This window comes from Lepeophtheirus salmonis, chromosome 1 (genome assembly GCF_016086655.4).
Source record: "Lepeophtheirus salmonis chromosome 1, UVic_Lsal_1.4, whole genome shotgun sequence".
Classification (NCBI taxonomy): domain Eukaryota; kingdom Metazoa; phylum Arthropoda; class Copepoda; order Siphonostomatoida; family Caligidae; genus Lepeophtheirus; species Lepeophtheirus salmonis.
Genome location: NC_052131.2, coordinates 39,254,228 through 39,326,316, shown reverse-complemented (window position 1 = coordinate 39,326,316; position 72,089 = coordinate 39,254,228). Strand labels below are relative to the sequence as shown.

The 72,089-nt window shown below is 29.8% G+C and overlaps 1 protein-coding gene across 3 annotated transcripts; it reads right to left on the bottom strand.

Annotated features, from left to right (window-relative positions):
* Positions 1-21,425: 21,425 nt before the first annotated feature.
* Positions 21,426-71,046, bottom strand: LOC121128224 (protein singed wings 2). Of its 3 annotated transcripts, XM_040723808.2 has the most exons (8): positions 70,744-71,046; positions 46,956-47,055; positions 44,212-44,846; positions 35,905-36,239; positions 33,165-33,326; positions 24,124-24,225; positions 23,914-23,991; positions 21,426-21,937 (listed from the first exon to the last, which is right to left on the bottom strand). In XM_040723808.2, the coding sequence occupies exons 3-8, from the start codon at positions 44,831-44,833 to the stop codon at positions 21,749-21,751; spliced, it is 1,488 nt and encodes a 495-aa protein (XP_040579742.1). In that variant the 5' UTR covers positions 44,834-44,846; positions 46,956-47,055; positions 70,744-71,046; the 3' UTR covers positions 21,426-21,748. The 3 variants fall into 3 exon arrangements, with proteins under 3 accessions (XP_040579742.1, XP_040579734.1, XP_040579749.1); XM_040723800.2 differs by lacking the exon at positions 46,956-47,055 and having other exon boundaries at positions 70,744-71,045; XM_040723815.2 differs by lacking the exons at positions 44,212-44,846; positions 46,956-47,055; positions 70,744-71,046 and adding an exon at positions 42,322-42,534.
* Between the last annotated feature and the right edge of the window lie 1,043 nt (positions 71,047-72,089).

Below are 72,089 nucleotides of genomic sequence, written 5' to 3'. Positions count from 1 at the left end.
GTGTTCAGAAATTTAGTGTTTCCATTTTAAGGGCCAAGAGGACGATTATTCTTGGCAAATGTATGGGTAAACTCTTCATAAGAAGACTTCACACAGACAGTTTCCTTTCATAGAAAATGTTAGGTGTAGATAGGCACAGGTCTTTGCAATGGCAGTATAAGTTGCCTCAGCAAAATTTCCAAAAGGTCCCACTCCCAGATCTTCCTCTAAGTCATACTATCTCCAATTAATGTAATGCAACCTTAACTTTACTTTCAACTTAACCTTATGAAACCACTTTCTTTGAATTCATATCTCAAGTTTATTTCCTCAAATTTATATTTTCATGATCCATTTCGAAATACTCTCCCTTAAGTTGATCTAAAAAATAAATTGTATTTTGAATGAGATGGCCTAATCCTGATGGATATTACCTAAAATAAATATAAATCACGTATAAATCCTGCTTTTTGTTTTTGTGACCTACTGATTGATTACATTTTTCCCCCAACGTCTACATGATCTAATGTTCTTTTTTGCATTGAAAGATCTAGGTAAAAACAAAAGTATCAAATGTAATTTATTGATCCATTATTCCAAATTGAAACAATATTTCTATTATTTCTGAATTGATGAAAGATTTTTTTTTTTTTTGAAAAATTGATCCTTTAGTTAGACGTTTAATAAATTGAATATTCTTGATCATAATATAAAAAAAAATCTTAAAAAATAAATATTTTAAAAGTTATTTAATATTTGCTCCTAGAAAAAATAATTTGTATAAATATAAAAATATGAAGGTTTATTTAGAGTACATTAAATGTTGCACTCTGGAGACCGCCAAAGCAGAAATTTTGATTTTTTTAGAATTCATTTTTATGTGTCTTGAGGTAAGCAATCTAAAGTATCCAATCTTAATCCAAGGGGAAATCTTTGTTGACTGGTATTATATATAAAAGTTATTTAATTAACCTTTTTCCTATAATCTAGATTGGGAAACAATTGTACGGTATTGAAATTATTCTTACTGGGATCTATTTCTGTAATTAATTATCTAAATAATATGTTTTTTCATTGGTGCTATTGCACATAATAAATTATTTTTTAAATTAGCATCGATATTATACCTTTTTATACCAGAAGAAGACTCGTACAATCCAACTAGATAAATTTTTAAGATCTCTATATGATAAAAAAAAGTTATGCCACTTTTCCTTTGCCGAGGGGTAAAAAAGAAAGGGACGTTCTAGAGGATTAGTAAGTAATTTTCTTATGTATTTTCATTAGGGTAGATATTTCAACGTACAGCGACTATTTTGGGTCTTGAAAATTGTATTAAGTACCTTATTTTCTAATGCAACTATAAAAGTTTCCTTTAAATAAAAGGGGCCCTTAGCTACATCAATTTCACTTTGAAAATTAGAGAAAATGTGTTTTTTTTTCTATATTTTTCTATGTGTAATTTATAGATATTCATATTAAAGGGAATATAAATGTATTGTCCTTGATGTGAAGCGTTCAAATATGAAGAAATTTTAATCATCAAGTTATTCTAAGCTAATTATTTTTGCACTTTAAAAAAGACAAAGAAACAGTAATTTTAATTTGTTTTGTTTGGAGAACAGTTGAAACATATACTTTTATTTATTAACCTTATGATGCATATATACATCATAAGGTTATATTTTATTATTTTTATTCTAAATATATAATAAATATTACAATCCAGAATAATTTATTTACAAAAAATTTGTTTCATTAAATGATAAGAATATTTAAATTACATTTGAATCAACTAAAGAGTTTCAAATATTTATTTCAGTCTATCTTTTTTATAATTTATCTAGTTTTAGAAGGTTATTCAGAGGCCTTGTTTGAAGTCATTCTTTGACATCTGTCTCCTGCTGGCTTCCTGAGTCATTACTACCCCATCTCTATTTATTTGTGAGAAATAATGTGAAGAAATTTTTTGTTTCGTAATACATAAAAATGAGCCTCAAGGGCGTAGCTTACTAAAAGCAGAACAGGTAATCCCAAGTGTCTTAAAATTATAAATTGGTGTCCAATTTCTTCAAATTGGGTTTTGTTTTTTAATATTCTCGAAATAAAGGCAGTACTTTTATTCAAGGAAACCTCCAATTTATTTTCAACAGCCTCACTCCTTTAAAAAAATAGATGAACTATCTTATTTCTGAATTACCTTATTTAATGGAAAGGTTGATCCGTGGGATAGACAATATAGGCAAATGCTAAGTGTGCCGTTTATTAAGGGGTGCCATAATGGGCGCGAAGAAAAAAAAAGTGACCCCAAACCTTCCGGGCCGACCTTAATTTTTCCAACATTATAGTTGGGCCAAGTTGCACGCATAAAACTAGGGCTTGGTCGGTCTTTAATTGTCAGGGCCATTCGGATTTCATTTTTTCATTCTCTGGCTGAATATTTTTGGAGAGGCCTCTGATTGGTTTTTAATTACTTTGCTGATTTTTTTCAAAAGGTTCTAAATTCCTCTTGTGAGTTCATATCTGATATAACTAAAGTGGTCCTAGTTTATTTATAGTGTTAGTATCTCTAGACAGGTGGGTTCTGTTTTTATTACTATTATTTATTGTTGGATACATTAATATAAGACTTTGGGGTGGAAGGGGGGAATTAGTGATAAATCGTTTTTCTATATTTTCGGCTTTAACTCGACCTGAATGCACTACTCCGACCAATTAATAACTGCATTTCTTAGTATAAAAATAATCAGTGCAAATCAAATCAACGGTATACACTATACATATATTTGTGCAGTTGTGATGTTTTTATTTTGTAATACTTGTCTACAGTTTTCTTTTTGTAAAAAGTTTAAGTTTATATTTTGCATTGTCATAAATGTCTAAGGCAATTAATATATTTAACTTTGCTTAACAGTATAATAATGAATCTGCATATTATTGGCCATGTTCGATTGCATGTTTGATCACAATACCATATAAATGAAATGCAAATACAAAAAACAAGAGTAGGGAGAAGCGTTAAACGTCATCCATTCGTCTTTCTTTTTTTTTTAACTGAATTTGCCTGATGCCTACAAATGAGTATCTGAATCTAACTAACTAGAAGATGAAGCTATAAAATCGACAAGAATTATTTAGGTACTCAAAGACTTGTAACTGCGAATTATAGTTTAATACAAATGATTTGAATTTAATATTGCAATAATAAATCATCTACGGCTTACTAGGCCCATTCATTAAGCTGTGTATGCTACCAGGCCTTAAAAACATATGTCTCTCTCTAAGTTTATTAAATAACTATTGGTAAGCAATTTCCCAAATATATGGTGGTTTGATTTCATAGTGTTTTGGAGCTTCAGTAAATGAATTACCTTCGATTGGAGTTCACGATGAAAATCTAAATTTAAATGTGAATTATATTTAATACCTTCCCTAAAAATAAAGCAAATAAAGTAGGTATGTTACAAAATACCGATTTACAGAGAGAAAAATACTTGCAGGAGGCGTGCACGGAAGTATAGAAGTGTTTTGGGGATTCCCATTCATTACTTAAATGGGAAAATCCAATTCATGTCATTTATATTTAATGTAGAATTTTTTTTAATATTTCTCCCAGTTTAATTTCTTTTTTTTAATACATTGCTTCGTTTAATTACACTATTTTCTGGAAAAAATGTCATTTCTAGATAGCACCTAAAATTACAAACAAAGTATAATGGATTAAATATAGGTTATACTGGACTATAAAACATTTATTTATAAAAATATTTGTGAAGTTTTTAATTTAATTAGTTAGTGCGACGTACATCAATTTTAATCCGACATTTGACCTTTAATCTTTATTACTGCACAACATGAAAGTACTTTGTGTTAATTTTTAACTTCTCTTTTTTTTCCAAAATCTGGTGTCTAATAAAATATGATATTTCAATAAAACAACACAACTTTCTTCAACATAAAGAAAATTGAACTAAATTTTCAGAAAATACTGAGTATACTATTGCGTAAAAGTTGATATTTTTAAATACCTGCAATTGAATTGTATAATATTAATTCCGAGTATATGAATATCTTCCCACGCTTTCCAGACAATCAATAATAGATATTGAAAAAAAGGAGATGTTAAAAATTAAGACAAAGCACTTTCATATTGTGCAGTAATAGAGATTGAAGGTGTTAATGGTGGGTTAAAATTTAGGTATTTTTAATAAACAAATTAAATAAAAACTTTACACGATACTAGACAAATAAATGTATTACAATCCATTGTATTTTTTGTTTGATCCATTAGAATATATTTGTGATTTTGATGGATATTTTGAGATTACTTATTTTCCAGTAAAGGTTGCAATTAAACAAAGCAACAGATCGAGAAAAAAAAATTAATACTAAATTAACTATAATTTAGCCCCCATCAAAGATAATAAGTATAATTAAACCCATAATCAAGGAAAAAAGATGTAGTAATCTTAAGAAAAAATAGTCAAAAAACTACTTTTTATGGACAATAAGAAAATGAACCTCAAAATGAACGCCATTCATATTTTTTTTCGGTTCATCGTTCATTTTTTTCCGTTCGTTGTTAATTTGTTCAAAAAATGAACAGAAAGAGTGAACACCCTTCGTTTTTCTGTTCAATGTCTAAGCCTGCGAATAAACTTATCACACAGTTTGAGTAATAGTGAGTCTATAGAGAGGCTGGGAAAGTTTGAATTCATATCCAAGACAGTAATCGAGTCTATCAGCTTTCCTAATGGTCCAGATAATCTATTATCAGAGAAAGTTGGGCCATCAAGCTCAAAAATTAGACGGTGAAAGGAAAGTTCATTAGCATGCAGACTACAGACTTACCAAACCAGTTTTCTCCGAGACTGTATTTCATGTTTTCGCAAAACTCCAGTATATACAACAGTTTTCAAATTCGTTCAGTGCCCTCCAATGGCCATGTTTCTTTTATCAAAGCCCTCTCTTTGAACTATTTAAATATACACTTTACAATTTGTGCAGGGTGTGATTATATCTTGTTTGCTTTCTCTAGTCTACAGTGGAACAAATTTTTACTCCCAGCCTCACTATCAAAACTATAGTACTCTTGCTTGATCCTACCAATAAATGACTTTTTACTCTCCATTGCTTCCATCACAAAATTGTTCAAGTCCATTTATTCATCAAAGAGGATACAGGAGATTGGCTTCTCTTCTCAAACTCGTCTCTCATCTCTTTCATCAACTTCTCCTGCGCTCTTCTAATTATATATTTTTTTAATGATTTACGTTAACGGTGTATAAAATTATTTATTTACTCTATTATTATATATGTTCACTAATATAAAGTCTATAAAAATTATGCTGAAATATGTTTTGCCAGTGGATTTATAAAATATTTAACAGTTAACATAAACTACAAATTTGGTTCAATTATGACTTAAATATCTACACTAAATATGATTAAATCGTAAACTTACTTAACTTCATGTTAAGTAATGATTAAAATTTCTTCATATTTGAATCCTTTGCATCAAGGATAATAAATATACATTCCCTTAATATGAATATCTATAAACTACATCTTTTTGAAAATTACTTTTTTGAAGTCTACGTAAAAAAACACAGTAAAAAAAGACTACCTGTTTTTATGTGCCACAAAATGAAAAGTACGACCCAGTTTACTATGTAACCATAATTGAATGAATCTAATTATTATCAATCAATACATACTACTAAAATCAATATGGAGATCAAGAATAAATGAACTTCACATTGGATTGCCTTATACTTGTCTTTGCCAGGTATAAGACCGCCAATCGCATCCCCTAGCTGGCGTAGCTTGGCTAGTCATTAATAATAATAAATTATTGTTAATAATCTGCAAGTTAGATATAGGGCGACGTAGCTCAATAGACAAAACACGTTCGAAGAAATTATTACCTTGCACTTACTAATTTCATTCACTGTCTTTTCTAAAGAAGAAAATATATAGTGATGTATTCAAAGCTGCCTTAACTGAGATCAAGGTACTACTAAAACCTTGGAACCTGAGACTTTGAAAATAAAAAAAATCCGAGCCTATGAGACTAACAAGACTTTTGGAGATTGACCAAAATAATATAAGATGCGGAGATGATACATATAAAGTCAATACCAAAATAAGACTAACATTTTGATATGTATTGATGTTTCTTTATGGAATTTATTGCTTGAACATAATGGAACAAATACTGGAGGCAGTGGTGTAGTCAGTATATACATTTCTCCGGACAGGCATTGAGCTTATTTATGAATAGATTTTCTTTGATTTTTAATAGATTATGATTTCGATAAAAATTACACAATCCTGGTCCTATGTGCCACATCTTAAAAAGTGTCAGCCAGGGCGACTTCGCTTTTATACAGGTTCCTCCTTTGTTTGTCCAAATTAGGAATAGACAATTTTCACATACAAAAATATTATGCATAGTTAATGCTGTTTTAAGAGGAATCTCATTTCTTAATAACATGTTAGGCCAACTTGACGGAAAATATTTCGATTCAGAGGATGAAAGTACATTGTATTTCTCAAGGGTGATGAATGAATCAGAAAAAACAGAAAATAGTATCTTGTTATCCTGAAAGTTTCAAAGACTATAGGAAAGCTGCATGAATTATTGATATCAGAGTGATGAAGGCAAAAACAAAAACGGGAGGAATGGTAGAGGAGCCTTCCCTCATCTGCAAAGAAGTAAGTTCATTCCATTCTAATCTTTATGACTCTTTTAATTGTACATTATCAAACAGAAACAAAGTTCAAAATGCCAAATTTTATTAGAATCTAAGTTGCGAAGAAGATCAAAATTTGTACAATATTTTACAAATGTAAATGGAAAATATAAAATCTTTGTAGATATCATATGAACAATGAACATAGATTAAGTAAAAAATGCAATAAACAATCAGGCAAAGGAAAATAGAGCACCAATACTATCAGGCTTAACATTCAAATTTTATAAAAAATTACTTAGCTCCCATTTTGTTAAGTTTTTATGACAAGGTCATTTAATTACTTCACTAACTTTGTGTCCGATGGGACCATAAATTTTAATTAAAAATTTCTCTAGAATCGGTGTCAATTTACAATTCCGAATTCTTTGTTTAATATGTATTATTTTGTTCTTGCTAACATATTGAATTAAGTTTAAAAAAAATAAAAATGCAAGGTTTTCAAAAAAGAGTTTCGTAAAAAATATAATAATGGGAAGTATCACTTTCCCCATAAAAAACTCTTTTAGAATCAGAAAAAATGGTGTCATTAATTGCAATTGATTTCAATTTTCGCATTTGATACTCTGTTTATTTTTATCCGGAGTCTATATAGAAAAGGTTTTGGTGAATATATTATTTGTATAATGGGAGGTACCTTATTGTGAAACTGCGTCTAGATTCACTGTAAAAAAAAAAAAAGTCCTATTCAATGGGATATTTTATCTTCAATATTCTTCATTTAATGGATAATATATGATATTCATCAAAATGAAGAAAAATTTTGTGTTCAATCTTCTAATTCGCATGCAAAATGTTTTTGTTTTTTTAATGTGCCTTTAATTATTCAGATTAATTATTACTAGTACACTACTATAAACAATAAAGCCGCAGGGGCTCCACAGGGGATGCGCAGGATTATATATATATATATTTTTTATGGGGTAGGGGCTTAGTTTTTGGGTTTCAAAAAAAAAAAAATTAGAATGAAATTACAAATTTAAATTCACAACTAATAAAAAAATAATTACATTTTTTGGGGAAAAAAAATTCAATAATACTATTCACAGAAAATTAAAACTTTTGGAGGAAAAATTTGATTTTTTTCCACATATTTGTATATTTGTGGGGGTGGGAGTGGTGGGGGGGGTCTGCATTCCCTCTAACCCATGCCCTGTGGAGGCCCTTGAGTAGATTAATATTGTATTTTATAAAGTCATTACTACACCCTTTTGGTGAAATAATAGTATATTTTTAAGACAATATCAAAAAAAGTTACTCGGCTCATGCATTGGAGAGAATAAAATTGAAGTTTTTGTTTTTTTCTAAAAGAAAAAAACAATTAATTGAACAATATAATTGAATGTGGTAGAAAAGAAAAGATATAAAAGAAATATATTACCTAAACTAAAGAAAACCACAAACGTTATCGACTCTTTGTATTAAATAATAATATTATTAATAATCACCTTCAAAGACCCGATCAGAGTAAAAAAATTAATAGATGCCACAGCAAAATAAGTTGAATTTTGTGTCAAAATACTGAGTCTATGGATTGGACTCTTATATGATCTTGTTTCTGACATATTGAGGTTTAAATTTTTCAATATTGAAACACACCAAGAGGATGGAAGAACTTGTCTATCTGTCGAGGTCTAACTTTAAACTAAAATGTTTTTATATATTTTTACGGTGTAATTGTTCCATTTAGTTTATTTAATTATTGATTAATAAACTATTAATAGTTGTGTTATGTAATAGTAAATAAACAAAACCACATTTTAAAAAAATGGACATAAATATGAATGTCCTCCAATACCGACTGATAAATTTTTCTTCAAACTCTCCAAATTGGTAAATATAGACATCCAGGAATATTAAACAGCTTTCACAAGTTTTGGGAACAATTTTGACAACATCAAAAATATGTTTTTGCAAGCCTGAAGGTAATCATCCATCTAACTACTTTTTATACGGATACTTTAAGCTGTGTATTAAGGAAGTTGATAACTCCTTTTTTTGAATTAAAAAAGAAGAAAACTTATCACTAAAAAGACTTCATATTTCAAATGAATACCGTCAATCATTAGTATTTTATGTATATGGAGGGCCCTTATCCTTGATTTGATCGAGCAATTTTTATACAAAAGTCATTTATGGAGAGATCATCGACAAATATAGATGGGTGTACTAATTATTGAAAGTATTCTTTTGAAAGGCTGGAAAAAGTTTTGAAGAAATTATGTCAGTATTTTTCAGGAACAAATCTCCCTTTGTTTTGATTGCTATTATAGATGATACCAGAACAAGCCTTGTATTGATTTGATTTTTGATCATTGTTCACCTTTTTGTACATTCAACGACGTTGTGTTCTTCTATGCTTTAGCTTTCGACGTTATGTTCGAGCACCAATCATACGTACAATGATATATACAAAACAAGCACGGTTCGATACTTGGAAAAAAGAAATAAGAACAAGGAATCAAGCCAAAAAACTCACACATTATTTAGCGTTATTTAAGGGATTTGTAAACTGTTCCATACCTGCACACAAGTTTCGTATTTTGATTATATTATACTTTTTTAAAGCAATATTATATATTACAATGTCTAACATTTTCGTAAAAAGAGTTGGATGACTTAAGTAATGCGCGAATGGACTTTCACAATTATACAACCCCCTACCTAAAATTTAATTCGCTCATCACTTATTGTTTAAGTCTTTTTGTTTGGAGTAGAATCAAGTTAAGAAATTAAAAAAATGCATAACCCGTGTATAATTAATGATAATGAAAATATGGGAATTGAAATGAGAAAACCTAAATACAACCTTAAATTTTTCTTCCTAAAAAATCAAAAAACATTCAATTATCCTTATCTTGATCTTAATATGACATATTAAATAAAGTGAAATTTTTTAGATACATGAATTCGCTTATTTGGGATATTTTGTATTTATATTAAATTTAATTAATCTTTTTTCATATTTATTCACAAACATGCATGAATAATTGTTTTGAACATAATATTATGTACATACATAAATTACTTTGCTAACTTTATGTTATATATTTACCTCTGATTCTTAGGTAAATATAAGTTGCGAACTCTTTATTTAAAAATATTGAACCTTATTATATAAGTCCCTTTTTTACGAAATATGCATTTTATTTTAATCTATTATTTTACTTATTAATTTACTAGTAATGTAATTATGGGAATTTGAAAATTATAATGTGGCAGAGAATACTCATTAATCGTTAATTTTCATACAAATAGTCAAAAATACATCCTTAATATATCGAAAATCTAAGAAATATTCAATTATTTCATTATCATTGCCACGCACAAGTACTATAAATTCAAAATTCAAAATCATTATTAATCTTGTTGTTGTTTTTTTGGTTTTAACTTGTTCAATCTACTTACAAAAATCACACGACATATACATACAAATATAAAGTTGGCTTGTTCACAAGTCAGAGTCAAGTCACAAGTTTTTCTACCTTCAGTCCAAATCAAGTCCCAATGGATACTAAATTCGTAGTTTAATTATACTTAAGAGGAACTTCATATTTAAATTCAATCATAAAAACAGTTATTTATGATGTATTCTAAAGGTTAAAAAGATATCACAATGATGAAGAATTTTTTGGCCACTAGGTAATTTTGCCTAAAACTATTTTGCATCAGGATAACTTACTTTAAATTATTTGGCTTCAGGACATTTTGCCTCAAGGATAATTTTTATTGAAATATTAATAAATCAGATTTATAGATCGTTTTTTGTTATTTTGGTTAAAATTGATCTTACTTTGGGATTTTTTTAATTAAAATATGTAATGTGTATTACTATAAAACTAATTAAATGGTTTTTCCTGTAAGAAAAAAATTGAATCATGCTTTAAAATTTCAATGTATACACCAACAAAATCTTACTATGTAATGAATTCGAACCAGAGACAAAGTAAGTAATAAAATTAGTATAATAAGAACAAAAAAAAATAAACAAGCAGGACTACGATTCGAACTGAGGTAGTACTAATCACTATTCTGTTACTAATTACCATTAGAGATGATAGATTATTTATGTTAGAGAAAACTTATGGATTGACGAACCAGTATAATATCAGGAAAAATCATAGTTCCATTACACTGTCCAACAGCAAAAACGATACAAAAAACAACACCAAGAGATAGAAAAAGGAGAAAAATAAAAAAGATGTCATACAATTTGTTATAACATTAAGCCTCGTGTCTCAAACTTATAAATGAATTATTTCAAGCTTCGTGGACACAACATGACTCGTAGCATACCCGTAGTGAGTGAGGGATTCCAAAAAACGTAGATTTAAAGCCACGGGTTGTACAAATGAATTGCTATTCGAAAAGGTGGGTCATTAGCCAACACCACTACTTCATTGAGCATTAAGGACCCCTTCTAATATTCTATAATATGCCTTAGCCCACGAGTTGCGCAAGTGAACTTGTGCATGAAAATCCCCATCACTCACAATCTCAGGAATCATGATGGAGGAAATGGAGACTTTCAAGACATTCTTATGATGTAGCAACGTAACAACAAGACAAGTAAGTTGGTTGTGGTTTGTTCAGTATTCCAAGAATTACCGCTTTCACTCTAGTATGGGGTGACCTTCATACCAATTAATGTAGGGCCATCCAATAAATGTCGTACTTGAGGTCTTACATTTATCCAAAGAGTGTGAAATACCCGCAGAGTAGCATCTATTATAGATGTTTGGAAAAGGCCCATGAAAGGTCCAAAGTAGAGGGCATAGAAAGACAAAAAATGGGTATTCTTTCAACAATCTGTATTCGGAGAACAAAATTATTCCATCTGTGTCCTTAAATGCCACGCTTCAGAACCTTTCAGATTTGCCATGGAGGAAAATGAAGATGATTGGACATATTTAAAGTGCCCATATTGGCAATCTGCTCAGAATGGCCAAGAGCGACAGAGAAGAGCTAATCACAAGCAAGAAGAACAATCAAACAGGATTATGCAACTCTCTTTAATTTTAGTTTAAGGAAACTGAGGTAGGGCAGTGCGTCAAAGTCCAAGTTCCACGTATCGACCGTAGAAAAACTGATCCCCACTACGTCTTGGCTGTTGTGCTCCATGGAAGAGACAATGGATAACATTGATTAGGGACAAAAAAGGATATCTTAAAATGCCTCAATGTAAGAAAGCAGTTTGAGGCTTGTAATGACTCATTCATAAGTGTTGATTAAGCTCAAGGCTGCATAAATAGTTCATTTGGTAAATGTGTTTATTTTTAGGATATAGTAATTATATATTTTGGTAAAAAATTAGATAATATGTTAAATATGTTCAAAAATATGATTTTTTGAAATGATTACATTTGATGTTGAAAAGTACATTTAAATAAGTTTTTGTTTATGTCTATTTTGAAGAAAGTAATAAACTCTATATGAAATATACAACCGTGTAGTTCAAATATTATCAAATAGGATCAACAATTATAATGTAAATTTTTATTAGATCTTTAATTGTTGCTATAGTCTTTCTAATATACCCAGATTTTATCGGATTCATACAAATTGCTTACCTTTTTGGCTTACAGTTTTGTATTAAAAACACATTAACCATCCGGTTGGAGAGGAGCCACATGCCGGACATAAACCACCGCCAAAGTTACACATAAATCTACAGAGCCCACTAAGTATAATACCAAAAAAGTTCAATAACTTGAGTTGTGTGAATAACGAAGGTTCTTGAATGCTCAATGAGCAGTGGCGGGGGCTAATCACCGACTTTTTCCAACAGCGGTTCCCTTGCACAACCCATGGGCTGGCGTGTATTACATGATAATGAAAGGGATGTTTGATACTCAAAATAGAGGTGGCTATAGATTTTGATCCCCCTTGTGGACAAGCGGTTAAATGGTGTAACCTGTGGGTGGGGTTTATTATGGGATATCAAAAGGGGTTCTTGATGCTCAGGGAAGCAGTGGTGGTGGGTAAAGATCCACCTTTTGGACCAGTGGTTCACTTACACAATTCGTGGGCCGGGGTGTATCATAGGATACTAGAAGGGGTCCTTGATACTGAGGATAGCAGTGGCAAAAGGTTTTGATCCTCCTTCTGGACCAATGGTTCACTAGCGTAACCTATTGGGTGAGATATATTTTTGAAAAATAGAATTGAGTCAATAGTGACAACTTCTTATCATACAATAGTTTGATTGTGTGAATACAATATAAATTTAAATGAAAATAACCTAGAGTACCAAATTGGTTGCAATGAAATTGTATCATAATCAAATCCTTCTTGATCAAATTGCTTAGCAATGAACTCGTTAATAAACAAATTACCCACTATCATTTCACCTGACAATGCAAATGAAGTTAAAATAAACTTTGATCACTCCATTGGCTATTTTATAGATCACCCGTGCATTTTGCACATTGCCAGGCATTTTCTACAATGCTTTATTTTCCACAATGCCCGTAATCTATGCATAATTATGGAAGTAAAATTAAACTTGTTAATAGCATTTGAATGACGATTTTTAATTGGGCCATATAACCTCCCTTATATAAGACATTTAGATCAGGATTCAATCAAAAAGTTAACCAGAACAATTTGTTGATAAAAATGTATGATAATTTGTCCCTGAATTTAAAGGGAATCAATCCCTACTCAATTTTGAGACAATTCATTCTGAATTTTTTTTGTCTTGACGGGCTGATATATAAAATTAAAAAAATAATCACTTTTACTTTATATTTGCTTTGTTTACGAACGTGGGTAGCTTAAGCCCAGCAAATCATATTTTAAAAAAAAAAGGAGTACTCGTACATATCTACATTTTTAAAATAAAGTTTATCGACGCTTAATAACGTCGACCAATGCAGAGTACTCCCTGTAGTTCACTAATATTGATAAGCTCTGACTTTTCTGCATTTGTTGCCATATCGTGGGAACATTAATTTTTATTGTTCCCACAAAATTTCATTCTGCAATAGTTTTTTTACACTTCAAATTTGAACGAATTAACGGAAAAAGGGCGAACAAGTCCAAGCCTGAATGAGATGCATCTTAACTTTTTCAAGATATTCAGACGGTTAGCACTTTGGAGGATCATGTAAATAAATGGGAGCTCTCATTATGTGGAGGAGATTATAAGTTTGTCACTTATGAGATATTCCAGGAGCAAAAGTACACCTTATTCGAGCAATAGTGATACATTGATTCGAAATCCCCCTTATCTTACTCCAATAATATATTCTTTACTTCACTATACTATGTGAAGTTATTTCCTTACTTTTAAAAGGTTGTGATAGTTTAATCACAATCACTTTAACTATCTGCTGTTGCTGTCTCCAATTTCGAGATAGAAAGAGAAAGTATGAGTTGGAGGCAAACTTATACAATGTACCACATTAACTCTTTTCAAGTACTAATCCTAAGAAAGGGGTTGTATAGATATATACCACAATTTTATAAAGATTTATTTTCCAAATTTATTATATTAACACCTTCCACGCCAAAGAGAAAGCTCCTATTTCGGTATGTACATTATTTTGTAAAGAATTAATATTACATACCGTATGTCTACTAATGTACAATACCTAAATTAAAACCTTTGTATACACTTTATCTATATTAGAGTTGTCTATTTTCGATTGAATATTTTTTTTTTTTTCACAACACAAAGATCTTTTCTGATGGGGATAATCAAAAAACTGACTTTCGCCTAGTTTGAGGACTCTAAAGCCATTAGAATTATTTATAAGTAGAAAAGTACACTCCATTTATTTGGTTTACCAGTAACTAATATTATACACCCTGTGTTTAATAGTTTAAAAGATAAGATGTACTTAATGATTTTCAATGCCCCTGTTTTATATATCATGACAAACTTTTAACCTAATTGAATTAATAGTCAATAAATATTCAACAAAAGGGGCGATATCTTGCACCTAGTAAAGGTTTGTTTATGAGTGTCCCCAGCAGAAAAGGTCTTTGTGTAAGATTTTAATTAATTAATTATATTAATTCAAAAAGGAGATAGTCTAATTTACATATACAAGTACAAAATAAGGATGTAGTTGAAAAATTGATGTGTCAATATGTAATTGCAGAGAATATCGAGAATGTTAAAAAAATACATTACTTTCATGAATAGTGAAAAATATCTCTAAACGCCTGTAATTATCGAAAATCCTAAGACTATACTTACATGGTATACGCACGTAGAGAAGTAGCCTTATACATGGTGGTTCAGAATTAGAGTTCCATCAAATAAATTAAATAACTCAAATGTTATGCCTTATATTAGATTATATACAAATAATTTTTTAGAAGTTTAATATTGTCCCACAATGGACCAATGTCTCATACGATGAGCTTACCCGTCTCATACAATGAGCCCCCCAACTGCTGTCAGTGAGCCATTAGTGATTCTAAAAGAGTCTGAAAACTGCATTGGGCGCCTTCCCCTCCCCTCCATCAATCACTGAGGCCATAGATTGTCCTCTACAAAAATTAGAAAAAGTTGAAAGCTTCAACAAGTTCAAATATAAGTATAATGCAATTTGAATTAATTCTTTTTCACCAATCTGGCCATGGGTAATCTCAAATTTTTATAGGTAAATAATGTAAAATTAATTATAATTAATTTAGTGGTGGCTCTAAGTGGAGGCCTAGAGTTGCCCATGCAACCATAAATATATTTCTGAACACACTGTGCTGTAAAAAAGCAATCATATATTAATTTCGATTTTAAAACAAATATATCATACATCGAAATCACAATAAGTCAATCAATTGTTTTATTTTCTGAAGTATCTTTCACTTTGCCCTTAATTTATGCATCCACGACTATTTATTATTTAACTTTATTTTAACGTCACAGTTTTATATTAATATATACTCGTATTTATAGGTAATGAATAAATACCCTATGTTTTTCAAAACGGCACAACCCCCGTATGACGTGGCTTTAGTGTCATGTATCCAACAAATTTGGAACTTTATTTTTTTGGATTACAATTTATTTAATGCTTATTACACTATAACTTCTGTATTGTAGTACAAAATATTTATAAATATGATTAGTAAAATAAAAATCAACCTTAGAATATCATTCATTGTCATTTTTACTTTGTCCTCCCCCTAGTTAAAACACTGGTCCTTGCTTTGCCCTTCCCCCTATTTAAATTTGCCCTGGATCGCTACTGCTTCTCTCTACCGAGTAAGTGATCTTGAACACAGCTGTACCACAAAAACCTAATCCCCCCCCCCCTTTGTTATATATAAAAGTTTTAGATTCTTATTGATTTTGTAACTCTTAGGATTGTGAAAAATCTCATTACTAGTATAAAGAATGGAAAGCTTCATATAAAGAATACCAACTTTAAAATAAATAAACAATGGAAAACGATTAAAAATATAATACACCTTTTTGCAAGTTTATAAAAGTAAGTAAGTAATGCATCTTTCAAATAATATGTAATATATATGTAAATATAAAAATAAAAAGATTACTGAAGCATAATGAACTTTCTTGAGGATTATAAATGACAGCCTAGATTCAAACATGAATTTATTTTAATAACATGATTTTGATGGAGAATCATTGGAAAATTAAACCTTTATAAAGAATTGTACAAAGAAATAATTTATTTATGTACGATCCCTTATCTTATCAAATATTTATACCTTTCTCTAGGATTATTTATATAGAACACAATTCTTTTTCTTATTTTATAATTTTTTTTGTCACGATTCCTTATGTCCAAATAAAGGCCTACTTATAAATACAGAAATAACACACATTATCAAACCATGCTGAAATAATGTGTTTTCCTTTCTGAACATTATTGTGTAAAATGATTCATCACAAAAAACGTAAAATGAGTATTGCCATTAGTCAAAATTTTAGGAGCTCAATAGGTATATTTAATCCTATCTAACCCACAAAACTAATTAACGCCGTTGTATACTTTTTAAAAAAAAATTATAGTTCTTGTTAGTTTCTAAGCAGAAGGAGAAGTATTTTTTGTTTTATTTATAAACCTAGATTGAAGATTTTCTTTTTAAATTGACATTTTTGAACTATTGGTTGTTAATTGTGCGACTATTCTTGCAGATATTTTGATACAAAATCATGAATGGCTTTTTTCCTGTTAAATTGTATATATATATAATACAGTTTGTGTGTGTGTTTCTTTTAGGGGGCCCACATTATTGGGCCTAGGAAGCTGAAAATTTGTAGAGTTGCCTCTTTTGAAACTGGTGAAGCTAAAACAGGTGTACTGATTTCCAGGCGTGCAAAAAATGGACTTTCAATTGAATATTGTATTTGTAGGTAAAATTAAGTTTGTAGAAATTTATCTTGAGATTCGTTTTTATATAAAGTTGACAAAATAAAAATCGATTTTAACTTAAATATATGTTATTTTCTGAATATCACAAATTTTTTGGGGCGAATTTTTTTATATCTAGAGAAATATTTTCATTTATTTTTTATTATCTTATTTGAAGTTTATAACACATTTTTTTTAAAATTAATAATAATAAATTCCATATAATATACAGGCGCTTTATTATAATTTCTGTAAGAATACCCTAACACTCGAAGGGGTCTAAACTTTAAGAAAAGATAGCATAGACCATTTTCAATCCGACTATTTTGAGTTTTCCCTAACTTGGGGAGGTGATCGGAGCAGTTTACCACCTGCTCTCTTGTCACCTACGCTTCTGAGGATGCAACACTAGAAGTAAGGAAGCCACTCTGTAATATATTTATTATTTATACTTACATCCATAAAGTTTGGTATAAATAATTGTGAAATAACTCCAATTGAGGATTCGAAAACTTTAAGGTGATATGTGTAGTTATATTTATTTATTGAGATATAAAGTAGGGACCCAAAACTTAATTAAGCGTTGATCCACCTTTTTTATTTTTTTATTACAAGTTTTCATTATGCAACTAAACGTCAGCTAGTACAAAATTAAACAGTTTTTTTTTACCATGTCTCTAAGTGTAAAATTGTTGGAGCCACACCAACAAAATCCAGCGCTTCTGTGATCTCCTTCGTGCCGGTGTCAGTGCCGAGAAGGCTACATAGACAATGGGATAAATAAGAATGAAACTTATATCCCTGGACTACACAGAGAAGGATAGAAAGAAGAAAATATACTTTTTTACGTGTTAAACATTGGTCGTTAAAATATTCCCATCTCCTTTTCTACAACTATATATAATTACTCCCTTGAAATTAGTATGAATGAGTATGTTAATATATTATTTTTAAGAGCTTTTTCATTCTTAAAATCTATTATACTTTGGATGATTTATTTTTATTTTTTTGAGAATTCAGGATTATATGGTCCCGGGATGTAATAAAAATCCCCTGGGCTTTAAAAACACGAAGAATTTATTATGTTTACTCAAGCTCCATCGAATAAATAAAGCCCATCAAAAAATTAAGGACCAATTAGCCTCACTTACCGTTCAAATACCCAGAAACCTATAAAAAAGAAAAGTTAGTTTAATTTTGATTAAAAAAAGTATCATAAGAACAGGGTTGGTTATTTTATAGATCTACTTGCTAAATTTCAGACGGGTTTATTCTACCGTTTTAGATGTCATATGTGATAACACCAAAAATGTACTCATAGATATCAATGACTTCTTATTTTTATTTAAAAAATAAAAACACATACAATATTGCAGCTGAACTAAACAAAACTAAGCATTATCAATTTTCAAGCAAAACCTTGAAATACAGTGGGTTTTTTAACGTTTAAATTGCATTCTCTCCAGATCAATATAAATTTTTAGAAAGAATAAACTAATTTTAATATGGATTACTATCCAATATTCCATTGGAAATCCATTTTTTTTTTATTTTACCTGAAAAAAAAAAACCAAAAGTGCAATTTTCACCAATTTCTCATTTTCCTCATAACTTTTTTGATTTTGGGTAAATTTAGAACACGTTTATAATCGTATTATTATTTTTTGAGACGCTGGAAGGATAGATTTCCCGTCCCATTTTGACATCCAATAGTTCACTATTTTCCTTAATATTAATGAAAAAAAATATATTGTGATAGAATTTGGCTGTATAGCCCCCTAAAATGGCAAACATCAACCCAAAAAACACAACATACACTTATAATTTTTTATTTTATAAGATTTTCAAGTCCCCCTACTTGTCCCTATTATTTGTCACATCATAGCGTTATCTTACTAACACAAAAGATCACTCTATGAACTTTTATCATCTGTTGATCTTTTCTTACTCTTTCCCTTACTCAAGTTTTGAATGTTGATTGGTTGAGCTGAAATCCTCTCTTTTTAAGATGTGAATAACAGTCTATGAAAATAAGAAAAATATATAGACACAAAAAGAATTAAATAACCATCAACTGATTCTGAGCCTTTTTTCCTTTCTGTTTGTTTTTTGAAGATTGAAATTGTTCTATTTAATAAGATAAACATTGTAAGATAGAACATTTTGATTGACGTCACAGAGAAAATAATAAACCGAAGGCAACGCCATGTTGTTGGAGACTAAGATGTTTATATAAGTATTTTGTTATTAAACAAAGTGGGCAAATTTCCAATTGAAAAAGTATTAAACAAAAACTATATCAAATGAGTTTATAATGAAAAAAACTAAGCTTTTGAGTTTTGGAGCAGTGGTCGAGAAAACCACCAAATTTTCATCCAGAATGTTTTTTTTTTTTTTTTTGATTTTTCTTAAACACAATTTATTTATAAAAAAATGACTCAAAGTTCCATCTAAAAACAAAATTTAATAAAATGAAATAATTCTTAGGTGATTAGACGTTTTAATTTCATCTTTACAGAAAATTCATTTTTTGTTAAAGAGGTGTGGAAGAGAAAAATATATTTGGAAGAGAGGCCATTTATTTCTTTGTGATTCTTTTCAGTAGCAAAATTTCGGTGTAGTTTTTTCAGCACACCTTCTTTTCAGTGTGATCCGAATATAACATCTAGTAAAAATATTCTATAATAAGAGAGTCAAAGCAGACTGAAGATTCCAAAACTTATGTATCCAAATGTTGATTCTGATTGCTGTTTTGAGTTATTTAATATCATTGATAAAATTGTACTAATGAGGGATGATATATCCCTTATGATTTGATTTAATTAGTATAAATACTAGTATAATTGGTCTACTTGGAATTATTTCTGTAAGAATATGTTTAAATAACGCTAAAAGAAGCAAGGTGAAATGATTTGCATGGAAAATTGTTATGTCGAAAAGAAAAGGGGCTCCAAACTGATTGGCCACGATTTGAATGAGGATTCTGAATGAAAGAAGATCTAAAGCTTATGTTCTTAAAATATAAAGATAAGAAATTCCCTTAAAAAATGTTATATATATATATATAGCATTTTAAATTGTATTGTAGGGACGGTAAAATTTACACATGGTCTCTCCCGTCAAAATTGTCCAAGACCACCACAGTGTAAGGATATTCTTATTCATATATAGATGATTGTTGATTGACCCATAAAAATTTTGACACCCAGAATCATTATGTTGCGTGCCAGGGGCTCTCACACTCTATTTTTTGTAATACGCAGAGGATTGAGTAAGGGAGTTTTTTTATTTTAGAAATATGGTTTTTATAATTTAAAAAAACGTCAACAAATACACAAGGTCATCTGGTTTTTAGACATAAAGTCCCTAAATTTTTTGAATAGCATTCCCTTAAAATTTTTTAATAATGATAGTACCTGAAAATTTTCTCAGGGGGTATTCATTGTAAAAAGTTTTAGAACATAAATTCTATGCAATAGGATATTTTAAATAAAAAAATAACTTGTTGATGTATTAATGCCATGATTTTTTTTTTGATTTTTTTGTTGAAATTGTGTAAAGAGAAAAGCTGTTTCTTATGATTTTAGTGACTGTTATAAGGATAATGAAAATCATCCAGTAGAACTGAAGAAGCACATGGTTCTCCATATGAACTCTTAATCAATAGCTAAGTCTCAATCATTGATAGCCCGTCATGGAACGAAGTATGTATACCGGGTATAAACCTATGAAATGAGACTTTTTTTTTAAATTTTGAACGTTTATTGTGAAAAATGGTAACAAATTTAATTCTCAAAGTATGCTAAAGAATATAACATGTCCACCGTAAGCTTCCACAAGCATTGTATGTGCTTCAGAAGCGTTTTTTCTTTAATTGGTAACAGAAAATTAATAATATTCGCACATCGTAGTTTGTAGGCACAAAATTAGGCACTTTTACGAGCGAAAAAAGTGTGTTGTTCAATGAAACTAAACAAACAATTAATTAAATATTGTTGACACATGTCGAAATAAGCATTTAGATTTTTGGACCGGTTTATAATGTCTAACTGGTGACACCTAGGAACCAATACCCGAAAGTCTCATTTCATAGGTGTATGCCTACTATATCCAGGCATTGCATATTTGGCTGTAAACAAACAGAGCACTCCATATTGTTACGTTAATTGTAAACATCGACAACTAACAACAAAATATGCTGTATTACTTTTACTTAATTTTTGTTGATTATTTTTATCGAATTTATTGTGCTTGAGTTTTTACTCATTAAGTACATAAAATTTCCATAATTCCTTAAAAGTGAATGGAGTCTATGTAATAAAGAACAAATATTAAAGAGAATAAAAAAACTGGCTGATTTATTGCTTTACAACATTTTCGTAGAAAATAATTTATTTCTTTGTCTACATAAATATATTATTCTATATAATTTTATTATTTTAAATAACAAGGATGAAAAAAGCCACGTTTCCTTAATTACATACATAATTAACAACAACAATAATTATTATTAGTTCTAAGCCGTCATTGGTGAGTATTAGGACAGGTTCTTCTTTTATCCATTTACAGGACTTTATATTGAAGTCTCTAATCAACTATTGCTAGATAGACAGTCGTGTCTCCTTATCAATGCTGTTTCCCCCTCTCTTACACGTGATTTGAAAGGTGTTAAAACAATAGTCATGGCATCTTGAGCACAAGCCATGGAAGTTGCCCTCGAGTACGGTACACCCAGTAATCATATCCAAGTTTTGTAAAGACGATCACAATTAATATTGCAAGTAAAACACAAAGTAATTTTAAAAAAGTTTCCTGAACTTCTCCTGAGGGAGCTGGTGCACATAATATTTGCGGATTTAAGCTCATAATCTATAAAAAAAATAAGAAAAAACGGTTAATGTACCAATTATATACATTAATTTGTGTTCATAAAGACAGAGAAATAAAATAATATGCAATAAATAAGTTGAGATATTGCAAAAATAGAGACTTACCACTTTACTCCTTTACTGATCATGGGATCAAACGTCAAGCAATATTAAGTACTACAAAATATTTTATTATAATTAATTTACATAAATTATAAGCTACAAATTTTTGGTATGTTATAAAACTATGGAGGCATACATAAATGATCGAAACCGAACCAAATAGTAATTAAATATTGTAAAATAATAAGTAAAAGGTACTCTAATGACTTATCACTGACCAAAATTGTCTCATTCATGCGAGTATTATATCCATTTTACATGGTAATTGATGATTAAGGATACAAAGATAATAACTAAAATGATTATTTCGTAATTTATTCAAAATTGATCGATTCAAAACCTCTAGCTACTATTTTCGAACTTATATTCGTATTCAAGGTATCTTTGATTGTTGCATATGGAACAAAATCAAATTTTTTCTAACTTAATTAATGAAAAATGCACCATTTCAATCATGAATCATGAAAAATGTTTTCAATCTATTGAGCTTGTTCACTTAAAATATATTTAAGCAATGTAAGTCATTTGAATGAACTCATCAAATTAATGAATTCTATAACATGAATTAACAAATTAAAATCATATTTCAATTCCCGTCAAAAGTTAATAATTGTATTAAAATGGAATTATAATAATGTTAATATCCTTAATGTGATGAGGGCATCAAAAGGCTTGGAGGTCGAGGAGAAAATGAACGTCGTTCATACATTTTCGCTAATTGTTTTATCCTTTACTATTCTTCTCCAGATACATGTTTTAAACAAGACCATTGTTAAAACAAAGTATCGGAACCACTACTTAGTAGTCTATTTTTGACCATAACTAGATGACTACAAAAATACTTTTTGTAACCGCTAGAAGCGCTCAAGGCACCATGAGTTACTCTATAACTAACTATGCGACCTCATAAATCCCTCAAGTGGACGATAAATTACATACGTACCAAAAAAAGCTAACTAAATTTGGAGGAGGCAAAAAATATAAAAGCCCCTGCGCTTTTAATATTGGGGGTTATACTCTCTATCACTGCATTATCGACTCAATATATAATGATTTTTATTTAACATGTATTTCTTAAAATAATTCCTACGTCTAAATATTTATAAAAAATAAAATAATTTTTGGAGAGATTCCCCATATTCTGTTTCGAGTGTTGGACACATCATCTTGTCTTGAATTTCTTAAATAAAAACTGTGACTAGATTTACACTTCTCTCTGTACTTTCATTCAAGGAGGGTAGATTCTTGTTGACAGTTTTTTTTTATAATTTTGGTATTCAAAATAAATGGTCATTAGTGTACATTAAGCAAGTCTCATTTTAACTAATGCAGATTAGGTAAAAGTCACGAGTAATTTGTGACAAAGACTGTTACTCTAGGTCTTTGACCAGGCCAATGCCATGAGAGAAAACTCGGGCCTTCCATTACTGACATTACTGATTGCCTGGGCCTATCATGCATATCTCTTGCCTGATCCTCCATTTCCTTAGCCACAGTCCATTATTATATAGGGCAATAGGTATAGATCATCTGTGCACTGCATAGACTACTTTGTTTGAAGTATTTGACAAAATTTTACTACGGATTGGAAAACTATACATATATGTACAAATAACCTAACTTAATCAAAAAGTAATTTGATGAAATAATTATTCAAATTTACAGGAAAAAAAAGTTTGTGCTCTAATTTTATTTTGTTCGCAAAAGTCTAAAATAAAGTAAATTCATATTTTGACTTTAAACTATATGTTCAATAAATAAAACGGCCTACACTTATAAGTTATAAGTATATGGGGGGACTTTCGCTGAAAAAAAGTGATATGTAGGAACGTATATAATTTTATAAATAATTACTTTTTCATTTTGTAACTGTCCGTCAGAGTTTGGACCACAGATGAGACGAGTTTTATCTCTAACTTTCTCGATAAGGATCTATAATTATGAAAATAAATTTAATTAGAAAAGTTTGGATATCTACATGTACAAAGTTTCCAAAAGCTATTGATCAAATTACCGGAACTTGGATATGTATTAAAATTAACGCAACCTCATTTGTACACTTACCACATCTGTAATTTGACTTCTACAACTACATATCCAGGGATTTCCAGAGAGCTCGACCACAGTAGTAATTCTGACCAACCTTTGTGACATATCATAGGATATCTACAAGAGGAAAAAGAGAGGAATTAAAATATTGAATTATAGGTTTTTGTTCTTGTGTACATACTAAAATGCATGCATTATCATTGCTAAAAGCCATATTAGGATAATAGATAATATATGTTAATGTATCCATCGATGCATTGATAAAGTTTATTAGGATTGCAAAATACAATAGTGCATTGTTGTTGATTTGAATTTACGGCAATGATTGTTCATAGTTGTACAATTCATGTATCCCGGTCCTTTTTGATAATGCTTGAAGCCTTAATATTCGTTTCGGCATAGGTACATATATAATTTATTAAACAGAATAAATATGCATAAAGTTACTTCGTTATTACTTCAGAACTACTCTCGGAACGTAATCTCAATTACTCTACATTCTCCATCATTCTATTAAAAAAGGAGGAGGTTTCGTGAAAACAAGAGTACGAAAAGACTTACGACTCGTTTCCCTATTTTTGGTGTTGTTTTGTATACTTTGTTACCATCTTAGAGACATATTTTTTTTTTTTTAAATTAGGAAGTTGTCGCAAGAACCAACGTTAAACATTTATTGAAAATATTGCTATGCATTCCCTTCTGTTATTCTGAGCATTTTATTATATTATTAAGAATCAATTGTTTTTTCAACAAACTTTCTATTGTTTTAAAGAAATTACTTTTTAGACAAAATTCAGAAAACCACTTATAAATAATTGTTTGCATCTAGAATATTGATTTTTTGAACTCAAATTAATTCTTTTAAGCTGTAGATTTTTCTGATATAAAAATTCGAATATTCCAAAAGTTGAAGAATTGTTCAGCCCTTTCTTATTTAATAGGAAAGGTTGAGAAATACAATGAAGATCACATTGTGATTAAACATTTTATAAAAATGGCTTACTTGTAAACATGATGTGCGTTTTTTCCATTCGCAACCTCGACTTAAAAAAACAACAACTTATTATTCTTACTAGTTGAAGTTTTGACACACTAAGTTATATTCGGACAATTGAACCGGTTGGAATTTTCTAAAAACGTTAAGTTTGCCACATAAATCAAAGAAGGTCAACTGACAAAAATAAATGAAGAGATAATTTTGTTTACTCCAAAAAGTGACTCATGGTCCTGATTTTCTTTCATAAACAATAGTACGCTTCTCCCACAATGCCTACTTTCTTTTGAAAGAAAACTTTTTTTTTAGATCCAAACCTTTGAGACACCTTCAAAATTGTATCCTTAGGATAAATACTGCAAGTCATTGTTATTTGCAGCTAATATAGAGAAGAATATGCTGTGAATGAGTAAACCCCAATAATGATTTTAACCCTCGCAATCTAAACTAATAAATTAGCTTTAATGTCGTTTGAAGACAGCAGCTATATTTAAATTACTCAAGTCAACAAAAAGTAACGATTAAATCTGGTATCGAGTATTTTCGATTTGATTTTTTGAGTATTTTACCATTTTTATTGGTTTTATACAACTTTGGAGAAAGAAAAGATATGGAATCCACTTGAAAGGACGTTTATTCTTGCACAATGTTATGCCAATTTCAAATATGCACTTATATTTTACATGCAATTATTCAATCTTGAAAAAAACGCAAATTGAAAGTTTCAGTGATAATAAATTAAATTCTTGAAATAGAAAACTAACTAATGTGTCATTTTCTCTCTTCCAAATAAGAAATACGAAGAGTATCTTCGGTTTGAATAAAATTATAATAAAATAATAAATTGCGTGCACACACATGATAAATGTGGCAATCCCCCTTAAGCCATTTTTGTAGGAAAGTATATCGGGAATATTTTTGTTTATATTGCTACAAAACTATATAAATGAAATTGATGATATTTACTTAATTAAAACCGCAAATAATAATAATTTACAAAAAAAAATAACTGCGAAAGATTGAATCCACAAATGAAGAACCAGGAATGAGTAAGGGCACACTATAATTTCAAAATTTACGATGTGACACTAAAAGGTATAGGTAGAAAATATACTTAAATTTTAAAATAAATAGTTCTAAACTCTAATTAAGGAAGTCTTCTAGTTCTTTAAAAAAAAAAAAAAGATATGTCCATTTAATTTTAAAAATGGACTGAAGTTGCAAAAATATTATTCAATTCAAATATATTTATTTGAACGTTAAAATAAAATAAATTGATTTTGTATTTTGATTTCCCCTGAATTGCAACAACATATTTGTATAAGTGTATTAATAATCCAATTATGATTAACTATGATTTATTGCAAAAAAAATCAGTTGTATGCAATTGTGAACTACGAATATAATATACAAATTAAGGATGGGATTGAAGGAGACACTCGGAAGTTTTCCTCAATTGGCATTTTTTATAAATGTTGCATGTTTGAGCGTGTATAATTTATTTCAAAACTTGTTCACTGGTGCAAAAAAGGAAGTTATCTTATACTTTTTGTAGATACATTTTTTGGTATGTGCCCAAAGTATAATAGTTATTATTATTATTATTATATATATATATATATATATTTCAATAAAACACTCAAATATATTTATTATTTATTCTGAATAAATGAACAAGTTACTTGGAAGAAATCAAGGATTTTAAAGTGGTGGATATTAGCTGACATAAAGAGTATATGACGTCACACTTTTTGTTCTTCTTACATTCACAGTTTTAGAACTTCTTTAATTAGCATTTAAATCTTATTTACACTTATTGGATAATAATAAGTAAACCAATCAACTTATTTGATTTTGTATATGTTAAAATAATTAATACTAAACCTTTATACATGGACATTAAATAATATTCAGTAATACCTTCACCTATGAGTTGAATTTGTTCCTCCTAGAAATAGCTTCTAAGTCAAAGCAATTTCCATTCATTTTTTTTTTAATAAGCTTGAAGTGGTTCTAGCGCCTCTTCACCAACTCTCAACACGCATATATCTCAAAAAGTTGTATGGTCTGGCACTCGTAATTCAAGGTATTATAGTATCTCTGTGTATACCATTAGCAATTGCTGACTTCATTGCATCAGGCTAAAGATTTTAATCTACTAAACCCTTATTATGCCCAACTGTCAATTGCAATCCCTTTGTAGTCTGTATGTTTTTCTTTCTCAGTGGATATTACACATAAAAAAGAGATTTAACAATCAAAATGTTGATAATTCAATATGAAGATTTAAATTTGAATTTTGAGTACCCTTTGTAAGATTATTTGATGGTTCAAAGCAGATAAATATGTGAATATTTAATTATATTGTACAATGTACAACTATTGTATTTTAATCATTAGTATTTTCCTTATTATAGCCCATATATTATCGTAGGATGTAAACAGAAAACTGAATTTTAAGGCCATTTCAGATGTAGAAAATTTAATTGTATTTACCTAGTTTTTTGTTATAAAATAACAATTATCCAATTTTAATGAAAGGTTTGAACTTTACAAACAAAGAAAAAAGGTTATATTTTTATTTTTATGGTCCAGGAAATATAATTAGGCATTTTTCTATCTGATCTAAATAATAAAAAAAATATTTGCAAGTTTGCAAAAAAAAAAAATATTAATAAAAGATCCTAATGAAGTCACCTAATAAATCCTGGGATACTTTAGTTTAATAAACAGGTTGGAACATCGCTCTTTCTTGCACAAGATACTAGACGGAAGAGTCATTATTAATATGGGATTGACCATGATGTTGTGTATATAATGTATTTCTTATTAGTAAATGATATAGTTTATATAATGTAATTGTGTACGTAAAGAAAATAATCACTTGTCATCATTATGGGATTGTTTGTAACATAATAAAGAACACCAAAAAGTTAGGTTGTTAGTTTACGTCTTATGAGTCTGGTTAGGAGGATAATCCAAATTTTTAAATCAGCCGATTTTGTTGAAAAAAAAGTAATTATAAACGGCTTATAAATGTCTTAATATGGCATTTAAAGGATGAAACTTTGCAAACATAATTTTTTATCAATAAACACTAAAAAATCGTTTAATCCAAAAGAAATAATTGTTCACCCTAAAAATTCGAATCGGAATTCTCAACTTTTGACTCGAAAGTTACTTCAGCGCATCTTCTTTATGTCACTCAAGTCTGTCGGGTCATATTAATCCAGTCATCAATTTGAGTAAATTTATCTTATTCGTAGTGATCATAATTATGATATTATAAAATTTACTTTTTTTTTTTTTGTATTAGAATAGAAACAACATTAAATAATTTACTTTTACAAAATTTAATGTATTCCAAAATTTCGAAAAATGTATATTTATAACTATTTGCCAACACACTTTGAAAAATAATAAGATATGTTCAATGACATACATAGAAATAGGCAAATAATTAGCAAAACAAAAATACTTCAAAGAATTATATATTCCCCTATTGATATTTGCATCGGTATTTGTGTATTTTTATTGTTTTTGCAAATCTGTGAACATATGTCCTATACATATGGGTCCGACCCTATTATGATGATCTCTTTTCACTTAACTGTACTCCTTGGTGGCCTATTTTTGATTGTGACTTGTTTATATAGCCTCCAATGTCGAAGTTTTATCAATTATTGGCCTGTCCAGAAAAAAAAGAATATTCATACATTCATTATTAATTGTATTTATGAAATACATAAGTGTTTTTCCTTATGAATGCTATATTTTTACTCATAACTTAATGATTTCATCACGATCTACATTATATTTGGAAGAATAATAATTTGTTTATTTAATCCCTTGATTGACAGCTTCATAACATCCGTGAGCTTCCCCAAAGTGTTAACAATTTTAATCCACATATTCAATATGTAAATAAAAATAGATGCCTGTAAAAATTGTAAAAAACCATGATATTTTCATATTTTTCAATAAAACGTTTTTACGTATGTCATAGCTTCTATAACAAAACAAAACTCGTAGACGGGTTATTCTTGATGCAATGATTAAACAAAACAGACAAATTCAATCAACAAACTACCTTTTAAAGGATTGTTAATCATTATAAAATTTGATTGTTTATGCCTCTACTAAAATGGCTGACTTTCATTTGCATGGCGTTACTAAAATAAAATATACAATATATTACATTGTCAACTGTCGATTCTTCTTCTTCTATTTCTCTTTTTAGGGTTTTGAGCCACTATGACAAGTTTAAAGTCTCTTGTAAGACTGTGAACTATTCTCAACAATTATTCAATGAAAATTTTATAATGGGGAGGACTAACCACAACCTGATGGCCTCTCCACGTAAAAGTTGCGAGATACAATAAACATAGCTATGTGTAATATGCAGATTACTCAATAGAAATATAAAAACAATGAAAAATAATTCATAACATTCACTTCTTATTTTATATAACTTAACATACTTAATCCTTTGACAGAACATTGAATGGATAAGTTATTATCATGAATATATATTTTTTAAATAGCTCTTAAAATTTATTTAGCTTTAAATTTTTGTGAGAATATCAGATTGCTTTATTGATCTGGGTTGTAAAACAGGTCATTTTGGTTAATAATAAACAAAGAATACATTATGTTCAAATAGGTTCTCATCGAATCTAAAGGAGAGAGATGAATGTATGAAGGTCAATGAAAAAGTTAGGGTGAAAAGAATTATCCTAGAAATACCATATGAATATTAATACTAAATTGCTTAAAATGTTAATAGTTAATATTCTCTGAAACATAAGAAAAGTTCCCTATAACAGTTATTTGGTGAACAATTTCGATAAATAAATTTGGAAAAACAATACACTCTGAAAATTAATTATATAATCAATTTTTATTTGCTGCTGCCGCTATTCAGCAAACGGAGGTGGAAGAATTAATGAATAGTACCAATAAAAAAATAAAAAATTGGTCATGCCTTCTGTCACAAAGTATACATTATCGCATGGAAAATGTTATCCGTATTCATGATAAATTTTGTTAAAGAAAAGAGGAATAATGTTCAGGAAAGTAATATATGGATAAACTTTGATAAGAAAAATTATACTACTGAATTATAAAAGAAACACATCAAAATTGCATGAGCATTGTGAATATATCATAATTGTAAATGAAATCTAAGTATTTTTTGTAATGTTGTTTCCCCATTTTCCCCCGGTCATTTATATTTGAGTATAATTGTTACAAACCGTTATTGACCTTATTATTGATATCATTTCACGAAAGGTTTCCAAAATATTCCGAGTTTTATTGTGTAGCTATGTTTGTTATGACAACTAATGTATTTGTTTTATTTTTCCTGTTCCATCCCCTATAGCGTATCCCATAATGCTATATCCCATCAATGAGTTTTACCCCTAAACATCCATTACTCATTTCATATATTTACCTACAAAAATGTATTTTATTTTTTTAAACTAATTATTTAATATCCTTAAGACACATAAATAGAGCTCTATTTTTTAATTAAAACGATATGATACAATGATAATCTTATATTAAACTATTATGACAAGAGTTGTACCTACAAAATAAATTGGACAAGTTCTCAATATAGGTATGTACAATGTAGGAAATAAAATATATTTGTTCTTATCCTATGTTTAGCGGTTTTTAAAAGAAATATATATAGAAGGGTAATTGTATCAGAAGATGATGCCCTCAATTCTTTAAAAGTAACTTTAACTTCTCCTCTTACACAAATTTCTTTCCTTATTAGTTTTACATTAACCTTATATTACTTCAAGGATATAATTTTATGTAAACACTTGTATTATGGGCACACACAAAAATTAAGAGTCTTCCTCTAGTTCATTAGTAGTTTGAAGAATGTTGTATGTATCAGGAATACATAGGCCAGACTTAAACACTGTAAGCTTGGTACACATTTTTTCTTTTCAAAATTGTTGTCAACTTGGTAGCATGTATTTTATATACTTAACTTTTAAAGTACGAAAATGCAGAAAAATATTAAATTGGGATGTTGTCATACACCATAATTTTTGACAAGGGCATAAGTAGAACATATTAAAGCAATCCTTAATTAGAGAAACGTCATCAATCAAGATGCGATAACCAAAAAAGCTTCTATAAAAGACAAAACTTGCCTTCATTAGCTGTTCTCCATGATAAGAAGTCAGTGGATTAGCGAGTCAAGAGTCCGTTACTCCCCCCACTTATGGAGAAAGAAATAACAATGACAAGTTACGTAATTATGGTATTATCCCCCCTCCCACACACACACTTGTAAATTGATTCCGGTGTCTATGTCATCGATAATATATAAGTAGTTATGAGCTAAACAGGCAACATAATATTTTTAGGTTGCTTCTAAATTTGTTTTAACTTATTTGATACAAATAATCGAATAATAAAAATAGTCTCCATAGGATAATTGGGTAGAGTCAGAATCCGGTGAGAGATTAAACCGTGAATTAGATATTGAAGGTATTCATAGAATGAATAGCCTAATCTTGCAAACAAGATCCATTAAATTCTTTCGGAAGATAGAGTTTAGAAGCACAGATGTTAAACATACAGATTTGCATATCCTTGTTACATTAATATGCCCAGCATTGGCAGAATTTACTTACAAGAAGGGGTGGGAGCAAATTATAAAATAGTGACGTAATAGTAACGCAATCTTGCAAATTTTTATTATAAAGTATTACACTGAATCTAAAAAAGTCAAAAGACGGCAGATAGCTCTTTGGTCCCCAATAGTTTCGGCGCCGCTAAATATGACTGAGTTAAGAGGGAGTTTATATATATATAACGTATATCTCTCATTTTTTCCTTGAAAAATTACAGGATTCTCTATCTCAAAGAATAGCAAAATTACAGGATTCTCCATCTCAAAGAATAGCAAAATTAGAGAGCCTTTTTAAAGTTCGTTTAAGGAGGAAAGTATAATTATGAAGGAGTTTAAGTTCCTAACGTTTCTAATTAAATCGCTAGAGCTCCCCAAATAAATGTAAATACTTAAATAATCTATTTAGAGAGTGGGAACCCAAAGCTTTCAGTACCATTTAATTATCCCCCTTATTTTTAATTAAGAGATTTATTTAAACAAACAAATTACAGCTCAAACAAACATAAAGAGGTTTTATTTTATCCATATCTCTAAGTGTAAAAATATCGGAACACCAACAAAAAAGGAAACGCGTATGCCATCTCCTCCACTCTGATGTCGATGCCAAGAAGTACACTACAGTTCTATGCAGCCGAGAAGAACCAAAGCTTCTGCAGCAACAATATGGCTGAATTCTGGCCTTCTCTTCTAGTCCTTCCTACAGCCCTGACCTCAAACCCATGGACTTTGTAGTTTTAGGAGTCTTACAGAAAAAAATCTATCACATTTCTTATCCAAATTTGGATTCACTACGAACTGCAATCATGACAGCATAATACGCCACGTCTACATTGTCCAGAGTTGGTAATCTGTTTGCCGGTGTGTCAACGTTGAACAAAAAATGTAACTAAAAATAGTAGCTAAGCATATCACAAATGGGTTTTGAATTGTATTTTCTTGATTCCATAAAAATTCACATTTTTCAAATTAAGTCATGCTACTAAAATTTTTGTGTCCCCACACTGTATTGATAACAGTTATATAAATATTTGGGGGAAGCTCCATGAAACAACAAAGTAAGTTTCAATAAATATTTATCATTTAATTCAACAGTAAATAAATATAATGCAGTCATTTTATTTCTGATTTTAGGCCTTTAGAATGTTACCCAATCTTGATGCTAAAAAATATTTGTTGTATATATGTATAGAACAAACATATACGAGTATAATACGTTCTAATTGCATTGAATAGCAACAAAACAATGAAAAATATAAATATTTGGCACTCTAATCAATCAAACATTGTAACTGTGTCAAATGAAGCCATACGCATAATTAGAAAAAATAAGTGTTGTCGTCATTGAAAGCAATCATAATGATACATAAATGTTTTCAAATTTAATTATATGTTTTTACTCCTTACTGTTTCTAATTTGTTATTCCTAGCACTGAAGCTTAATCCGAGTTTCATCTCCAAAATCTTCTCTGGAAGACTCTCCAATTTATTATCATTTATCGTCAAGTTATCGACTTCATCATAATTTTGCTCAATGACGTCGAGAATTTCAAAAGCAGAACCATTGATCTGTAAATAAAATAAGAATTATCCCAACAAATAAGACTGGCCAGCAGTTATTATAATTTTTTTGGTATTATTTGACATATTTATTTAATTTTGAATAGTGAAAGACAAGTAAACTCCACAAAGGTCGGTTTTGTGTTCAGTTTTTTTAAAAATACGATTAGCTAATTTCCACCTATAAGGAAAAACATTAACTCGAATCTCAGTAGTTGATATCGTTTTTAATAACTGTGACAAAATATATATATATATATTGGCTGCTATATGATAATTGTAATTATCAAAAAGTGGGGATTTCTATGTCCCACTTCTGTGCAGCCCATGTATACATAAAGAATAAAATAAAACCAAATTATTAACACAAAGGAAGAAAAAATTATTTATTTATATGATTTTATTACATATGAAGAACAAGAATAATATTGAAATGCAACATTCAACTCTATTAAATCGAATTTAAAAAAAGATGTACGAGTATGCACATATACATAATGAGGCTCCTAAATTTATTTTGAGCCTTTAATTTACTCATTTAATGCATTGTCTATTTTGTAGTGCGTAATTTGGTTTAAATAATATCCAAAAAGTTATTGAAGTCTATTTTTGTTTATAAAAAATAACACTAATAAAATTTACGAGTATTAATGTAAGAGTTAACATCCGTAGGGTACTTAACTTTATTTATTTTATTTCTGTTACTCATAGATGTCAAAAATGTATATGCATTTTTGAAAACTCATTATTTAATGTAAATCTATACTTGTAGGTAAAAAATGACTGAATAAGTAGATAAAAAGTATCATTTTTTTTACTAAAAACAGAAGTATCAGAATGCAAATAATTTTTACTAGTTGTGACAAGTACAGCTTATATTAATAAAGCAAAGTTTGTCTGCAGAACTATCCTTTTTTACAACGAGTGTGTATAGTACAGTTCAGAGCGCAATATCAAAAAAGAAAGGAAAAGGAGAGTACATATATTTGGGGTTGTAAATCTGGTGTATTTTCTTAGCATACGAATTTTGTTGATGATGGCAGCCTAAACAATATGTATAATTTTATCAAGCTGTTATCTTTATTCATTCATTATTTAGGATAGAACGTCCAAGTATAGAGTAACTACGTGTGAGTGTTCTCATTAAAAAACGGGAATAACACTGAATATTTATTGAGGAGACTTATATTATACAGGATCATTCAGGTAAATCCGGAGTACCTTTAATTGCAGCCTGATCAATGAGGGAAGCTAGAAGAGGTTTATATTTGATTTATAAGTTATAACAATACAAAAGAAAAAATATATTGAATGTGTTTGCCCTTTTGGCTAATCATTCAATCAATACGAGGCCTATAGGATTTGCAGGCCTTGACCACGTCCCCAGAGGAAAATTTGTTTTCCAGTAGTCAATGATGGAGGCCTTCAAGGAGTCGTTGTTGTTGTGTGAATTGGTAGAGACTTTCCTCTCTAACTCCTTCTAAAAGAAGTAATCCATGGGAAAGAAAGAGGGCCGGGTGGGGGGGTATCAAAATTATACCTTCATTTCTTTAAATAAGTTTTGGGGCTTGTGGGCCTTGTCAAAGGGGGCTGAGTTTTATTGAAACAGGAACAAAACACCATAAGCCTCAGCTTTCATCCAATATATAACTTGCTCATACAGGAGTACACAGTACGTTTAGGGACCCACCCCCTCCTTTGGCTCAAAGAAGATGGAGGCCGTTGCTTTCAATTACCCCAGAGATCCCAATACTGCCTGGAAACTTTGTTTTAAAGACGTGGCGGACAATAACTCTCTCTGTGCCCAACCATCTGTCGTTCTAGATGTCGCAAATCTGTCGACAGTCCATTATTTCACATCTAAATAAAAGATGATTCAGTTATCATAGGACTTCAAATCGTTCAGCAATGTTTTCTCGTGGGGAGCCCAGATGGCCTTCTTTTTGTCTGTAAGGATACGTCTTTTGTAGAAGCAGTATGACGTTATCCTCAGGTCGATATTTATAGCTCTGGAGACTGTTGCACGGCTTACTTGGCGCTTTTTGTAAATAACATTAATCAGAGTTGCAGAAGATGACTTCAAGGAGTGTTTCAAGCCTACAAGGAATATGGGAGTGTGTTATTTATAACTCCAGGACTTGGGGGCTTATCTCTTATACACCCGCTCCTCCTTCTTGTGGTTGTAGACGTCGTAAACTGTGCTTTTAAGATATCTAAGCATCTTTTTGCTGTATGCTAGACTGTGTCACGCACAAGAAAGTTCGATGATGGCGTTCCTTCGGGTCTCCTACATCGTAAATACTTGTTTGGAATTAAAATTTGTGCAACTAACTGAAATCTATTGCTTAATCTCTCACTTTAAAATTGAAATAACGGAGTTAAATACTTTCCTTATTGTTCAGGATTTAGTTAAGGATGGTCCGGATTTACCTGAACTCTATATTAATAAAAACAAGTTTGTCTGTTGGTCGACATCTAACAACTCCGGGTACTAACGCTAGCTAATAATAAAAACAAATCCCCCTCTGCAAATATGTACAACTTAAATGAAAAAAAAATATATAAAGAGAGTGTAATTGATACTAACCAAATTTCCAGATATGTCCACACTCCTCGTATGTTTAGGGAGTTTAGGAAAGAAATTGAGACCATTATCGGCACAATTGACTTGAACAGAGTAAGTACGATCTGTTGAATGAACCATCTTCTCTTGAACGGAGAGTAATGCGCAAGTGCATCCCACATCCGAGGGGCAAGATGGATTGACAAATTTTGAATAGTATTCCATCACTAGGAGTATATTTCCATTGTAGTTGGAATTATCATAGTGACATTGTACGGATTCCTGGTCCGAAATGGCATTGGTCTTTAAGTTCCAATCGTATATCCATGACAGTTCAGGTGAGCATTGAAATTTGTTCTCTGAAAAAAAAAAAAAAAATATATATATATATATTTAAGATTACTCAACAAATGGCGCATTTTTGAAAATAATAAGGCAAAAAAATGACTTGAGTCACAGTAGTGGCACTCAGCATAGGTACTCGTAGATAAGGAAATACTTAACGTAATGTCATAAGGCATAAAAATTTATGTGTTCCTATAGAGGCAAAGTTTTTTCATAAATGCTAAGGCTAATAATAGACTAAGATACAAATAATACTTTATTATTGGATGAATATCAACCTGGTCATAAAAAGACGTTATAAAACATAAATGTTCTCCTCCAGTGTTAATAACATAAAACGTTGGTATATTAATGTTTCTAAAGTATTAATGTAGTTTTATTTAGACATATAGATTAAGGTGTCCCATAAAATTAAAATTAATTTTTCAAAAATGAATACCCTCCATTTTTCTTTATTTGATCTCAGCTACTCAAATATGAAGAAAAAAAATCTCTAAGACAGGTGCCAACGAGACCTTAAAGTCAATTCGATGATTTGATCTTGGGGTGGACTGATAAATTTGCATTCAAATAAAGATTAAAGAAAAAGTACTTATCATAATTGTATTTTAATTCGTTTTTACAATTAGTAAATAAATGTGTGTCTGTTGTGTAAAACTTTGGCTTGTCAAATTTGAAGTATCTCCAAGTAATTCAGTAAGACGTGTTCCAACTTTCATCGGTCCACCCTACTCTATATAAAGTGATATTGTTTTGTTTATCGTTCAAAATTGATAAAAAACTGATATATTGATACAAACTCTAGAGATATTGTTTGTATATTTAGTGAGATACATATCATGCAGGTGGAATAGTTGTGATTTTTTAATTTTCGCATATCATCTTTAATTTCTTATTGACATCGATCATGTGCATGAATTGCATGAGGTTGCATGAATTTGTTTATCACTTCATATAAGAAAAAGTTCCGAGAAATTTACGCTTTAATAATGAACGAATCATCATCTAGTGGGTAACATAGCATTAAATGCATTGAAAAAAGATTTGGCTTCAAAAGCAATTAGAAGAAATACAATTATTTATATAACAAGCAATGATGGAGGTGGCATTCTTAAACGGCCAGCCGTTCCAAAAGTTGAGAACTTAATTTTCGGAACTTTGAAGAGGTACACATTCCTTCTTCAAGGAATTCATATTTGTCCTGGTTCTCGCCTTATGGTGGTTATAGTACTGAAAGATAATTAGATATTAGTATTGCCTTTTCTCACGTAGACGATACCTTTCCAATAAGGAAAGCCCATGAAAGGGATAGGGGAATTAAAGGAGTTGTAAGAGGGTTAAGAGCCCAACGTAAAGACGAGTCTGGAAATCCTATTGTATTTGAAGAGAAAATAACTATTCACCCTCCCCAAGTGGATGTTATGTATTTAAAAGTTTCGTCGAAATTGTAAAACCTGCAACAGAGATTGATTTTATTGATGGAAGATTAAAGGGCCTTAATGAAGGGAATTTTGTTCTTGGATTGATACCAAAACCTCATCTTACAGGATTTATAGGTTTTAGAGGTTTAAAGACCCGGATTAGCTACGCAAATCAGTCAATTACATGTGCAAAGTGTTACGAAACAGGTCACTTTGCAATAAATTGTATCAATCAGTTTGTGAAATGGGGAGATTATCCTAAGTCAGTTAAGGAAGTTTTATTCAAAGACAATGCAATTGATAACAATAAAAAAAAAAGTGGAAAAATTGATAAAGCTTCCATTATTGTTGACATGACTAAAGATAACACAGATAATGTGGTAGATTCAGATGGGAGGAGAAATACAACTAGTGAAGAAAACATTCCAGAAAATGAAATAATAATCACTTGTACTGACCAAGAAGAGAACCCCCTTAAGCAATTGAGGAGCTCCCATTAAATGACGGGTGGTTTTTTTCTATTGATTTTGTTTCTATTTTTTACATTATTTTCTCATGAGTAATACCAAAATGACAGTTAATAGTAGTTTTAATAATAGCAATATTGAAGAGAATATGGGTATTGGAAAGAGCCTGTCGCTAAATACGAGAGAGAGAGCAAGAGTCGTTGATCATGCCATGCTTTAATGAAAAGATTATTATCATTTTATCCAGTTGTTATATGTCTTCAGGACATCAAAGCTATAGTATCCTCGTCATGTAAGGATGATTGCGCCATCTGTCTTCCAAGACGATTTAACTATTTTTTAGCGGCTCGGGTTCAAATAGAGGAGTTCTGTCCTTGGTTTCTAAATCTCTTGGTGATCCCACATGTCCCAACTACAACTCAAGTGCGAGTGACTGGCATAAAATCTTAAATCCACTGAACAGGCTAAATTTGAATTAATTAATACTTATAGTCAGAAGGGTCAATCATTCTTCCAGGTCATTATTAACAATTGTAAAGGTAATAATTTACCAATCTTACTCGTAGGAAAACCTTAACGTTGACCTACATTGTGTCAGCAACTCATATCAAAATAAAAAATATCTGGAGAAACTTATATGTGAATTAAATTTGATTGACTTAACAGCCTATTTTAGCCCCAGTGATAATGTGTCATGGAGAAGAGGGCCGATCAATATCACGAATTGATTTAGCACTTGCGTCAAAATTCATTTATAAAAATAAAAGAATGCCTTTTTTAGTTCTGAACCATTGTCCGATCAAAAAATAATAGTGGTTAGTTTTGTACTCGAAACTTCTTCAAGGCACCGGAAACTCCCTTTGTGGTTGATCGATGATAAAAAATACAAAATAAAATGAGAACTAACATTGCAAATTTTTTTAATTTTTCATTTTCTGTAAAAAATTATGTTTTTCCCTTAAACGCACAATATATAGTACTGCTAGAAGCTGTATTAGTGAAAAGAGAAAAGCGATGGATGATTTTAACAATAATAAAGGACGTACCTTGAACATCGATTCCCTTTTTCAACGAAATATAACTTCTGAGTTTTATAATTCGTTCAGGATTGTGGAAATCGCCGAGTTAGAAGCGAGGGCTAAAATAAAAATTAAAATAATCCCTTACGAAGGATTAAAAACCTTACCAACGAAAATAATTACTCAGTAATAAAGAGAATAGAGTAAGGGGGTAAAACTTTACAAAAGCAAGAGGACATTTCAGAGGGATTTCGTAAAACTTTCCAGAAGTTAGTTGGTGAGTTCAGAAGTAATTTCCCTAAAAGGAAAAGGCAAAGAACCTCTATCGAGATATTATCTGAATATATTAGGAAAAACTTTAAAGATAATAACGCCTCTGGTCCCGATGGGATTGGGGGGAAGATATTTACAACATGCAGAGAAGAGATTGTCCCGTATTTATATAAAATGGGAAACTTTATGGAAAAGAAGGGATATCTGCCAGAAGCTATAACTAAAGGACGAATTGTTCTAATCCCCAAAAAGGGAGATGGCTTAAACCTTGACAATTGGAGACCAATCACTATACTAAACGAAACATAGAGAATACTTTCAGGAGTGATGGCAAGTTAGATTGAACCTATTTTGAATAAAAAGATAGGCCCAGAGCAAAAAGGGTTTCTAACAGGAAGAAAAATATCTGACATTTCCCGGAATATTTTAATTGAAGCAGTCGATAGGAACAAGCGTTTTGGAGCTATTATTGAGATAGATTTTTCAAAAGCATTCAATTTCCTTTGTCATTCTCACATTTTGAGATCGGTGAAAAAACTACTACCTAGACGTTTTTTTAACCCTGTCAAGGCATTGCTAGCTATGATATCATTGACAGTTACTGTTGGAAGTAAAAAGAGCGGACCGATTTACTTGAGTAAAAGCTGTCGGAAGGATTGTCCTTCGCTCCCCCCGGCTCTTTGCAGCTGCAATAGAAGAGCTAAGAACCACAATGACAAAAAAATATCAAGGATTCGGTGTCAGTTTTGGAAATATTAAACATCTCATGGATCTTTATGCCGATGATGTGACCAAAGAAAATGATAACTGTTCTAGGCATTAAATGGGTGGGATCTGTTCCCTCAGAATGAAATGGGCTGGAACTAAAAACGAGAGTCAATAATTTTATCAAAGGCTGGCGCAATTTTAACCTTCAAAAAAGAATAGACTTTTATAGCACTTTTTTTATTCCGAATGTTTTGTATAAGGCTATGTCTTTACCAATATTGGCGGAGGATGCCATATTGGAGGAAAAATTTTGGTTAGAGAATATTTTTCATCGGAATTACATTTCCGCTTTAAAGAGACTAAGAAATCAACATGGAGTGGAGATATGTGATAACATCAAGTCCATACTATGAATATGTTATACTTGGATCTGATCTTATAAATGGATATATCGACGACTTTTCCCCTATGCTTGCTGCAACACAAAGGGTTTGTTGGAAAGCGACTCCCACTTACGATTGTTGAACGACTGTGGATATAATTCATAAGAATCTTGGAAAGAAACCTTTTTTTAATAATTAACGTGACCCTATGTCTTTGAAATGGGAGGCACTTACAAAAAATCAGCTAACAATACATGATATTAGTGTTCACTCTGTTTTTTTTTTTTTTTACCGGGAAGTTTAAATTTCCTCTCATTATACATGCCAAGCTACACAATGTGCCCGTCCCTTGGCATTTGAAAATGATTTTTTCTAATTCAGAAGAGGTATCTGCGTCGTCAAGGTGCGATGGATGGATTAGGGAACTAAATCTATCTCGTAATTGGATGCATAGGGTTATGTATCCGACTGCCCGAATTGCTGATGAAAGAAAATTCACAGCTCAATTTCAGATAGCCACAGGAATTTTGTTTTTCAGCACTCGATGTAAAGATAGTGGTAAATTATTCAATACTATTAGACACGCTTTTTCACAATGTCCACAATTACATATTCTGAGATAATTTATTAGTTTAAACCAAAAGGGTCTGGAGGACAATAAAGTTAATATAATAATGGCGATAATTCTATTCGGCATGTCATCAAAAAAGAAAGAAAGTACTCCTAAAGCTAGGTCGATAGGGAATGCTTTATTAACTGTAAAGAGCTAGAATACTGTTAGCTAAGAATATAACTGTAGGAGAACTCGTGGTTGGGGTGGATATTCGTGCTATTTTAATTTTGGCAGTGGAAAGATATGGAACCTTCGAGTTGAAGATCCCTAGGGCGATCGAGGGTGCTTGGGGCTGGGCCTCTGATATCCTTACATATCATTCATCTAACGCATCAAGACATTTTGGGATATTTCAGAAGATACTTAAACTTTTTAGAAAGAGTAAAAAAAAACGAGCTAGTTGTTGGTTGAAAAGCTATATTTGCTATTAATTTTTTATGTTTGTATTTTATTGATTTTATATGCTAATGTTTTTAGTTAAGATGTATGAATATTTAATGTTTGTAGGCCTTAATCTGGTGAAGAAATTTTAAACTATAATGTTTAATGATATTTTTGTAAATGCACAAGAAAATTTTAGATAATTCTAGTTTTTATAAATTATTTGCTGTCTCAATAAAGAAACAAAAATAAAAATAAAATTTATCATTCCACCCTACGATCAAGTCATCGAATTGACTTTAAGCTCTCGTTGGCACCTGTTATCGTTGTCTTAGAGATTTTTTATTTTTATTTTTTTTCATATTTGAGTAGCTGAGATCAAATTAAAAAAAATGGTGGGTATATTTCAAATTTTTGGGGAAAAAAATTATGTTTTATTTCTTGGGACACACTAATGAACATATACTAAAATTTTAGCTGATTCAAATAGAATCTATATTAATGATTCCGATTTCTTTTTATGTATAATGCAAATAACAATTAGTTTTTTTTTAATGTTTATTCTTTTATTGATTAAGGCTAGGAAGAAAAATATATATATACATATATCCATCATGATTATGAATATAAATAGTTGTAAATCAGGGAAGGGAAACAGTCTGATTTTTACAAGTAAATTGCAAAGAGAGGGGAATTTCATTTGGAGACTTCTTCCTAAGGCACGTTTTCCACGTCTCACAGATTTTGTTCTCTCAATGGCCAGTATTTTTTGGGAGCACTTACATTTTCCACCATGAATCACATATAATGCAAAGAGAGAAACAGACTCACCGATGATACTCTGTTTCATTTTATGAGCATTGAGGCCACAAAAATAGACATTGACATCCAATCCATTGTGAGCCAGCAGGGCAAACCACAGGTCTCTCATTAGGTTCATTTAATGTTGCCATTATAGAATGTGAGCTATTTGTATTAAGTAGTTTTTAAGCAAACTTTCTTATATAAAGTAGTTAAAATTCCTCTTTGCACTTTTTTGGCAATTTTTTTATCATTTTTGATTATTGAGGACCTGTAAAAATGCATTTATATGCAGAAAATATTTGCATTGTTGGTGCAATAAACATACAGATATAAATACTTATAATATTTGTTCTTATTTAATATCCTTTGTAGCGTCTGTATTTATACAGTTATTCGAAGTGCGTGGTCATGTGGCCCTCCAATGATATTACTGAATTTTCTTTGACCTCCTTTAAGATGGAAGTTGTCCATCCCTGTTGTAAATAATTTGAAATTTAAATTTAAAAACAACTGCATTCCTTTCTGTGCAATTGAAATTGAAATACATGTAAGAATTTGTAATTTAAAATCTTCGAAATTTTTTGGAGAATATGTTTTTTATTTATATAGATATAAAATAACTCCTTTTTATGGCAATTATGATTGGTTATTGATTAGATTGGATAAAGCCAGATTATGATGCTGGGTTATAAAATTTTGATCTTTAATATATAAAGACATAAGTAAATCTTTTTCAGCAAGCAAAATTGCTTGAATCTCAGGCCAAATACTTAAGACTGGACTACCATGATGTTGGCAAGGATCATTCATAGGATTTTTTTTTTAAATAATACCGACCCCCTTAGTGAGTCAGTCTTATAGAGAGCCACATCAAATACCTTGAGAGGGGTATTTGTAGAGTTGTCAAGGTATAATTAATTTTTTTGGTATATTTGTCCCTTTAGAAGAAATTCATTTAATTTTGAATTTTATTATACATCTCTGAGATACTGTAATATCATTTATCAATCGTTATAACTTTGATTTCCGTTCTTTCACAACAGAATAAGTTAAAATATCATAAAAAAGTAAATTTTTTAATAGGCTCTAAAGATCAAACCTGAATATGTTGAAGGTTTTAAAAGTAACTTTTGTGTTTTATGACTGACAATAACAATAATAAACGTAATTTCAGAGCAAGGACATACCATGACCTGAATTTTGTTATACAGGTCTATTATTATTGTATTTCTCACATATCCAATGTATATATTAGAATAAAAATTGAGGAAAAAATAATTCTATCCGGGCCCCTACAGGTAAGGATCCCCTAGGCTAGTCTATACTATGATCTTCACCTCTTTGTATTGTTTGACCATTTGAAATAATAAAATATAAAAAATTAGAAAAATATATTGTATTTTTTTGTTTAATAATGTATATAAATAAATATTTGTGGAATCGGCGGTATTGAGTGGATTTCCTCAAAGAAGAGATCAAAGGATTCTCGAATAATGAGTTTATTTTATTTTAAAAACCGATTCTTACTGATTCTGATGTATCGGTGTACATAGTTTTATCCTGCAATGAATGAGTGTCTTTTAAATATAGTTACAATTTATAAATCAGAGCTTGGGACTATGGTCCTCACGAACCGGACTCGAGACGTATTAAAGTCTCATTATTCAGCGATTATTTTTCATTTTTTTATTACTCATTATTCAGACATAAGACTAGACTAGACGATAAATGTTTATTTTTATTTGTTCGTTAGTAAAATGTAGGTAATGAAATAATCATGCCCTGTGCATAGGTATTTGAAATATATCCTAGAAAAGTCTGTCATATTTTTTGATAAGATAATGCTCATGTATAATTAATCCATGGACATGTAGACATAATTGGTTAATTCAGACATTTATACAAAATATTTATTACCTGATATGTTCAGAAGAGTTAATGACTTGGATAGTTTAAAAAAAGTATCTGAGATCAAAGACTTGTCCAGGAGATTATGGGCTATGTGTAACTCTTTTAAATTCGTCATATCCTCAAAGACACTGGGATTTAGTTTTTTCAACAAATTTGAACTCAAATTTAGAACCTCTAATTGAGTCAAGGACCCCCATTCAAAATCGACGAGTTGATTATTGGATAAGTCAAGCTTTTTCAGACTGGAAGAAAATGAAAGTTCATTGGTTTCGTTCACAATGACTTGACTGACTCCAGATTTTTGTATTGATAAGGATTCAAGTCCAATAAAACTAATATTAATCCTTTCAAGGAGCTCGTCAAAGAAGAGATCAAAGGATTCACGAATAATGAGTTTATTCACATTTGAACTATGGAGTGGAATATCATCTGTGGAATTGATCCCTATGCAGGAGAGGGAGACGTCATCTGTGGTTGAGCAGCCAATATCTGCAGCAGAGAGGGATACGATGCATGATAAGAGGCTCCATAAGTGAATAAATGCGACGCACTGAATGGCTTTGGGAACTTTCTTTTGGTATATTTCGTTACGTTGAGTATAAGGGTCAACACATTGTAATCGGTTCATATCACCCTTGAACCTGAAATGAGGAAGAAAGATATGATATAAAAATTCATAATATGTACTCGTAGAAATTTCTGTAGAAAAAGAGTCAAATATATTCATTTAAATGACAAACAGTTCATCAGGCAACGTCATCATAAAAGTAATCTATCAAGTCAAGGTTAATTACACAAAAACAATTGTTAATCATCTGTGTTCTACTTAGAACACATTTATTTAATGTTCATGAGAAAAGCGCATTTTTATTCTATTAAACCTTTTAACAAGAAATATATATAATTTATAAAGTAATATAAACATGATTAGTGGTTACTATATGCATATATTCCTAATGCATTATTGGAGTCTTATGATATTTTATTATGTGGATTGTATGATCTTCTTTTAATTTATAATTTTTTTGTTTCATCATCTTGGCTAATTAATCCCAGAGATATGGCGATCTAAAGTTAGCAAAATTTATCATTTTTTCATTTTTTTTTTTTAAATTCTATTCCAAAAATTTACAATCTTTTTTTTAAATTTTATTGCAAAAAATTTTAACATTTGGATAAAGAGAAATATGATTTTTGAAATATATCATAGATGTACATCCTCACAAAACTTAGCACTCATATATTTTTTATGGATGCAACTCTTCAAAAAATTGCTTACAGAATTTTTTTTTTTGTCCAATGTCAGACATGCAGTGTACTAGGGCAGAAAATATAAATTACATTTTTCTAAACTATAAAAACTTAGCTACACTAAGGTAAAAAAAAAAACCAGCTTGGGAGTAATTATACATCTTGCAAAAGAATCAGACAGTCCTGATATTATGTGGTTTACTCCCGTGGTTGTTTTGGTGTAGAATACCATTATAACATTATAGTTTACCAATCCTTTATTATTTGTCTCTGTTTTCAAATTTGATTAAGTTTGATTTGGCTTTCTATTATAATGTAAGAGTCAGAGGGATAATTTGACATTTAAGCGTGTGGGGGTTGATTTAGAATCATACCCAATCTGATTTTGATTAATTATACACCCTCTTTTATTTGGGAGTCCTCGTACTATTTCAAACATACCCGCCTCCCTTCCATAGCTACGCCACTGATTAGAAGTTGAACTATCAAATTGGGTTTAACCAGAGAATAAATGTTGATATTTTTTTTAAATTTAAAGAAATCTATGCAAAAGTAATTGTGTACGTAAAGCAACAAATTAAAATCCACATAAAGATATTCAAAAATTATAGATTAAATTTGTAAAAACGTATTTATCTGAAAGTTTATCTAAAGTTTTCATCTGATATCTAGAAAAATTAAAAAAAAAAAATTTTGCCATTTTGTTGGAGATTATCGTATTCTTTATAATTTTGAAAAATATGACTGAGACTGATTTATACGTAGTCTTCAGCTTAGTACATACTGTTAAAAATACAGTAATGCAACGTTTAAAATAGCCGGATCTCATCAGCAGAATGATAAATTGAAAAAAAAATTTGAAAATTTATAATACAAAGTTGTCTTCAATTAAATGTTTATCGTCGGAATAATATCGCTATTACTATTCTCAAACGTATTATTTGAGTGTGTAAAGCGTAATGATGAATGAATTAACGATCTTATTAAAATGATGTAAAAATACATTAACAGATATCATTTTACTAATTTTCTAGTATCTTTATAAGTAAATATATTGAAGTTGACACAACTAACTAAATTGATGTATCATTAACATATTTTTTTGCATTGTATATTTATTAAAACTTTTGCTCTGTTTTTTTAATCAAGAACATTTAATAATTTAGATATTTGAATATGTATTTAACTTATATATCATGTATTTACACATATGTATATATTAGGGTAAGATTGATTTTCCATCTTTGTCCAAAAAAGCTTAACTCTATTTTGGTACTACTGTGTATGGACATGATAAACTCATTTCTGCATATTCATATAAATAAATTAAACCTAGGGCACAACGCCGATAAATTTTTTGAAAAAATAATGACATATTTAACACAAATGAATTTTAAATTTAAATCTGACTCAAAAATAGTGTTTATATTAAGCAAAAAAGAAGATTACTATGTTTTTACAAGCAAGAATCGACACGGAAGAGATATCACACGCATTACCTTTTTGTTTGTTACTCCGACGTTTTTACATTTAGGGACATGGGATGAAACAAAACTTGTTTATTTTTGTTTTAGCTGTCCTTTGATTGCATAATAAAACCTGGTAATGTAAAATAATGAAATTAAATCTTACTGTAAGTTTTAGTTCCCACTTTTATTATATGATAAGTCCCCCCCCCTCCCCCACTCACACATACACACAGAAAAAATGGGCTAGCTACACCATTATGTACAGTATATGTACAAGAGACACAGCCAATCCATAAATGCAGACATTTTTTTTAAAAACTGTACTCCATTTTTGAAAATAAATTATAATTTTCTAACCGTATTATTTTAGTCTAAATCTTGTATTTACCAAAAATAAATATTAATCGCACTCAAAAATTCTATAAAGTGATTCTATTAGTTTTTTGTCAATTTTTCCAAAAATTTCTCGTCTTTGTGCTCCAGATAATAGATATATAGATGTATACATTTTAAAAAAATTGCAGGAATGTGTTTATTAGGGTAATATACAGTACTTAAAAAGGCTTAAGTATAATTAGCCCAAGTTTAAGAATTTCGTGGGCACCAGTCTCACCTTTATATGTATATGTATACATAGTATACAAAATATGATCCGCCAGTTTGTTAAAAAAGAAACCAAAAATTCACGTGGCAATCTTGACAATTTAATTAATGTTATAAAGGAGAGCAGCTTAGCTCACATACGGTTACATAAGAACAGCTATGATCAACAATGATATGAATGAAATGGACACAAATCCAACTCCGTATCTAGTAAAAGTATAGGTAGGAATGACTACAATGAGGATTTTGAATTATCTTCCAAGTTCAACAAGAACTTACGATTATAACTCCCCACAAATCCTAACTATATAGATGTCTTTCATACCTGTTTAGGTTGTAGTTAAAAAAAAGTCTCCTACACGTTCAATATCATATTTTTAACAATTAAATACATATACAGAAACATACTTCAATAAACAACACGTACAAAATGATTACTTCAATGACCACACCCTTCAATAAACTTAAAACCACCAATGAACAGTTACTTTTGAAGCAATTCACTTCAATTTTTAAGTTCTTAAGTAAAACTAGATAAAGTATTCTTATTTTATAAAAATAAATGTATATTATAGTTGTATCAGTCTTTAATATGATACTTAAAATCAGTCCTGTCACTTTTATTGGCTCTTGAATAACATCCCAAATGTATAAAGCGCCATCTATATACATTCTGCTTTGGTCATAGTAAAGTAGGCACTTTATCCATGGGTATTGTTTACTTATATGGAGTTTGGTGATGTACAAACCAGATTATAGATGTGCCACCTTCGTTTATTATTATTTATTAATAATCTGTATGAACACTTATTTCATGGAGAATATATAGAGCAACAACGTTTTTTCTTGTGGAGGTTGTTATCGAATTAAGTTGACGTCAGCTGTTGTTCCTACATTTATGTATTTATTATTTCTTAGTTTTGTTTTTTCTTTATTTTCAAGTATATATGTATACGTCCATCATAAAGAGAGGAGGGGCAATAGTTCATGTGACCTTACCCAATCTATACACATATATGAATTATAAATGTATTACGACGACTTAGTAAATCTACATCAGCTTTCAGATATTCATGGTTTTTTTATTTAGTTTGTTCATGTCCTATTGCATTTGTAGCATAAGTAACAGTCTTGGATATACCTATTGGAAGAGACAAAATCCAGGGAAAAAATTTGTTACTATTGTTAATAAAGACATAATTAAATTATTTATCATTCTTATTAACATTGGATGTTTAAACCTCCAAGGTATTATATTATATTTATGATAATTCTATTATACAAATAGAGAGTGCATTGATGGTACTCATAAGAACAATGTAAAAAATGCCCAGAAAATGGGCACTTTTGGATAATTACTCGTCGGAGTAAAAATTAAAAAAGTATTTAAGTATTCCTTTTTACCAAGATATTTATCATAATATATTTATCACTGTTGTTGAGTAATTTGGAGTATTTTTTTTATGATTACTTATTAATAAGGGATGAAGGAGACAACAAAGTATTTCATAGTTTTTTGTGAAAACCTTTCTGCCTTGAAAACTCAACAAAAAATCCTTAAAATTGCTCCACATAGAATTATAAACTGTTTGTTTCCTATTTTCTCTCTCTATGTGTATTACTTAGTTGCATTAGTGAAGTATTTTGTACCTATAAATAGTGATAAACTCGCCTGTTTTTTGGGCATGTTAAAAAAACCCAAAAATCTACATGGTAACCCTAACAATTTGAAAAATGTTATGGAGAAGAGCAGCTTAGCTATCATGATGTTTCATTAGATCAGCTATCAGGGAAAAGGAAATAAAAAAAGACATTAGCAAGAATCACTCCGATGTCGATCACAAATTCTACTCTGAGTCCAACAATTATAACACTGCAACAAATCATCAATGTTATTGTCCATCTTTTACCATATGAGCACAACTGGAATGTTCAATCAGGCATTGAATACAATTGAATCTATTTAGGAAAGGAAGTTCAATACTCAGGAGATATATAATAATGGCGACACCTAAGGAAAAGGAAATTGATTCTTCAGATTACCCATACCAAAAAACTGGTGAACTAAAAAAATACAAGGATTTTATCTCTACTTATAAAGGTTTTTTTGTAATTAAGGGAATATAGCTACCAAATGGCCTTTCGTCTACACACCTTTAAAAAATCCAAATCTTCACAGTAAGAACATTGATCAATCAAATAATTTAAATCTATTTTCAAAAATGATAAAACCCCTAGTTAGATTCCTGATTCAAGACTCATGGCATGGAATGTTTTATATTGGATTTGGAATTTTACATTGTTAGGTATTAATTAATAGAATAGATCTGATTGCAACTTTTTCTTTGGTGCAGTGGGATAGGCATTGAATCAGTTACACAAATGCATTGGACCCATGTATCAACTTATAAATAACTGTCCAAAATATTTTTTGATTGCTTGTCAATCGTCTTTTTGAATGATTAATGGAACTATTGATAAGGATCTCAAATGAATTTTTTTAGTTAACTGATTGATTAATTCATTTGCAGACAAGCAAGTTCTTATATTCTTCCACAAAAAAATATTATTAAAAAAAAAATCAAGTAGCAAAAAAAATAAAAAAATACAGCCCCTTGAGCATTGAATATATCAATTTGAGGAAGTATAAGAAGTCATGAAACAATACCTATTAAGGCATAAAGTATTAGTCAACGATTTAGAACCCCCTTTTTGTGTTTTAATTTTAAATGCGTAATGGGACATGGTCCTTAAGATATCCCTAGCTTTTTAGCTTTTTAATTCTTGTATACATACAAAAACAGCAATTTAAACACTACATATGCATGTACGTCCACATATACGAAAGACCTTAATCAGACCAAAATATGTTCTTCCAAATATCCTTAGAAATAGCAAAATAAATAAATACATAATTTAATTAATATACAAACTAAAAAGAACTGAATCGTAAAATCTTTTAGTAAGTTTACATTTGTACATATATTAACAAATTAGGAAATAATTTTGCTGAATGTTATGATCTATATTAATAAAGCAAAGTTGTTCTATTGGTTTGTTTTTTAGGGAGAACTCATTTTTACGAAAAAGATATGTGGTTTAAACTCGGACAGTCGCATTAAAAAGAAAGAGAAGGGGAATACATAAATGAATTAATGTAACGTTAGATTAGGTCTAGCAACGGGTGTGTGTAGATAAAGCTCAGCGCGTTATTTAAAAAAAAAGAAAAAAGTAGTACTTAAATTTATGTTAGCAAATCCTAAGCATTTTTGGCGTGCAAGGTTTATTTTTGTTTGCAACCTGAAAAATGTTTTATTTTTATTTTTACAGGCTGTCATCCTCAGGAGGATTTTGGGCATGTTAAAAAAAGAAACTGACAATCAACATGGGGATCCTGACAATTGAAAGAATGTTTTGAAACAAAGCAGCTTTGCTGTCACCACGTTTAATGAAATCACCCACAAGCAGCTAGGACGAGGGGGGAAGGGAGAAGGAAATAACAAATACACGAGGGAAAATGATTTTGATGTCGATCTTCAATCTCACTCTGAAATCAACGAGGACATACAAGTAATACTCCACAACAAATCCAAATGCACACAAATGTTTAATTCGTTTTTTTATTTAATTGAATGTAATAGAAAAGGAAATTCACTCTTCCGGAATTAAATATCAATAAAAACAGATAAGGAAAAAAAATTGTTAATTAGTTTGCTAACTCAAAAACAAACAAAAAAAAAACGGGCGAGTTTTTTTTTATGGCATAGGTTGTTTTTCGTCGACGCCTAATAATTCTGAGCATTGCCAGGTTCTACGGCTAGTATAAAACAATATTTAAAATAGAGGTTATCCTTGAAAAATTAGAAATGTATATTTTTATTATTTTTGCATAATTAAATTTTTTGTATGCATATACATATGTATAAGTATGTACTATTGCACTATGCACATCATAAAAACTGTCGTCTCATATCCCCAACTAACTCCAAAGAGCAAAAATCATTTTTGACTACTCATAAATTTCAATTGTCCTTTTATTATCGTTTTTTAAGGTTAAATTACATAAATATCCTTAATTCAAAAAATTATTATTACTATATATATGTATATATTTACAAACCTTTTTTCATCTATCTGAAGGTCAGTCTATGGATGCATTTTTATCTTTATGATATGATTTAGTAAATATAATGGGAATTAACATGTTTATAGTAAAGTACAGTCAACTCTTGATTTCAATAAAAATTGGTCTCTTATCCAGAATGCGTAAAAAAGTGGATTGTTATAAATATAATAATAATTCCCTATATAGAGAGAAACTTACTTCGTAAGTACAAGTTAGACATATATAGTCAAAAAATCCAGTAGTTTTTTCTATTTTGAATATCTACATTTTGATTTATCTCAAGTAACAATCAAACTATGGAATTTATTTTCTTATGTTCCTTTAATTGGTAAGAGGAACTTGCACTGATTATGTATAAGTAAACATTATAGTATTATAATTACTTCAACTTGTGTAGGGATCTTGTGTGAAGTTCATATACATAAAATATATGCCTTTATCTAGGAATAACCTGGGCGCAAAGCTACACATATTGAGTTCAAGAGAATAATTTCTCCCAGGTGCGTTGTTTATGAGCCATGGCGATTACGGAATCTATTTTGTATTATTCTATTATGGACAAGAGCAATATTATGATACTATGTTCTAAAAATTATTTTAGAGGACTTCAATGTTAGAATTGACCTTGAATAATACACTGTTTAATAAATTATTTTTGAAGTGGCAAGGAAAGTGCATTGGCTTTAAATACCATATTTAGGTTATCCGTTTCAAAATATAGAATTAGGATCTGAAGGAAATTATGTGTATGGAAAGGGAATATCAAGCTTCAAAAATTCATTGGAATGGTTGATGGAACCACACAAACTGGTCTTAGCGGAAAGATAATTTCGAACGGAAAATAGTTTGGATATAAATACTAATTTTTAAAATTTTATTCTTTTTTTGGCCTGCTACTCTCTAAAATGCGAGCCAGAGGGGCTGTACAAGAGTGGGACTGATAATTCTCGGGATCTGTAAAGCCGTCTTTTTTTCCAATAAGAGTCGGCAAATTGAATAGTATCTTTCCATATTCAAAAGGAGTTATCATTATTATTTAGCTTTTGAGTAGAGAACATCAAAGTAGAGCTTAAGTGTCTGTGGTCAAGAAAGAAGAAAATAACACTGAAGGTTTGTTGGAGAGTATTAAGTGTAAGACCTTGTCCGACTGAGTGTAGAGTTTGAAAATCGACGTCAAAGTAATTAATATCATGCACTTGATAGAGACAGAATAAGGCTTCTCTTTATTTCCTCCCTCTTATAGATGCTGGCAGATAATCTAATGAAACGTCAAGACACTTAAGCAGCTCTTCCTCCAAATTGTCAGGATTACCATATGATTTCTCGGTTTTGAACATTTAACACAAAAAAATAATTAAGATTTACAATTATTTCATTTATGATCATTCGGAATGGTCGTGGTGATAGTTATTTGTTTAATGATCTTCTTTTCTTTTTTTTTTTTTTTTTTTTTTTTGCGTTTGGGAATGTCTACACTCATATTGGGATTTTTATTTGATTAATTAACTCCAAATACACAAATTGTTATTAAATTATATTTCATTATAGATCATTAGTAAAAAACTATACAATAACGAACTTCAATGTATAAGCTTCACCTGAATTACATTTATAATACTTCATAAAAGCTTTTTAGTAAGCTTCAAAAAAGGAACTTCTGGGCCACAAGAGACTCGTGGCTCGTAGTTCAATGAAGTTTCCTTAATATTTTTTTTGGAAGTTTGTCTATTTTGACTCAGTTCTATACATGTATATCAACAAGATGTGACGTCAGTAAGAACGCTCTCTATATGTCTTGCGTCACTATCAAAACATTGTTGAACCAAAAATCATGAAAAGGAGACATTACCAATTTACTTTTTTTATTATATAGCCCAATATTTCAAAGACAGATTTCAGTTAATCATAAGCTTTATATTTGTGGGATAGTTAAGATGCTCATAAACTTAAGCTAAAGTTTAGAAGCTTTATTTGATTTAATAACTTATATAGGACATAACATAACCTTTCAAATTGAATTGATCATCTTCTTATTTTTTTTAGTTTAACTATTAATTTTGGTTACTTTAAGTGTAATTTATGATATGGTCAAAAGATTAATAAGCATAATTTATTTATAGAAATTGACAATCATTTGTCGAAGAACACAAATGTAATCCATTTTCCATTTTAAGGAAATCATTCTGGTGGGGTTGTTGGGTTTTTTGTCGATGGGTCACATAGATGTTGTTGCTCTAGCACTATGAGGTTGTATTTTTTTAAATATCATCTTAAACGAATTTTAATTCATTCATTATTTTAGGATCAATTTTGTTTGGGATTAGTTCATTTTTATTCCCCTACAAACATATTTACATATGTATATATCTCTCAATGTAATGTATGTGCACATTAGACTTCTACATCATGAGGGTTATACTACATAAATGTAATGGTATTATAATCATTAGGTATAATGGATCGACGTGATGTATTTTTTTTGTCATTCCTATTGTTTTTCTGACCCATATTTATGTGGTTCTATGTATTTGAGTCGTTGTAACAAGTACATGATATTGTATATATAAAAATATATATGTGTCTACTTAAATCCTCACCATAGTTGCTAACTAACCTTATAATTTTAACTAATACAAAGACGCGTAGGAGATAACGTCATCTACATATGTACCGTCGTTACTTTGATCGTATCATGCAACTTTTCTTAAGAATATAATCACGAAAGCAATTGGTGATTAGCCCATTCTTCCTAATCATACCCAGTTGAGAATACTTAACAAATGATTAGGAGATCATTCTAATTCAACCAATCAATATCCAGAGAACTGCTTCGTAGAAAAAAGGAAAATAATCATTGACAGCTGATATCAAAATGCATTCTTCGTTTTTGTCCTAGCATGTTAACCCTGTGGTACTGTGTATGAGAGCAACTAACATAAATGAAAGTATAAACAAAAAAGATGTCTTTTTTTTTTACTTCATAAAAACAGAACATTTAAATACACTATTATATCCAATAAAAAAAACATTTTTTTAATAAATGAATGTCTATACATTATTTTGAACAATTATATTACTAATTTGATGCACTGCATAGCCATGTAATTCAAGATGCCTGGAATAAAGACGACATTTTACCTCATCCCAAAAGGCTCATATTTTCTATTATTATTTACAATAATATATACGAGTAAAACAGGGCCCAAATATATATATGGCACATTTCAATCACAAGTTTTATTTTTGCTTTCACTTGGGCAAGGTTGTCGATAGACAGAATATTTTTTAAATAGAAATAAACCCCAAGGTGCGTGATTATCATTTTTCTTTTAAAAAAACAACAAACATATATCAAGTGTACAGACTCATTGCATGAATCCCTATGTAAGAAGGCCTAGTACTTTTAAGTAAGGCTGCTGCACATGTGTGGTGCCCTTACATAGGTATATGTAAATAAAAGTAGTACTACATACATAGTCTCTCTAAATCAACATAATTTTTCTCCTGTTGCGCATACATACTTACAAATACATAAGTCATGATAAAATTAATGAGGAAACATTATATGACATGTTCCTCTGTGACATATGTATTTAAGTTCATTGCACTTTCTATGCCGATATTGATTAATAAAAAATAATGTATTTCTTTTAAAAAGAATAAAAACAAAGGGATTGTCATTTATATTCATATTAATTGAATATTTACTAAGGAACAAGAATCTCAAATTGTATTCCGCCCATTACCTTTTTAGTAAATCGTTTTTTTTATGGATCTTGCAAATAAAAAATTATATTATAGAATCTCTAGAAAGGAAGAACTTTCTTGTATGCCTTCTCACTATTTCCCAAACATAAATATGTACTATGGAATTTTCTTGTTAATTATTCTCCCACACGGCCTTATAAACACATCGCAGAGTGTGAGGAGAAGGTAGGAGTGATAATTATGGTACAACGTAGTTGAGACCCTTGTTAACATCAGCTACCTGTTCCACGATATTGGAGAGAGAAAATGTATTTCTGTTATAGAGAGGGGAACCTTAACTTTTAAAATAGCATTGGTGCCGGGAAAAATTGTAAAGTTAAATTTGAGCATATTTTTTTAAATAACGCCAAAAGTAGGTGGGAATTCATTATCCAGAGTAAGATGTTGACAATACAACGATCTATTAAAGAATGAACAAAAAAAGAGCAAATGCACAACGCTTTTCCTTTTCAGTTTCAAACTGTTGTTTTTCTCTACATTTTGCACATCTTTACATTAACGTAACATTACATTTTATCACCAGCTGTTTATTTTTTATTCTACTTAATTTGTTGAACAAGCGTTTTAAACGTTTATTGGTTGAATTTAAATTAGTTATTGTTAATCTGTGGACAATTTCCTAGTACCAGTGTTATTGAGAACTAACTCTACAGTTGGGCAGAATGGGCTAACTTCAAGTACCAACTGATTTAGTCTCTTTTTTTTCTTTTAGAAGAAAATGTTGAGAGATATGATAAAGATCACAATAGCTTTTAGAATGACCTTTTTCTTTATAAAATCATTATTTTTAAACATCCAATAATTTCTTCAAGTAATAATAATAAAAAGTCAGGCATTCAAGTAACTATTTGAAATCATTTTTGAAAGGGTTTTAGATAATTGTAAGTTCCTGAGCCAACTAAAGATAAGTGGTCATTCCCCATTTGTTTTCTATTTTAGGAGACGCAAATCGAGTTTTGTAATCAAGCTAGTTGTAACAAGTTTTATTAAACACCATATGATTAATCAATTCTTCAGCTAAAAGATAGAAATAAACTATCTTTTAGACAAGGAAGTAGGATTCAGTGATGCACATATTTTTACATAATAATGTGTATTTTCTATTGTAACAAACCAATTTTCAATAGATTCGATACTAAAGGAATATATGAAAGTTAATTTTTGAAAAGGAAGCTATTAATGACTAATAAATGGGAATTTCTCATCTATTGGGCGTGTCCGTGTCACGCATTGTTTGAAATGGACAATATTTTTTTTAAGCTCGACATATGTACGTATAATCTTAAATCCTCAGCATTTCTCAATTTCAAAATGAAGAGGCTCTGGATTTTTTTTTCATAAAAAGAGTAAAAATGATACACAATGTGCATATTTTTATTTTAAAAAAACAAACAGATCCTATAAGAAGATAAAAACTTACTTATGGTGCATGTAAAATATTCAAAAAATTATATTTAGCAATTTCCACTCCTACAATTGATCATTCCTTGTCATACAGAGTACATACACATCCGATAGACGTGGAAACTGTCCTTCACGATTCGTTTGATTTCGTTCCTTCTGTTCATCCATTTTATATTTTTGATATAGTACTTTTTAATTATGTTTGAGGACTAAAAGCTCATTGCTACAACAAAATAGTTATAATATAACCATGGAATCGATATCTATTTTGTAATTTAACTCTACATATATCTAAGAACGATTCACAATTATGGAATCCTAAATTGTTCAGTTCAAAGCTATTACCTTCAACTTTTTCTTTCGAGAAAAAAAACCCCGTGTTAATTAGTCATAGACTAATTTATATTCAGGTAAAGTTGTTGTTTTTTTTCTCCCAATGATAAAATATGTCTTGTTATTTGTCTTCAGAAAAAACTTATCAATAAGGATTAAATTATACAAAAGTAAATTTCTTAGAGAGTGACTAGGAGAGAGGAAATTGGTGATTATCATTATCTAAAGGAGTATATTATCATGACGCCAATGTCTGCAGATATATTCTAGTATCTAGTAAATATCTAAGCTTAAAGCAAAGCATCGATATGACAAATCTTCACTATACACCAAAAGAAAATTACGATTGCAACTATATAACTACCTTGCAGAGTCATGTGGAAAGAGCTATTAAAGGATTGATTTTTTTATTTTAAATATTGAATAACTTAGCGGGCTATAGTCAGAGAACTTCTTCATATACAAAGCTAATAAAATTATATTTATTTTTGCACATACTGTAAATTATTTGCATCTACCTTAAAATGAAAGAGACTAGCCGGCAAACTTAGAGAGTGTACCCGAGATAGATACATTTTTAAATTAATTAAAGAAATTTGAGTTTTGAAAAATAATACACATCCTAATTTAATCTTTTACTTATGAAATTTCTTTAGTCTTTATTGAAAGATAAGAAACTACAAAAGTGCTCGATTTACTATAATGAAGGAAATGGTTTCCAATTTCTTCAATAGAGCTTAAACATTTTGTTCATCAAAACTAACAATGTATTTTTTGAAACCTATGGGCAGTAGATAAAAAGATGATCAGTTAGCTTGCGTAGTTAATTGGATTTGTGTAAAATAATTTTTGTGATCATTTTAAATGTAAGGCAAAGAAAATTTTTGAACATAGAAAAGATGTTAGCTGCAATAAAAGCACAGTATATCCTTTTTGATGAAATCTCAGATCATACCCTTAGTCAAGTTATGGGTAGAGTTGTAAAAAAATATGAACTTAAAGATTTTTTTTCTAGTTGTAAATCTGAACAGTATTTTTTTTTTTTTTCCAAAGCTGTGATCACTATTCTTTAATTTTTGCTGAAAAAACCTCTTAGTATAAATGAATCAACAGTGCGTGTGTTCATGAATGAGAGAGAGCAACACTGATGATTTGTTGAGGAGTTTGTAAGTGTCTGTCCTTGTTAGACTCACAGTAAAGTTGAGGATCGACATAGGAGTAATTCCTGCCTATTTCTTGCTAGATACAGAGTAGAATTTGTATTCATTTCCTCTTGCTCATAGTTATTGGAAGCTAACCTAATGAAGCGTCAGGGCAGCTAAGTTGATCTCCTCCAAATTGTCGGGATTACCATGTAATCTTTGGTTTTCTTTTATTTTTTTAAACCGCCAGGTTAGAAAAACACTGGCATTTTAATGTACTTTAGTTACTATTTACAACTTTAAATATGTATTATGTGTCTTGCAAATTGATTTGATGGAAGGTACCCTAATGACCTTTATTGTATATTATCGGGTATTGAAATGATTAGAGGTGTGAATAGGGTCAAACCCCCAACAAACATTTATATTTTTTAGAGTTTGCTGATAGTTTCCAAGATATGAGTACTTTTATAGTTATTCATTCATCCCTATTTTGAATATTCAACGGTTTTAACTTTAAGGATCACTATAAATACTTTTTGGGGACTTTTGTCAAAGTTATCATATTTGTTATGTTTTTTAATGGAATTCGGACCTTTTTTCACAGCTCTAATTAAATTATATTGACTCAAAAGCATACATATTATGCATTTGAATCAATTAATTATTACATTCGATCCTTAAAAGACCAGGAACATAAATGGATATTAATGGAAAAATAAAATATAATATTTATTTTCATTAATTTAATTTTAAAAGGCATATCGTTTCTTAGTATCTAAAGGTTCCACCTTTTTAGTATTAGCTGTTAGTAATATCGTCTACCTATATATATATAGTATATACAGATCCTACATATATGTACACTCTACACCCACCTATGTATTTGTTAAGTAGAGAAAAACACCCTGAAATCAACCAACAACTATACAGTACATATATGGAATCTTGTCTTAAATATAGAAATTGATTTAATTTAATATCTTTTTCATATCATAAATTGAAAATAAGTTTCATTTATATACAATTAAATATATTTATTTAATATCAACATCTGCCTCATTGATTAATTAAAAGATTGCAACTTTAATTTCAACGTCATTGGATAACCATTAATATTAATAATAATTAATTTGTGATTAAATAGTCATTATTATCAGTGCTTGTGGCAATGTTGAAAAAACAAAAGTATTTAATAATAAAAACTGTAAATAAAACATAAAGCGATAACAGAACTTATCAGCACATCATTAGAAACAAAATATATTTCCTTGTACAATACAACGTAGGCAAGGGAAAACAAAGCGATAAGACAAAAAACAGATAAATCCTACTTGCCTTTTTTCTTTTTGCGAAGAAAAAAAGAAGATATTAATCCTTCATTTTGAAACTTATTTTCTTCTCTTTTTACCTCCTTATCTTATCAAAAATTTGTGACATACATACTTTTGTAGAATCGTTAGAACTAGGAAAGAAAAAAGTATGACTTTAAAGTTGGGTGATTGAGGTAAAAATCATAACTTGATATAACTTTGTTCAAAAAATTGTGTACATACATGCCTGAAAGTGGGTTATCACATCTATCATGTGTGTAGGTAGATGTAATTGATGTCTGGGAACTTTACATATTATAATATTCAAGCCTGAACAATAAATAAGATAAATAGGTTCTGTGATTGAACCTATTTCTTGTTTGGAGGAGAGAAAATGTCACGTTAGTAATTTTTGTGTCACCAAAATCATTGTGTCATTTTCACCCCTATAAAGAAGACAGATTTTAAATCACAGAACCTCTTCATTTTTAAAGGAAGAGTTTTTGAAGATTGTAATATGGAAATTTATTAGAAAATAATTATTTATATATGTATTTCGTCTAGACGCATTATAGATGTAGTAACTCATCTTAAGTTATTAATATATATTTCCTCCCTACTTTCTGTAGATATAATTATGAAATTATAAAATAAACCTCAGTTTGTACATAAACCATTTCCCATATCAAAAATAGGGCATTCTTACAACAAATATTTAACTGTATTTCTGTAAATATCACGTCGTATGTACAAAATTAGCAACATTGATTCATAAAACACTTTTATCCAATGTTCTCAAACATTTTGCCCATGTTTGGACCACATTAAAAGTAGTTTATGGAGGCTTTTGGTTGGTAATAGTCTTATTTATTGTTTCTGATGTTTTTTCAGGGTACTTCTATAGGAGGCTTATACGTATAGTTAAGATTGGAGGGAGGCAGTGACCACTTTTGTGCTTTATGAGTTTGAGAGCTCGAGAAATTTCTTTATTAAACAATATTATTTTGTTAAACTCGGGGGATAGAGTGACTTGGAAACATCATAGTTTGGTGCATGGGGACCATAAAAAAGCTGTTCTAAGCCCTTCTGGTTACTTTATTATTAAGTGCATATTTCACTGCCCTACAAGGTTTGGAATATTTTGAAGCCCGATTTAGAATTAAGGATAGCATATATGACTCAACTTTTTTTTTTATTGACAGTGTTCCACGGCTTGCCCTCTCAAAGACAGCCTTTAAAATAAGCAAATCCTATGTCACATCTTTTTTAGTCAGCTGTTTATTTTATACTTTTCTTTCTCGTTAATGTTCTCAATAAGGATTTATTGAGAACATTAACAAGTATACCTATTATTTAATAGATGATAATCCAATAGTTTAGGATAATAAGGACATTAATTTCAGATCTTTTTGTCGTTTTCTTTTAGAGGAGAGGTTGAGAGATGCAAATGAAGATCCCTATCTGTTGAATAGCTATTCCCTCTTCTTCATTCTAAAAAAGCCGATTTTTGATATATTTTAACAAAAATCATTTTTGAAATTTTTATCGTACTTGCCCATATGCAATAAGTTGAAGCATGATTTTGTATCATAATTGTCTAAATATCTAATTGGACCAAATTTGTCATTTTTTTTCTTCATATGATTGTTTATAATATTTTTAGTGAATATTTTTTCCGATATATATACATATACATTGTTCTGTGATAATCCTACTGTAATATTCTGGATTACATGCAATATCCCTTTAAGAAAAGTGCCCATGATTCAAAAATGGTTAAGATATTGATTCTCAACAATTAATGGAAAAGACGTATAGGAGCCCTTTTTTTAATGAGCTAAAGAGCCGAAAGTCGTAAGATCATGTTCTTGCTCCAGAATCTTGAGTGCCCTTGACTAAATGTCGTTAAGGGTGACTGACATGGTCTATTTGTCAGATTTTTATTTGGGGAAGGAGCTAGCTCCAAATTTGAGTACTGTTTTCCTAATTTTTTTTTTTTTTTTTTGAGGTCATTGATGGGTAATTGTTTTATGATGTAGTGGAACTATCAATATCAGTTCTAATGTCTGGTTAGTATAGAACCGTTTTAAATGTGTTGGTATCCCGGTCACAATATGGCCCGGTTGCACCAACACTACTTAGATTTATACAACAAACTTATGACGTCACTACATTGAAGCATCTTAAATTTAAGGTGGGCTTAAGTTTAAGTGGAGTTGGTGCAGCTGGACCTATAAATACTACCGGTGTACCGAACAACACTGTTACTATTGGTAAAATACGAGTTCATGGATACTAAGAGCCATATATTTGATTTTACATTAAAATGTATGTAATTGGATTTTGTATACTATCAATTAAACATTTGCATATGTAAGTATAATGTCTATTGAAGATGGTTACGTCCTAATTCGTATTTTCTATCTAAAACATAAATATTTCATGGATAGATTAATTAATAGCAAATAATCAATGTGTACATACAATAAATCCATGTAATTATCTTAAAAGTCGTGCATGTTAGAAAGAAATAGTAGAACTTGTATCAAATCCTTAATGAAATAATAAAAAATGAGGTCATATACTATTGGAGAAAAAAGAGCTTAGTGTTTAATTAAAAGAAAATTTATCTATGTGCATATTAGTGTTGTAACTGATTTTGTTTTGGTTTAGTCTTATACAATTTTTTTCTTGACTAATTTGAACCAACACCTTCAAATGTATTTTTTTTTTTTTAAATAGTAAACCAATTTTCCCCCTATTATGGAGTTATAACTGCCAGAAAGGGGAAGGTCATCAGTGATAATCTTGTGCACGGTTTCTCAACCAGAATGGTTTCCAGTGATATTGCTAATCTCAGATCTGTGTACTTTGCAACTGCTAAATCAGTGACTCTACGGATCAATATGATCTTACAAAACTAATGTATCACCTACTGTATAAGACCGATATAAGATCAACATTTAGATATCCTTAACATATGATAATCGGTTGAAAAAAGCTGTGGTAGAATTTTCCTCAGGACATGTTTGATTTGAAATAAAAATAATAACAATATTTAGCATAAATTGTTCATAATATATTATTATTGATTTTACACTTTTCGATGGTTCAAAGAAATATAATTTAGTGAAAAATAATTTAATTTTTTAATGAATGGATTTACAAATTTAAAAGTCAGACCACAAATTTATCTGAAGAAGTAATGAAGTCATACAGTGTGGGATGATCAAAAACAACAGAACTGTGAGTATGAGAAATATTATAAATCTAGTTTTTTTTTTTTTTTTTTTTTTTTTTTTTTTTTTTTTTTTGAGTTCGGTTCTTTGAAATGACAAACTCAGCGCTTAATAAATATATTCAAATCTAACATTTGAAATATTTACCTTGGACAATTTTGTTGGATGTACGTAATCGTTATTTTGAGTTACCAATACACTCTACTATTCCAATCTTGTGTCAAATGTTTTGATTTCTTTTAGGAGTGCCAACTGTATTAAATTAATTATTCAATTCTATCTGTGGCAAATAACTGAAGATTTGATCTTACAAAACCTGGGAAATATCATAAATGCTTAGTAAAATTTTTATATGAATCATAATCAAATATCTTTATTTGGTATTTTGGGGGAAATGCTGTCCGGCAAGTTGTTCTATTTAGAACAATCTACCTCTCTTTTAATCCACAACATATACTGATAAGATAAAATTAATAACTAAAAAATTATCTAACTTATAACTTCAATAAAAATACAGATTTTCATTATTAGCAAAGATAGGCATATATTAATAGAGGTTAATATTCGTCAATTAGGTGAGAAAAGCTTGAGTACATAGTCCTGGGGCTATTTACCTCAATTTCAAATATATATATACTGTAAATAGTCATTACAAATAAGCTCAAAAGTAGAGCGCCAATTATTTTACTCGAAATGGAAATCAAAATGAGTGATTATTAATAAATATTTATGTATAATTTTTTTTTCTCGATGAATAGCGTTTGTTTACTATAAATGAATCAAATGTATAATTAATTTTCAAAAGATATGGTGTTTCCAAATATCTTTTTTTTGTATTTAAATGATAAATCGAATTGACCCTAACTTTTTTGATGGCATTTATCCATTATTTTCTTTCCTTGAGATTCGATGTGAATTTATGTGAACATAAAATATAACTCGGAGGACCTTTTTTATATCCCGATCTAACATTCTCAGAAAAATGAAAATCCAAAGTTTAATAAGTTTTGAGAATTAAACAGCTCTGAAAAATAATATATTAGTTTATTTGTTCATCATATATTTAAGAGATTATATGATATGAAGTTATAGCAAACAACAAGGAAAGGTTATGACGAATAATGTATAGCATGCAGATAAATATTTTATCTTTTTTAATTCAAGTGTGTGATGAGTATATAATGTAAACTTATTTTAAGTACTAAGAAAGTGTCGTTATCGCACGAAAAACTCCAAATTTATTGTCACAGACCGAATTAATTATATATAATAAACTCAAAAGGTAGTCAAAGGCATTTGGTTGTCATTTGTAAGAAACATTTGTCACTTTTAGATCATGAAAGACTTTAAAGGAGTAATATTATCCCTTACAAAGCCTGTTCATATTTAAAAAGATGTATTAATGGAATAATGTTTGAATGTAGTAGTAACAATCCTAGCAAAAGGTAAATTGCAATCCGAAAAACAATAGAACAACAGTTATGACAATAAAACAATAGGGAATAAACAATTGCTGCGTTCAATTCATCAACAATCATAATAATATTACCACTGTAGGAAATGTACTTATGTATGTATATGTATTCAGATTTACACAATCCTATTTGCAATTCACCGTTGTCTTTTAATAAGAATAATTTGTTGATAGAAATTGAGGACAATTCGTCGAAAAATAGAAATGAAATCCGCCCTCAATTTTAAGAAAATTCATTTCATCTTTTTTCTTTATGATGAACGGCCCACTAAATATGTACCAAACACATAAAAAAAAGTACATACTTGTAAAAATCACGGCGGTAGATCAGATATATATTTAATAGGCGGGATTAAATTAAAAGTATAAAATAAATTTAATTTCGTGAAATAAAATAAATCAAAAGTAAAACTGTTGAATACTTGCCAAAAAAGCAGTCCTTGTTTTTATTTTATGAACATAATACGCAAACATAAATATATGTTAAGATAAATTATAAAAATATGTGCCTATCGATAGGTAATGTTTACCGTTAGACATAACAAAATCATTATCTATTGAAAATAAGTTCGCCCCATTATGTCTTGTAAACATTCCTTACAAACAAAAATAATAAAAATTGCCTAATAATTCCCGCCATAACTAGAATTCTCGGGTCTCTTAACCTAACTGATTAGATACATAGACTATTACAATTTTATTTATTTATTATTTTTTCTATACATACACATATTACTAAATTATGCTCGGTCCATAGAAAAAATGCGTAAAATGTGTCAGAATGTATAAAATATGACAACATTGAATGAACAGGCAGTAAAATGCATACATACATTGACTCAATGACATTTATCTAATGAATGATGGACCAAGGACTCATATCGATTTTTTTGATTTAAATTGGATTTTTTTAATCAAAAAAATCATAGGTCCTAATAACATAGGATCAAACTGTAAGAATTTCCATATTTTTAAATAGTTACTTTAAATCATTAAGTTTATAACAAGAATATTTGTTTTGAATAAATTTATATAATGATATAGCAGAATTGTAGAGTTACAAAATTATATGTAGCTGAGTCACATAATTAAAAATAGTCGGATTTAGACTTCAACTCATACATTACCTAAATTTGCAACTCAGTTTTAATATATTTAAGTATAAAATATATCTCTCAATTGATTACTCGTAATTATTTTAATTAAGCTCAATTGTCAATAAAATAATAAATAGAACAAAAAGTTTTTCAAACTTATAAGTCATTCATAAATCCAATATGTGAAGTCTGAGTTGAAGTAGTGAAATGAAGTATTCTGCATAAAGTGGCAAGATTATATATAAATTTATATTTTTCAATTTGAAATAAATCAAGGGTGAAATATAGAACAAGAGTCTCGAAAAAAATAAATATGAACACGAAGTGAGCTTATACATGCAACTGTTATTATGCCTATGTTTGGGCATTTTTTCTCTTTTGTAGTCTGTTGAATCTATATACAGGAGACACCATTAGAAGCCAATATACTGTGTAGTTTTTATCATACTTACTACATATATTTTCTATGATTTATTTTGTTTTGTTAAGTAGCTTTTTGTTGAATATCTAGTTGCAATATCTAGTTCTGGTTCTGGACCTCGTCGAAAGAAATGAACCTGTTTGGAACCATTTCAAAAATTACCAACTATATCAAGTAACATATTCATTGCTAAATGTAAGGATTGTAACCAAAAACTACAGGGTATATTTTCGCAATTAAATATTCGAATATGTATCACAGGAAACAGAATAATGTCACAATTCAGCTTAGTAAATGTATTTACAATATTTAATTCCACCTATTCTAATTTTCATGTGAAACCATGCAAATGTACATATACTTAGAAGGAGAAAAATGAATAATTCCACGCCCATACTTTTTCTTTATTCTACTTTAATTCAGAAAGCTGAGAACTCTTCAATTTTCCACAAAAAAATTATAGCGCCTCTTATTTTTATCGACTTTTTATGTAATAAGATGTGGATTTTAGAGCATATTTCATGATCTGCATCTACATTTTACAGGTTTCGTTGCTCAATCATCGACGTCAGTATCAAACTCATCTACAAGCGCCACTTCTTATATCCCATTTGCATGTAGGAGTACATCAACTTTAAATAAATTTGTTATAAAATCTTCAGCTAATTAAAAATTTAAAGTCAATTAATAAATTGTAAGGATGATATTTGCTACGAATTTAACTTTTTGCCTCGTTGAGCACCCTCAGTTTTGCAAAATGATTCAAGCCCTCAGACCAAGCTATAATCCTCCGTCCAGAAATGATATTGCTGATAATTATTTGGAGTGTATCTATGAAAAGGAGTTTTAAAAAAATGTAAAGATATTCTGAATAATGAAACAGTCTCTCTATTCCATTGATGGTTGGTCGAACATCCATAAAGAACCTATTATATATGTCACTCTGACAAAATCGTTTTGCTATTTTTTTTTTAATTGACACGATAGACATGTCTCCGGAAAAAATATCTCCTATATTTAGTTTAGAATTCAATAACATAGGCTAAACACGATTTTAATTGTCATGTATGTAGTGTTGTATTTGAAAATCAAAAGAGTCTTTGTGCTTTGTTCTTACATATGGATGCACAGCTCATTTATTAAACCATTGAGCTCTAGACCTCTAAATTGAAGGTATAAAAAGGAAGATAGTCCATTTTTTATTTAAATCATGAATTAAATCAACTTGTTTTTAATCAGGCAACCCTGCTTGGAATACATAATATTGAAATCCTGTATTTAATATTCCTCATGTATTTTATGAAGTAAAAAAATATGTTCCTCTTTTTTTGTTGTAATTTGGTCTTTGTTTCTTCCTCACATATACGTATATATTTCACACGATCATCAGCAATACATACATATATTCCTTATTGACAATTACTAATACTTATATACTCGCACAAACAAGCTATGGCTTATGTTCATAATATGCAAAATTAACATACAAATCGATGAATGATTTTTGCAAGGTTGTTTCCCAGCTTCAAGTTAGCAATGTGAGTATGTAATCGTATATGTTATACACATACGATGCGTCTCTATATGTATTTGAATGTACACGGATCGTCACGGATCTATTTTATTAAGAGATAGAAAGGTAAATGTATATATTTTATACATTCATAGAAAAGGTGATTTTTTTCTTATTTTTTTTTAAATCTTGATCATAGCGTTGCCTAGGTAATTTAATTCCATATAAGGGTTTTTTTACCCTCAAATGGTGTAGGTAGTAGCGTTGTCTCGGTCATTGGGGTGTTTTTTTTTTTTTTTTTATGAATGGATGTTATTCAGTTATGAATAAGGACTTGTCTTTGGGACTGGGCCAGGCCAAATAAGTTAGGACCGGTGTGGATATACCTAAAGAGGGTACATATGTAAAGAAAAAACTAAGTATAGCAATTAGAAAAGGGGAAAAAAATGATGCGTGTGCTCTTTTTTCTTCTTAGTTCATTATTAAATAAATCGTGTGGGTGTTAAGATCTCCCTTGCTAAAAGAAGAATTATTCCCTAGTTTTGGTGTAAATTGATTTAAAAATGCATAATAAAATAAATATACATATATATGAATTTAAGTATATTAATAATATATTCCCTGACCTAATGCTATTTTAAAAATAGAAGGTTCCCTTGTTTACAGTATTAATTCATGTTTCCCCTAAAATCATAAAAGAGGCAGTTGATATTAAAAAAAGTTCTTAATTCAGGTGTATCATATGTCCTGCTTTTACAAAAAAAAAAACCACACACTCTTAGTTATTCCTAAAGGTACTCTAAGGAAAGAGGGGACTAACATACCAATGTGGAACCAATTATCACATTGAATTCTGATTTTTTTTTTTTTGTATAGGTAAGTTCCCTATGTCCATCTTTGATTTACATAACTGTTAGGGAAAATATCTTTGTAAAGAAAAATTACACTTTTATTCCCCAAACTTTCAGTAAAAGCTCTAGTCATTTTTTTGATCGAGAGTGTGCGAATGAGTGAACATTATCTACATACATTCTTATTTGTTTAATTATTATTTCAGCTGTCTTATTTTTATTCCTTAGAGTATAATTAGGTTTACTTTTATAAATATATTCTTATAAACGATCCAAGTTCAAATTAAGCTAAAACCCCTCAAGTCTTAGGAAAATTGAGTCCAAAGTATTAATTCCTAACAAACTTCGATAAATGTGATATGAATTACTAACTCCAAAATAGCGGTAAAATTGATTCCTTAATATTGATAAAGTATGCATGTTAGAACAATGTTTGGATTCAATCAGTCCGGATTAGTTCCGTAACCACAGAGAGCACAAGGGAGCTACCCCTTACCCACCTGAAATAGAATCATAATATAAATTTTACTCCCCATACTAAAACTACAGAACTATGACCACAGCCAAGATTATTGTTCTTAATAATCGTTTATTTTACTATGACTATAACGGAGTTTAATATAATGTTAATATTATGTCAAATAATAATTTGCAGTTTCTATTTGTTTTATAAGTCATGAAATTTTTTTTTTCAAATTTTGGGGTATTATGAAAATTGAGATTAATAATATACATAATTAATTAATAAATGAAAATGACATTTCATGCTAATGGACAAAGTCAGGCCCCCGTTCCCTTCTATAATTTGAAATGCCACCGTTTGTTTATGGCACTGATCTGGATGTCACTATAGTATCTACGGTACAGGGTCGTCCATTACTATCGGAACACAATTTGACCTCATACAGATCCTGAAAAAATGCACTACAATAAATGTTTTAGTTTTATTGAATAGCATAGATGATAATGGCATATTAATTTTCAATATGATCTCCATTGGCCTCAATCACTACCTTAAATATGACTAGAAATGATCCGCTGTCTTTTATTATGTCTGGATAGGAGTGCATCGAAGGAATACCCTTGATAACGTCCATGAGGGACTTAACACTGTTGTATGAGGTGCTTCTCTAACTCCCCCTAGTAGAAGTCCAAGGGGTACAGGATAGATCAGCCTTGATGGATTTCTTTAACCTTGCCTTGAAGGTAGGAGTCGATTTTTTCCCTTGAGACCTGTTCTGGGCTTTCCTGGTGATGTTGCTAGAGATTTCCAGCTTCTTAAGCTCCCCAAAATTTGTTTCTAGGATAGCCAGTGAGTTTATTGATGGTTTTTGCTTCGTGGTCCATGTGGTGGAAGAATCGTGGTTATTCTAAGCTGCTCCATTTCAACAACTGATTCAATTTAAAAACAAAGGGAAATTTATTTTATTCCTCAACTAATCTCTTGTATGAGCAAGTGAAACTCGGCGGTGGATACGGGATCTGGATTATGTTTAAGTCGTTTTCAATTGTAGTACACGACCCTGTATACCTACAAAACCGATTATACAGACCATTCAGAGTATTACTCTTAATTATTAGGTATATATATGTACGGTATTTCTGATCCCCAATCGCCTTTTAGAAGAAAAAGTGCAGAAATTTAGTAGATGGATACTTAATACTTTTAGGTATAATTTATATAATTAAACAGCAACTTGTTGACTCATAATACAATTGCAAGTATTTTACTTCTGAAGTATGTATGTATGGAAGTTATAAACTACCACATTACTCTAATTCCACATCAGCAAAAACCAGTTTGATATGGGTATATCTACATGAGTAGGCATATACAGACACAAAAAAGAAGTTTTACCATTGGTTCAAAAACGCTTTTCTTCTATTCAATCAAAGAAAGTGTCATATTACGGCAAATATGTAATTATTATTGATACAGTCCTGATCAAAATAATTAATATTGTATCTTATAATTTTCAAATCTGCTTGTATGTACACACAGATGGCCTATGTACAGTTTTTATACTATGTTACTTGATAAAGTCACTTCAGAATTATTATAAATATTATTTTTATTTCAAAATTTTATTTTTTATTATTTTTCCTCCTTGCATTTTGTTCATATAATGAATGAACTTTGGAGCCTATCCTTTATACTACTTTTTATAAGTAGATCAAAAGCAATATGTTGCGCTCATTTTTGTTCGTAAATAGTGAGTGCAAAAATTAGAGAATTATATATTTGTAATTAGGTATACTTATTTCCTGCATGGGAGTTTTAAAGAACTAAACCCGTAGGGACATACGCATTGTAGGCCAAATATCGTCATAATGTAAGAGAGACCAAAGTTTGTCAGACTTTTACCGTTTTGACTAGACACTTATTTTTATTGTTATTTCCTGAACAAAAAAATACTCTGTAACATAAAATTCCTCAAGGTCATGATGAAAGGTTGTGAAAAAGCAAAAAGTCAAATCCTGAGAAAACTGTTTTATATGGATTTAATTAGATATGGTTTTTATAGTGTTCTTACTTTGTTTTTTGATGGAATGAATGGCGAGTCGTCGTTATTGTCGTATAGAGAAGGAAACTCTATTTTTGGAAGGGATGGTTTGTTTATTTCTTTCCTTCAATATAGCAAGAGTGTATCTACAACGGTTCAATGAACACAACTAATTCAACCAATCACATTACATACACAATCAAACACCATCACAAATACCCAAAATTTTCAATCATTTGGTTAACATAAAATATTCAAAGGACCTTGTTCACAAACACAACAACTCACAAAACAACAATCTGCACGCGCCAAGTCATTAGAAAAAACTGTCTGAGGAGATATTTGTATATATATATATATATTATAAGGAACATCATACATTTTTTTATAATAAAAAACATACGCGCTCTGTGAGAGCGGTTTGAATGATACATATATACACTCACTCTAAGTATTACGATATTATTATTACTTACATGGGAACGTCGCCAAAATACCGTCTTATGTAGCTAGTTATTATATTGTGTATGCTTACTTTTTAAAGTTCACTTTTGAGGGTTATTTTTCGGTGCTGTTCGGAGCGCTACGCTGCTTCCCATCGTACATATTACGTATGTACATTGAACAGGACAGGAGGAATCAGGCATAAGTTAATAACTATGTAAGTATGATCGAAATATGAATGATGTTTGCACATAAAAAAGGGCAGCTTGCGTAGGCATCTAACTTCCGCCTTGTTCTTCTTTACTACACGTTTATCTTTAATAAAAAATTTATTTAACTCTACCTATGTTCATAAAGATTATTGTTGAGACTTGGTCCATGGCATAATTTTATTTTGGTTCGGTCTGAAGAGATTTTTTCTCTTACGATTCGGAGTGATAGTTCGATCCAGACTGCGATCTCAGGACGTAAACCGAAAAGTAATCGTTTTCAAATTGTGTACTGATTTTTCCTACAACGATTTGGGAAGATATTTTGATCTACACCGCGATCTCAGGCCGTAAACCGAAATTTAATCGATTCCTTTTTTGGTCTCAATTTATTGAACAATTTTCTTCCCATTCCTGATTTATGAGATGTACAAGTATGATGGATACAACACATAAAACGATATTGTACAGATATTTATAATTTTTAAACACGCATGACGTCATCATCAATCATATATAGAGTCAGTCTGGCTCGGTTTCTGTGTGACTGATCTAGACCGATTTTTTCTTTGGGACCGGTGCATAACCAACTTCTTTGCATCACCAAATTAGTTTGGTTTACTTAAGATCAGACCACTATCGTATTTTCAGACCAAAACTCAAGGCTAGTACACATATATTAATTATAGTTAATATTTAAGTATCGTGTATATAAATGTATAT

What these genes read in the sequence shown, in the direction of transcription:
- LOC121128224 (XM_040723808.2), bottom strand. Translation starts at nt 44,833, where the DNA reads ATGAACCGATTACAATGTGTTGACCCTTATACTCAACGTAACGAAATA. An exon ending in TGGACATATCTGGAAATTTG is followed by an intron (nt 33,327 to 35,904) that starts GTTAGTATCAAT and finishes TTTTATTTACAG; the next exon opens with ATCAATGGTTCTGCTTTTGA. An exon ending in GAAGTCAAATTACAGATGTG is followed by an intron (nt 23,992 to 24,123) that starts GTAAGTGTACAA and finishes TCATAATTATAG; the next exon opens with ATCCTTATCGAGAAAGTTAG.